General features: G+C 46.2%; 4 protein-coding genes and 1 long non-coding RNA gene across 9 annotated transcripts in view; 1 reads left to right on the plus strand and 4 right to left on the minus strand.

The window, feature by feature from the left end:
- Positions 1-290: 290 nt before the first annotated feature.
- Positions 291-15,999, plus strand: LOC307211797 (angiopoietin-4-like; the record flags this gene model as incomplete). Its single annotated transcript, XM_079968833.1, has 6 exons — positions 291-788; positions 8,806-9,028; positions 11,248-11,385; positions 12,196-12,412; positions 14,105-14,300; positions 15,722-15,999. 6 exons carry the CDS (start codon positions 291-293, stop codon positions 15,866-15,868), a joined length of 1,419 nt encoding a protein of 472 aa, XP_079824959.1. The 3' UTR covers positions 15,869-15,999.
- Positions 16,000-24,903: 8,904 nt separating this feature from the next.
- On the minus strand, positions 24,904-28,894 carry LOC307211995. Its single transcript, XR_013836701.1, has 3 exons — positions 27,335-28,894; positions 25,485-26,781; positions 24,904-25,304 (listed from the first exon to the last, which is right to left on the minus strand). It is a non-coding gene; the product is annotated as an uncharacterized lncRNA (long non-coding RNA).
- Positions 28,895-28,900: 6 nt separating this feature from the next.
- STMN4 (stathmin 4) lies at positions 28,901-48,112 on the minus strand. Of its 3 annotated transcripts, none has more exons than XM_079969064.1 (6): positions 47,971-48,112; positions 38,406-38,492; positions 37,052-37,147; positions 34,370-34,575; positions 30,745-30,936; positions 28,901-29,255 (listed from the first exon to the last, which is right to left on the minus strand). In XM_079969064.1, the coding sequence occupies exons 2-6, from the start codon at positions 38,416-38,418 to the stop codon at positions 29,196-29,198; spliced, it is 567 nt and encodes a 188-aa protein (XP_079825190.1). In that variant the 5' UTR covers positions 38,419-38,492; positions 47,971-48,112; the 3' UTR covers positions 28,901-29,195. The 3 variants fall into 3 exon arrangements, with proteins under 3 accessions (XP_079825190.1, XP_079825189.1, XP_079825191.1); XM_079969063.1 differs by having other exon boundaries at positions 34,370-34,578; XM_079969065.1 differs by having other exon boundaries at positions 29,207-29,310; positions 34,370-34,578.
- Positions 48,113-52,774: 4,662 nt separating this feature from the next.
- On the minus strand, positions 52,775-65,998 carry LOC307211884 (E3 ubiquitin-protein ligase RNF212B-like). 3 transcript variants are annotated; one of them, XR_013836590.1, is made up of 14 exons: positions 65,566-65,998; positions 60,748-60,948; positions 60,175-60,227; positions 59,971-60,045; positions 58,165-58,280; positions 57,496-57,556; positions 57,350-57,378; positions 55,826-55,872; positions 55,061-55,103; positions 54,470-54,561; positions 54,332-54,392; positions 53,932-53,971; positions 53,455-53,516; positions 52,775-52,950 (listed from the first exon to the last, which is right to left on the minus strand). XR_013836590.1 is itself a non-coding variant. In XM_079969015.1 (14 exons), exons 2-13 carry the CDS (start codon positions 60,845-60,847, stop codon positions 53,474-53,476), a joined length of 726 nt encoding a protein of 241 aa, XP_079825141.1. In that variant the 5' UTR covers positions 60,848-60,948; positions 65,566-65,998; the 3' UTR covers positions 52,775-52,950; positions 53,455-53,473. The 3 variants fall into 3 exon arrangements, 2 of the variants coding, with proteins under 2 accessions (XP_079825141.1, XP_079825142.1); XM_079969015.1 differs by having other exon boundaries at positions 54,504-54,561; XM_079969016.1 differs by lacking the exon at positions 65,566-65,998 and adding an exon at positions 61,610-61,683 and having other exon boundaries at positions 54,504-54,561.
- A 3,016-nt stretch (positions 65,999-69,014) lies between these two features.
- TRIM35 (tripartite motif containing 35) overlaps positions 69,015-70,206 on the minus strand; it is an 18,985-nt gene continuing 17,793 nt past the window's right edge. Inside the window, exon 7 of the mRNA XM_079968766.1 lies at positions 69,015-70,206. This exon is cut by the window's right edge and continues 1,227 nt beyond it. The gene's annotated coding sequence lies outside the window, so the exon portion shown is untranslated.

The following is a 70,206-nucleotide window of genomic DNA, read 5'->3' on the forward strand; positions in this document are numbered from 1 at the left end:
TCCTCCATGAAAAATGCACCAGTTGCAGGCAATCTGCTCGATTTAATCCAAGGAAACCCTGAGTCTAAGCACACAGCCTCAAGGAGGTTTGGAGAAGACCTCGGGGCCTAGATTGAGCTGGCATTATTCCATACAAGGCAGAATAACAGAGAGGAGTGAAATTCACGCTTTGCCATCCTCTGGACCACATTTCTCGAATCGACGCACACCTATAACCTTGCAATCCCGATGGCAGCTCCACATTCAGCCTTAGGCTCTCCCTCGTGGTGGATCCCTTCCTTTCCACGCCAATGCAAAGTTTGGGGTTTGCACCAAGGAGACTTCTCCATGTCGGCCACCCTCTGAACGAGTGGCTGTTCCATTGCCAGCTGGCCTGGGCCTGTGCTTGCACCATGAAGCTTGGGGTGCCTTCAGGACCCCAAAGGCTGGTGGCACAAATACTCCTCTTTTTGGTTTTCCTGAACCGCCGCTCCCTGCAGAGACCCCTGGCGGCCGATGGCGAAGGGATGAGCGGAGATGACGGCCATCAAGGGAGCCCTGGACTCATCCAGTGTGGAGAATACAGCAACCAGGTCCTGCCCAATGGCAGGTGCAAGATCATCGCCACCTTGCCGCAACTGGACCAGCAGAGGTGCCCTGACATGTTCCGTTGCACGGACGAAGTCTCCTACTGGCTCCACGAGAACGAGGAGAGGAAACAGCAGATCCTGGAACTGCGGGAACTCATCTCAGAGCTCCAGGAGGAGCTGAGGAACCATCGTCACCGCATCAAGATTTTGGAGCTGCAGGTGAGTTTCTTATTTATTTATTTTAATATATAATTTTTTATTGATTTTAACATATAAATTTTAAAATGTACCACAAAACTTATCACTTATACAATCTGTTTTTTTAGACTTCCATCAGCACCTCTGATGATCCACCAATTTAACTGCTTCTTATGCATTTCTTAACTTTATATTGCCTTTACATCTCTTAACAAATCATCCTTCCCCTTCTCCATTTTTGCAATACTCCCAATAATACTCCTCACAAAACTTCTTGCAAACCTACAAATGTCGTCTGATTTTCACAAATACTTTTCAAATAGTCTGTAAATTTATTCCAGTCTTCCGTGAATTTCTGGTCCCGCCAGTTTCGAATCCTTCCTGTTAGTTTATCTAGTTCTGCATAGTCCATTAACTTCATCCTCCATTCGTCAATCGTCAGTAATTCTTCTTGCTTCCATTTTTGGGCCAGTAATATTCTTGCTGCTGTTATTGCATATAAAAAGAGCTTATACTCCTTTCTATTTATATCACTCCCAACAATGCCCAGTAAAAATGCTTCTGGTTTCTTTATAAATGTATATTTCAACATTTTTTTCATCTCATTATATATCATCTCCCAGAAACATTTCACCTTTTTACATTCCCACCACATGTGATAAAATGTTCCCTCTTTTTCTTTACATTTCCAACATTTACTACTGACTTTATACATTTTCGCTAACTTGACAGGTGTAATATACCATCTATACATCATTTTCATCACATTTTCTTTTAGGGCTCAGGTGAGTTTCTTAATGGGGAAAAACATGGGCAGCAATTTATGTCAAAGATAGGGAGACTTTGGGGACCATTGGGCTGGATCTGTCCCCATTCCCATGTTCCAACTTTAGTGCATGTTGGGGCAACCCACCTGTCAATCACATGATGCCATTGTGACATCAGATTCATTCATTCATCAATCCATCCATCACTCAAGACATCCCAGGGCAGTTTATGGAAGAAAATACAACACTAGTAAATAATTAAACCAAGACAACAAAATAAATGACCACCCCACTTCCCACAGATACATTTAAAAGGCTATAGGACAGCCTTTCTCAACCTGTGGGTCCCCAGATGTTGTTGAATGACAACTCCCATCATCCCTAGCTAGCAAGGCCAGAGCTCAGGGGTGATGGGATTTGTAGTCCAACAATATCTGGGGACCTACAGGTTGAGAACTGCTACTATAGGAAATTAATCAGCCAAAGGCAGAATAGAATGGTACTATAACTTCCCTTGACCTGGACCAGGGGTCAGCAAACTTTTTCAGCAGGGGGCCAGTCCACTGTCCCTCAGACCTTGTGGGGGGCCGGACTATATTTAGCGGTTGGGGAATGAACGGATTCCTATACCCCACATGCCTAGAACAAAATTAGCATTTTCTGCTGCTGAGTCACGCTGTTGGCTCATGCCAAGCATGTGGTATCCAAACACATTTATTAGAAACAAATCATATAAGAATCTGCTATAGTCAGCTTTTACCATCACAAAATCATAGAACAGTAAAGTTGGAGTGGATCCTAAGGATCTTCTAGTCCAGCAATGCAGGGATCTCAGCTAAAGAGTCTCTAAAAGATGGCCATTTGGCCAAGCTATCATGTCTGTGACAGAATAAATCAGACTTATTAGTGTTCATAAGGTGGCAACAGAATATTACTAGTTAGAGGAGATTGCTTGAGGTATTGGAACCCCAGAGCTGAGACCCCATAAGGCAGGCTTCCATAACCTCGGCCCTCCAGATGTTTTGGGACTACAACTCCCATGATCCCTAGCTAGCAGGACCCAGTGGTCAGCGATGATGGGAATTGTAGTCTCAACACATCTGGAGGACCGAGGTGGAGGAAGCCTGCCATAAGGCAAATAGGAAGCCCAGGTAGGATTGAGAGAGCCTTTATCCAGAAAAAGGGGGTTGTTGATTACAATTAAATAACCCTTTTGCTCCTGAGTGATGGGATTGAGCAGAGGAGGAAAGGACAGACTGCCACCCAGTTTATTGGATTAATCATCTGCTTTGTGATTGATTGATTGATTGATTGATTACAGGTAAATATTTGCACTCTTTCAAAAGCTTGACAGCTTTCGACAGTGTCTGGGATTCTTTAAAACTAGCCTCTGAAACTAAATACATGCTTAACTCGGGACCATGCCAAATTTAATTGTCTCTCTGTAATTTAATCGACTGAAAATATGGACTTGTAGCAGTAAGCAACAAGGATTTCTGCTGGTGCAATGGAATTTTCCCTCTCCCAGCCCTCCAGGCACCCTCTAAATCTGTTCTGGGGCTTCCCCAATACTCTGAAGCAGATTTGGGGTGCAATGGGGAGGGAGGAGTCTCTCAAAACAAATGCATTAGTTGCCCCCCCTTAGGCTGTCATCCTCACACCACTTACTTGGGAGCAAGCCCTTTCCAGTTCAACAGGACTTAACTTCCAAGTAGGCATGTTTAGGATTGGGCTGGTAGTTGATTAATCTACCAAATAAAAAAATAGCTTCCCTATTTATTTATTTTTTGGTTCGCTCCCAGATGTAAGAAGAGAACAGATTGCAATATGTGCTTTAATATTTGCATAACTGGAGGTTATGTAAATGAAAAAAAGAAAATAGAGAATCGAGTAAGAGAAAGGATGGCTGTTCTCCAGGTATGAATTACAGAAGGAAGAGAGATTTGGCCCCTTAGGAAGAAACAATATTTTCTTATTATTAAGACTCATAAATCTTTGCCATCCGACGGAGCTCAGAATTTGTTTATGGAGATCGCCTGGCTGGAACCATTCTGCAATTTTGAATCCATCACCTGCACAAATCCGGTTGCTCCTCTCTGAGGATGAGAGCACCTACACTCCTGGTATTAATCAATTGATCATCATCATGTTTTAACTTTGCTTAACATTAGTAGCAACCCAAAAACGTGGCAGCAAGGTACTGCATCGTACAGTTTACAAAACCAACAAGCAGTAAATAGCGAGAGAAGGAAACAGCGACACAGCAATACAAATCAAGACATCCATATTTCCTTAGTTGGCATGAATGGATGGTGAACGTTGAGCATCTAAGTCTGGAGTTTAGTAAATAAAATCCGCACGGCTGATGTAAAAGCATTCTGAGTAGTAGGAGGAAGAAGAAGAAGAAGAAGAAGAAGAAGAAGAAGAAGAAGAAGAAGAAGAAGAAGATTATTATTATTATTATTTATTTATTTATTTATTTATTTATTTATTTATTTATTTATTTATTTATACCCCGCCCATCTGGCTGGGTTTCCCCAGCCACTCTGGGCAGCTTCCAACCAAATATTAAAAACAATACAGCGTCAGCGTCATTAAAAACTTCTCTAAAGAGGGCAGCCTTCAGTTGTCTTTTAAAAGTAAAATAGTTGTTTATTGCCTTGACATCTGGTGGGAGGGCGTTCCACAGGGCGGGTGCCACCACCGAGGAGGCCCTCTGTCTGGTTCCCTGTAACTTGGCTTCTCACAGCAAGGGAACCGCCAGAAGGCCCTCAGTGCTGGACCTCAGTGTCCGGGCAGAACGATGGGGGTGGAGACGCTCCTTCAGGTATACTGGGCCAGAGCCGTTTAGGGTTTTAAAGGTCAGCACAACAATTTGAATTGTGCTCAGAAACGTACCGGGAGCCAATGAAGATCTTTCAGGACCAGTATTATGTGGTCTCGGCAGCCACTCCCAGTCACCAGTCTAGCTGCCACATTCTGGATTAGTTGTAGTTTATGGGTCACCTTCAAAGGTAGCCCCACATAGAGCGCATTGCAGTAGTCCAAGTGGGAGATAACTAGAGCATGCACCACTCTGGTGAGACAGTCCGTGGACAGATAGGGTCTCATCCTGCGTACCAGATGGAGCTGATAAATAGCTGTCCTGGACACAGAATTGACCTGCGCCTCCATGGACAGCTGTGAGTCCAAAATGACTCCCAGGCTGCACACCTGGTCCTTCAGAGGCACAGTTACCCCATTCAGGCCCAGGGAGTCCTCCACACCTGCCCGCCCCCTGTCTCCCAAAAACAGTCCTTCTGTCTTGTCAGGATTCATCCTCAATCCGTTAACTGCCATCCATCCATCCTCCAACCACCTCCAGTCCTCCACACACACACACCCTGGAAACACGCAGCTTGTGTGCAATTTCCCCTCGCAATAGACAACGTCCACAAGTTATTATACCACCAAGCCAAATGCAGATTTTGGTTCAAGGTTTTCCATTGTGGGGCTATTGAAATCCCAGCTGCAGCTAAGCACCCACTTCATAAATTCTTCAGCTGTTGTCTTGCTAAACATCAGGAAGAACTTTGTGGTGGCAAGAGCTGTTTGACAGGGAAACGGTCTCCCTCAGGAGGTTGTGGACTCTCCTTCCTTGGAGGTACTTAAGCAGAGGTTGGAGGGCCATCTTGTCATGGATGCTTTAGGTGAGATTCTTGCACCGCAGGGGGTTGGACTAGATGACCCCAGGACCCCTTGAACTCTAATAATAATAATAAATTTTATTTATACCCCGCCCTCCCGGGCCAGAGCCAAGCTCAGGGTGGCTAACACCAGTAAAATTACAGTAAAAACATAATGGGGGGGGATTTAAAATATTGGTTAAAATGCAATTTAAAATGCAGCCTCGTTTTAAAAGTAGCCCATAGATCAAAACCATAAGGGGAGGGAAACATAAGGGTCAGACTGAGTCCAAACCAAAGGCCAGACGGAACAGCTCTGTCTTTATATATATATAATTACAATACAAAATTATAAAACACAACACACACTTTATCACAAATACATTCTTTTTGGACTTCCCTCAGATCTTCTGATAATCCTCCGTTTTATTCATTTCTTACACATTTCCTAATTTTATATTGCCTTATATTAATAACATCTCCTCACTCCTTTTTCATTTTTACAATGTTTCTAATATTAATTCTTCACAGAGCTTCTTGCAAATGGAACAGCTCTGTCTTGCAGGCCCTGCAGAAAGATGTCAAGTCCTGCAGGGCCCTGGTCTCTTGTGACAGAACGTTCCACCAAGTCGGGGCCAGTTCTGAAAAGGCCCTGGCCCTAGTTGAGACCAAACTAACCACCTTGCGGTTTGCGACCTCCAAAATGTTGTCATTTGTGGACCTTAAGGTCCTCCACGGGGCATACCAGGAGAGGCAGCCCCGTAGGTACGAGGGTCCTAGGCCATATAGGGCTTTAATGGTCAAAACCAGCACCTTAAACCTGATCCTGTACTCCACCGGAAGCCAATGCAGTTGGTAAAGCACTGGATGAATGTGATCCCACAGCAAGGACCCCATAAGGAGTCCTTACATTTCTATGATTCCATGATTCACATATTCAGGAATGACAGCTGTGGGGAAACCTGAACAGGTGAATTAGTTATTTTGGATATTTATTTTAGATACACCTGGGAAGGATGAAACCTGGGGGCATCCCAGTCAAAAATGGAAGGAAACCCCCTGGAGCCCAGAGCCCCACCTGTGATGACTGCAATGCAGTATGAGAACACCTGCACAGGTGGTGCTGTGGGTTAAACCACAGAGCCTAGGACTTGCTGATCAGAAGGTTGGCGGTTCGAATCCCCGCGACGGGGTGAGCTCCCATTGCTCGGTCCCTGCTCCTGCCAACCTAGCAGTTTGAAAGCACCTCAAAGTGCAAGTAGATAAATAGGTACCGCTCCGGCGGGAAGGTAAACGGTGTTTCCGTGCGCTGCTCTGGTTCACCAGAAGTGGCTTAGTCATGCTGGCCACATGACCCGGAAGCTGTACGCCGGCTCCCTTGGCCAGGAAAGCGAGATGAGCGCCGCAACCCCAGAGTCAGCCATGACTGGACCTAATGGTCAGGGGTCCCTTTACCTTTACCTAAATAAATTTGAGCTCGGTTTCCTGATGATGTCTCTGCCGCAAGCCCCACTGCCAGGAAAGGGACGCCTTGGCTCCCATGGTAGCTCAGCTAAGAGATAAATCAATTTCATTTCCTATTAGACTCCAGATTGTGGGACCATTGGATTTTAGAAGCAATCCAGTAGGGAGATATCCTGGAAATCACAGGAGTGGAGAGGCCTCTTGTGAACACTGTGGGCTTCACACAGGCATCTCGTTGGCCGCTGTGAGACCAGGATGCTGGACTAGATGGGCCATGGGCCTGATCCACCAGGCTTTCCTCATGTTCTTGACTTCCTGCATGAGCCCCACTGCAAAGGGGCTCCTACTCGAGAGGAGCTTCAAGAAGGAGAACCTCACTGAATTGTGTACCCCTGTTGGTTCATGTCCCTGTGCTGGGTTTCGTACCAAGCGTGCTCTCCTTGGATCATGCCCTTTATCCAACACATGTTGGCTCATTTCTCTGCTGAGCTCCCCGCAGCCACAAAGTGTCTCCGTGCGAGACGAGAGGATCACAAGTTCTCTTCCATTAATTCTCTGCAGAGGGTCCCTGCCCTTTGCCAGATAAGCTTCTCTTGGGGGGTTGGCTAATGACAGATCATACCGATGAGCCAGAGATCTCAATCACACCAGAGCCATCAGCTCTTAAGGAGTTCGGCCACACAAGTCTTGTACATTTTGTGTGTGTGTGTGTGTGTGTGTGTGTGTGTTAGGAATCTGCAACATGGACCGCCTTATAGTGCAATACAGCCCTGTTCAGGGAAGTTTTTAATGTGTGACATTATAATGTATTTTTAATCTTTGTTGGAAGTCACCCAGAGTGGCTGGGGAAACCCAGCCAGATGGGCGGGGTACAAAGAATACATTATTATTATTATTATTATTATTATTATTCCCCAGCACAATGTTTCCTCAGCAAACTAGCCCACTGCATTTTACCCAGCCTTTAGCAGAGGTCAGCAAACTTTTTCAGCAGGAGGCCGGTCCACTATCCATCAGACCTTGTGGAGGGCTGGACTATATTTTTTTTTGGGGGGGGGGGAAATAATGAATGAATTCCTATGCCCCACAAATAACCCAGAGATGCATTTTAAATAAAAGGACACATTCTACTCATGTAAAAACATGCTGATTCCCAGAGCGTCCGTGGGCCGGATTTAGAAGGCAATTGGGCCAGATCCGGCCCCTGGGTCTTAGTTTGCCTACCCATGCTTTAAAGCATCAGTAGAAAAAGGCATTCTTAGAATCCTACTATTATAGAGCTAGAAGGGACCCAGAGGATCATCTAGACCAACCCCTTGCAATGCAGGAAAATTTAGCCATCCCATATGGGGGTCGAATCTGCACCCTTGGTATTATCAGCTCCACACTCTAACCAACTGACCTATCCAGGCCATCCTTGATTATTTCTTTATTTGGAGCTCTTGAGACCTCGCTTTTCAGCCAGAAAGGCTCCCAGTGCAGGTTGCATACCATAGGGACGCAGGTGGCACTGTGGTCTAAATCACCGAGCCTCTTGGGCTTGCCGATCAGAAAGTTGGCAGTTTGAATCCCTGCAACGGGGTGAGCTCCCATTGTTCTGTCCCTGCGCCTGCCAACCTAGCCATTCGAAAGCACACCAGCGCAAGTAGATAAATAGGTACTGCTGCAGGGGGACAGTATACAGTGTTTCCGAGCACTTTGGTTTCTGTCACGGTGTTCTGTTGCGCCAGAAGCGGTTTTATCATGCTGGCCACATGACCTGGAAAACTGACTGTGGACAAACGCCGGCTCCCTCAGCCTGAAAGCGAGATGAGTGCCGCAACCCCAGTCACCTTCGACTGGACTTAAGTGTACAGGGGGGCTTTACCTTTGCCTTCAGCTTCATACAACCAATTAAACAAGGCAGTCACTGCCCCACAGGCTTACAGTCAGGGCGAAAACACAACACAAAAGGGGAAAGACACAGGGAGGGAAGAAGAACATCAAACCTCAATTCTGGGCACCAATTTCTAAAGAGTTGTTCCTCTATTGACCAGTTGACCCAATTCAGGAGGTGGGGAGGGGGCTCTGGAGCATCTCTTGAATGCTTTGTTTGTCCTTTATTCCACGCCTCCTGCCGGCCACCTTCCTGCTGCTGCGAAGCATGAGGAGAAGTCCAGCCGCAACGCCACCGTGGAGCAGCGGGTTCAGGAGCTGGAGCAGCACTACCAGGAGGCCAGCACCCTGCAGCACATTCAGGCCACGCTGCTTTACGACATGCAGGCCCAGGTCCACAATGTCTCCCTGCTGATGGACTGGGTGCGGCACAACCCAGGCTGCCTGGTCCCGGTGGAGATGAGGCTCCAGCACGAGATGCACTACCCAGGTGAGTCCCCCCGGAAGAGCTGGGAGTCGGGTTCGAGCCCCACGTTGGGCAAAAGACTCCTGCCCCACAGTGGGTTGGACTAGATGATCCTTGGGGGCAGGGCCGGATTTATCGTTTTACTGTTGTTAGCCGCGGGATATAAATAAAAATTATTATTATTATTATTATTATTATTATTAGGTTTGATGAGGCCCTCAGCTACTGAAGGTAATGGGGCCCTTCATGTGTCCAGCTGTGATTTGCCAACAGCAGATTGTCGCTGTTATTTGTGTTGAATATATGCTATATGGGACGTGGGTGGCGCTGTGGGTTAAACCACAGAGCCTAGGACTTGCTAATCAGAAGGTCAGCGGTTTGAATCCCCGCAACGGGGTGAGCTCCCGTTGCTCAGTCCCTGCTCCTGCCAACCTAGTAGTTTGAAAGCACGTCAAAGTGCAAGTAGATAAATAGGTACCGCTCTGGCGGGAATTTCCGTGCGCTGCTCTAGTTCACCAGAAGCGGCTTAGTCATGCTGGCCAAATGACTATATAATTTATTCGACACTTACCAAAGGAGTGGAGGGAAGTCCAAGGCTTGGTTGAGACTAACTCAGTTATGTATTTTATTTATGATTTGTGAAGTAGATATAATTTGTATAAGGTATGTGGTGGATTTTCTTTTTTTGTTTATGTTTTTTCTGTGTATATGTGCAATATGAATAAAAATTGATATTACATAGAAGCGGCTTAGTCATGCTGGCCAAATGACCTGGAAGTTGTACGCCGGCTCCCTCGGCCAGTAAAGCGAGATGAGCGCTGCAACCCCAGAGTCGGCCACGACTGGACCTAACGGTCAGGGGTCCCTTTACCTTTACCTTTTACTTTTCCTTGATCGTGCATTGATTTCATCACCTCCCCAATCCCATCCTGAGCCTTCATTTGGCACCTCCTCTGTATTCTGTGGGGCATCCCTGCCCCCTATTGTCTCCTGGTCCTCTCCCCAGCCTAAGATCCCAAAGGAAATGCCCTTGGTGGTGTTTGTGATGCTGCTGCTTCGGTTGAGGGCTTTGACCCCATAACAACAACCAGGTCGATGGAACCCTTCCCATCTATCCTCCAACTGGGATTATGTGATAAAGACTTTCACCCACTAGCCCAAATCCAGCCTGAGCCCCTGACGTAGGCGAAGGGAAAATCACGCCTCTGGGCTAGCAATCCTTTAAGCCAGCCAGTTCTGGATGTTGTGTGCTCGCTGTCCCCCTAGCTTTAAGCGGGATGTAGACCAGGTCAGTCCGCTCCTGATCCCACTGCACACCGAGGCTACGTAAGCAGAGTCACCTCGGTTGCCCCTGGGCCAAAGGGAGAGGCATTTTGCAGCAAGAGGGACTCTGGTCACTGTGGGGTTCAATCACATGCCAGTGTGGAACTAGGGCTGCCATAAGTCTGGGATTTCCAGGACATATCCGGGATTCATCCGTTGGAAATAGTGTCTGGGTGGAATTTCAGGAAATCAGTAAAAATGTCCGGGAAAACCCAGGTGTATGGAAACCCATGTCGGAAGTGTTGCTTTGTTGGTGAATTTCCTTAAAAATATATCAAAAACTTTTTTTTTTTTTTTGAGATTTCACACACAAAAAAAGCTTAACAAAAGGAGGGAGGGAGGAAAAGGAGGGGAAGGAAGGAAGGAAGGAAGGAAGGAAGGAAGGAAGGGGGCTCAACAGCTCCCCTCCCCTCCCCCAACCCCCAAAAAAATCTCAACAACTTTTGTGTTCGGATTTTCACTTCTTGAAATATGGCAACTCTTGTTTGTTATTGTTTAGTCGTTTAGTCGTGTCTGACTCTTTGTGGCCCCATAGACCAGAGCACGCCAGGCACTCCTGTCTTCCACTGCCTCCCACACTTTGGTCAAACTCATGCTGGTAGCATCGAAAACACTGTCCCACCATCTCGTCCTCTGTCGTCCCCTTCTCCTTGTGCTCTCCATCTTTCCCAACATCAGGGTCTTCTCCAGGGAGTCTTCTCTTCTCATGAGGTGGCCAAAGTACTGGAGCCTCAGCTTCAGGATCTGTCCTTCCAGTGAGCACTCAGGGCTGATTTCCTTCAGAATGGAGAGGTTTGATCTTCTTGCAGTCCATGAAACTCTCAAGAGTCTCCAATTGAAGTCAGTTTGTTGTTATTGGTTTGCGGGCTCAGTCCAGATGATGCCTTGAAATGGTTTTTGTGTCCCTTCCGCCCCGGCAGATGTGAAGCATGCCAAGAACTGCCCCATCGATTGTGCCTCCATATACTACAACGGAGTCCGGCGGTCGGGCGTCTATAGCATCATGCCATCCGATGGAGGTCTGCCCATTGAAGTGCTGTGCGAAATGGATGTGGAAGGTATTACATGTTGAGATGCTTGGGTCAGACGCTGCTTCTTTCGCAGAGGGTTTACTGAAGTGCACCTCTCTGCTGAAGTGGCTCTTCCAGGATCCTGGACTAGATGTTAATTGTTTAATTCACACTGAAATGGAGAGTGCCTGTGTGTGTTTAACTGGAAGATTCCATTGAAGCTAAAGAAGAGCTCTCTAAGCACCTGGATGGGTTGATAATTAACTGTTGGAGTTCTCTGCTAACTAACATGTGAGTGTTTAACCTTAGATCACATGAGAGATATTCAATTGCCAATTGCCATTTTGAAGGGAGTTGCCTTTGGTTCTTTTGTTCCCAGCCAGAGTGGGAGTAAGGTAAAGGTAAAGGGACCCCTGACCATTAGGTCCAGTTGTGACCAACTATGGGGTTGCAGCGCTCATCTCACTTTACTGGCAGATGGAGCCAGTGTACAGCTTCCGGGTCACGTAGCCAGCATGACTAAGCCCCTTCTGGCGAACAAGAGCAGTGCACGGAATGGCCGTTTACCTTCCCGCCGTTTACCTTCTACTTGCACTTTGACGTGCTTTCGAACTGCTAGGTTGGCAGGAGCAGGGACCGAGCAATGGGAGCTCACCCCGTCGCAGGGATTCGAACCGCCGACCTTCTGATCGGCAAGTCCTAGGCTCTGTGGTTTAACCCACAGTGCCACCCGTGTCCCTCAGGGGTCCTTTACCTTTAAATCTTCCAAACGGGGTGGGAGAAGTTCAGATCCAGGTGATTTTTCTTTTCAATTGGATTTTCAGTTCAGTGACATTTCTCATCGCAATTGTGTGACAGGTGGAGGCTGGACCGTCATCCAGCGGCGTCAGGACGGCACGGTCAATTTCAACCGGACGTGGAATGAGTACAAAGATGGCTTTGGGGAGTTGAGCAGTGAATTCTGGATGGGTAACGAAAACATTCACAAGATCACCAGCCAAGGGGACTACTCTCTGCGCATCGACCTGGAAGATTGGAACAATAAGCACAAACATGCCTTTTACCAGCTGTTCAGGTAGGTCTTCAGGTGAGAGGGCACCTGGGTTACTGCCCAGCAAAACACGATAATACGATAATCTTTATTGTCATTGTCCCATACCGAACAACGAAACTGAAAAATCTACATAAGACATTCAAAACCCAACAAGCCTGCTATCCCAACCTGGTTCGCCCCCTAAAAACTCTGATACCCCATAATTAAATACAATATACTCCCATACAGACTCCTTACAATGCTTTTAAAACCAAAATCGCATTTGGGTAGAAACTGTTTCTCAGGCGGCCAGTCCTAGTCTTTATAACCCTGTACCTTCTTCCATCTTTCTTTTTGGGAAAGATGGAGGGCACAAGGAGAAGGGGACGACAGAGGACGAGATGGCTGGATAGCATTTGCGAAGCTACAAACATGAGCCTTACCAAACTGCGGAAGGCAGTGGAAGACAGGAATGCCTGGCGTGCTCTGGTCCATGGGGTCACGAAGAGTCGGACACGACTAAACGACTAAACAACAACAATAAACCTTCTTCCAGAAGGCAGAAACTGAAAGAGATCATTTCCGGGGTGCGCACTATCCTGCGCTTTCTCTGCAGCTTTCTTATGGCACCTGGAAGCATAGATTTGATCCAAGGTGGGAAGAGTGCACCCAATTATTCTCTCCGCAGTCTTGACAACCCTGGACAGCGTTGTTTTTCCCCTGACCGTGCAGCTCCCAAACCACACAGACAGACCATAAGTTAATACACTCTCAAGAGTACACCACCCATATTTACCAGCAGGATTGCTTTCCTCTTATCCAAAGCACCCTGTTGTTGAACTTCCCCCTCCCATCATCCCCAAGAGCCAGCATGCCCAATGGTCAGGGATTTCTTTTATTCATTTATTTCATGCCATTCCTAAACTTTATTGTTACAACAAAAAACCAAGTGGTTTACAAAAAAAGATAAAACCATAAAATTATCAATGGGGGGGGGAGAATAGCAGGAAAATTCTTAAACTTTCTAAACATCTGCATGGGCATGTCTAATTATTAATATTTTTTAATGGATAAATAAATGAAATCATTTAAGTTTACACCCCATCCTTTAGGAGAAGGGACTGAGAAATGGGAGCTCACCCCGTCGCGGGGATTCGAACCGCCAACCTTCTGATCGGCAAGTCGTAGGCTCTGTGGTTTAACCCACAGCGCCACCCGCGTCCTATGAAAATGTTTTAATCAGGAAATAAATAATACGCTGTCTGCAGGAGGCCCTCGCCTGCAGAGCGCAGAGCAGGAGCGGCGACTTAGAAGCCCACTCTAAGATAATAATAATAATAATAATAATAATAATAATAATAATAATAATTTATTATTTATACCCCGCCCATCTGGCTGGGCCTCCCCAGCCACTCTGGGCGGCTTCCATAGAAACCAAAAATACAGTAAAATATCACACGTTAAAAACTTCCCTGAACAGGGCTGCCTTAAGATGTCTTCTGAATGTCAGGTAGTTGTTTATCGCTTTGACATCTGCTGGAAGGGCGTTCCACAGGGCGGGCGCCACCACCGAGAAGGCCCTCTGCCTGGTTCCCTGTAACCTCACTTCTCGCAATGAGGGAACCGCCAGAAGGCCCTCGGTGCTGGACCTCAGCGTCCGGGCAGAATGATGGGGGTGGAGACGCTCCTTCAGGTGCTGAGATGCTCTCAGAAACCTTTCCTGTTGCCTTGCAGCATTGAGAACGAGGTGAATTACTACCGTCTGCATGTGGAGGGCTTCAGTGGGACGGTGGAGGATTCCTTCGCCTGGTACCACAACAAGAGGAGTTTCAGCACGCCCGACTCGGGGAATATCTGCGCCGCCATCTCCCACGGAGGCTGGTGGTACCACCAGTGCTTCTTCTCCAACCTCAACGGCGTTTACTACAAAGTAAGTAAGGACACTGAGGTGGTCTCCACAGCCCGCCTGCCCTCTCGGGTTTCCATTTTAATTTCAGCTTCAAGCAAGCTTGTGAGTGGGTGGGTGTAATATGCTAAAAATTGCTAAATTTATATGCTAAATTTACAGTCATACCTCAGGTTGTGTCCGCTTCAGGTTACGTGTTTTCGTGTTGCGTCCTGCGGCAACCCGGAAGTACCGGAACGGGTTACTTCTGGGTTTCAAGGCTCGCGCATGTGCAGAAGCGCTAAATCACGCTGTGCGCATGCGTAGACGCGACACTTCGGCTTGCACCAGTTCAGCGTTAAGGACGGACCTCCGGAACGGATCCCATCCATAACACGAGGTTCCACTGTACAGTGGTACCTTGGGTTACAGACGCTTCAGGTTACAGACTCTGCTAACCCAGAAATAGTACCTTGGGTTAGGAACTTTGCTTCAGGATGAGAACAGAAATCGTGCTCCTGTGGTGCGGCGGCAGTGGGGGGCCCCTTTAGCTAAAGTGGTGCTTCAGGTTAAGAACAGTTTCAGGTTAAGAATGAACTTCCAGAACAAATTAAGTTCTTAACCTGAGGTACCACTGTATATGCTAAAGCTATTTTTGGTCATCTGCATACTATCCCTTGCTTTTTCCAGTAGGACTAATTGCAGTCGTTAACAGTTGTCAAAAGGTTTTCCATACCCATTGAGGCAATCACCCATCTCCCACTACCCTTCTGAGAAAAACCCCACTCCACCCTCCCACTATTAATAATAATAATAATAATAATAATAATAATAATAATAATAATAATTTATTGTTTATACCCCGCCCATCTGGCTGGGTTTCCCCAGCCACTCTGGGCGGCTTCCAACAAAATATTAAAATACAGTGGTCTGTTAAACGTTAAAAGCTTCCCTAAACAGGGCTGCCTTCAGATGTCTTCTAAAAGTCAGATAGTTGTTTTTCTCTTTGACATCTGGTGGGAGGGTGTTCCACAGGGCGGGTGCCACTACTGAGAAGCCCCTCTGCCTGCTTCCCTGTAACTTGGCTTCTTGCAGTGAGGGAACCACCAGAAGGCCCTCTTTGGAGCTGGACCTCAGTGTCCGGACAGAACAATGGGGGTGGAGTATACCTTCAGGTATACTGGGCTGAGGCCATTTAGGGCTTTAAAGGTCAGCACCAACACCAGAATGTTCACGGTTTTCATGGAGATATAAAAAAAAACTAGCAAGCATAAACTGACACAGAAATGAGAAACAGAGATAGGTAGAATCATCCACCCTTAATTTAGAGGGCCTCCGGTTCTCCCACCCCACATTAAGCTCTAGGTGTCAGACTTCCACATCTGGTTTTAGCAAAGGGGTGCAAATTTACCCTCTGTTCTCTTCCCCAACTCTCTCCTCTCCTCCCGTGTTGCCCATATGCGCAGGGTGGAAGATACTCTCTGAAGAACCGCAAGATTCTTGGCCCCGATGGAGTGGTCTGGTACACGTGGAAGGACACCGATTATTACTCCCTCAAGAAAGTCACCATGATGATCCGGCCCCGCACGTTCCGTCCCCACCTCTCCCCGTGAAGGAACCCAGGATTTCCTTCTCATCAAATCACAGCTGGGCGATGGATGACCTTTGACCCTGGACAACTGCATCGCAGTCCACCGGCATGTCCTGAGGCATGGCCCCTCACGCCAGTCAGTCTGTCACATGGACAATGCAAAGAGCAGTGGACAGAATCTGACCCTCGGGCGTTTTCGCCCAGGAGGGGTGCATTCTGGCAGCAAGGCTAGCTTGACGAACGAGGGGTGGTTGGTGCTCTCCCTAAATGTGGGCGCTTTGGTGGCTGCAAGCTGGGGAGATGGCAGCCCAGTGGAAGTCATGGCTTCTTGGAAGAATGGCTGCGTCCAGCCCTTCGTCAGAACGAAACGGGCTACGAAAAGGAAACCAACGAAATGAGTTTGGAATATCAGTATATTTTATGAAGACTGATGGGCGCCAGCTTGGAGCGGTGTAGTGCTGCGCTCTGTTGGAAGAAGCTGGGCTTTGCTGGACCTCGAAGTCCCTCTTTCGCTTACTGTTCCCGACATTCAGACATCTTGCCTGTTCAGCCTTGAGGATTCACCATTGCCACCTGCTGCCATTCAAAAGGAACTGCTATGCATATGGAAGGCTCCTCGTTTTTCTCTGGCAGTTTGGGGGCATATTTCCGCAACGTATCACAGAGACCCCTTGCGACAGGGACCTATATCTCTTTGAAGCTGAACTGTTTAGCGTAGTTGGAAGAAGAGGAGGAGAAAAGAGACAGCATCGCTTTTACTTATTTCGTAAAATTTATATACTGCTTGATTTGTAAAGGGACGCGGGTGGCGCTGTGGGTTAAACCACAGAGCCCAGGACTTGCCGATCAGAAGGTCGGTGGTTCGAATCCCCACGAAGGGGTGAGCTCCAGTTGCTCGGTCCCTGCTCCTGCCAACCTAGCAATTCGAAAGCATGTCAAAGTGCAAGTAGATAAATAGGTCCTGCTCCGGTGGGAAGGTAAACGGCGTTTCCGTGCGCTGCTCTGGTTCGCCAGAAGCGGCTTAGTCATGCTGGCCACATGACCCGGAAGCTGTATGCCAGCTCCCTCAGCCAGTAAAGCAAGATGAGCGCCGCAACCCCAGAGTCGGCCACAACTGGACCTAATGGTCAGGGGTCCCTTTACCTTTACCTTTGATTTGTAAAAACAAAACCCTCAAGATCTTTAAAATGGGGGAAAGGGCCTTTTTGCTTTCCCGACCTGGTGCTAGAGGTGGTTTTTGTGCAAAGACTCAGTCCTTCCTTGGAATGGGTTAACTGAAAAATGAGAGACTTGTATTTTCAGAATTCTTGAAAGCAGAAGCTGGAATATTATCCATGCCCCGATTCTGCCCACTGTGGAAGGGACCCTTCGGTTTGGAGTCGGGGGTGCGGGGGTGGGATTGGCTGCAAAATCATAGCTGCCGGGGCAACTTCAGAAAAGCTTGAGGGAGCTGAGAGCATCATCCGCAACAGAGATCTGGACCAGGAGGTGCAATTTATACAGCCAGGTCTGTGGTCGGAATCTATCTCCCATAAGATCACACAACTTCTCCAAAGTGGTCTTGCCAACCAACTGCTCACTGGCAAAAGACCTCAGAGTGGGGTTTGGGAGTAGATGTGTCAGAAAGAGGATAGGCTTGCAAGGGATGCCAAGTAAATATTTTGTGGTGGGGAGATCAGCGTGGAAGAATTGTAGAGCTGATGTCAAAGCTTTGTCCAAATCTTACCTGAATAAACATTTTATGTGTTTTGAAGAACCTTTGCATGGGATAAACAGCCTGCTTATGGCCAGATTTCACAGGGAACCTGGCCTGCACCACAAGCACCACAGATCTGTGGGAATGTTGTGGGTAGCAGGAGAAGATATATTGATTAAATATTATCCTACCTAACTCACGCTCGTGAGTTTATTCATGCAGCAGAGTACATCCCCCTTTTTACACAGCAGGAAGCTAGTTGCAGATTTGAGTATCTTAAGTTCTATTATTCCTGGTAACACCCCTTGGATTCCCACCTAAAAGAATAAAGACGCAACAGTCTTCTTTTAAAAGTTGTAAGAAGTTTACTCACATTCAGTTCACAGTTGGATCCCTAAAGGCAAAGAGGCTTTAGCTTAGAGTTACAGAAGAGGGTTTGAGTTCATCCCATATGGGAACTGATCCCACATGCTGCCGGCTGAGAGAAGAAAAGGCATCAAAAGAGAGGAAGGTGGCTGCGTGTCTGGACCTTTTGTAGGGTCTGGAAGGGTCATGCCCACCTACCTGGTCACCTGCAGACCAGGTGTGACAGGAAGTTTGACTGGCTGGACCAACATCCCTCTGTCTGTCTCCACTCTAGACAAACAGGAAATGTTGTTTTTGACAGCTTATTTTACATCCCACAAGCGCTCAATGTATGGTTACCAGATTTTTTTCAATGAATCCAGGGACCCCCCCCCTTTTTTTTTTTTTTTTGGAAGCTGAGTAGCAACAGGGCATCAGTGGTGGGGATGGTGAGGCAAAAGACCCTGGGCCCAAGCACACATGCATATTGTATAAAGGTGCAAAGCCCTTCTTCTGAACCCTGCGAAACATAATTGCACAGAGTTTTTAAAAAACTGGGCAATGGCGCGCTGCCCTCCCGTGACTCCCGAGCCTTCCCCAATCTCCTGCCCCCTTTCCCCTTTGTTTTGACAGATCGGGGGAGGCTCAATGGGCGGTGTGCCATTGCCCAGTTTTTTTTTAAAAAAAAACAACTCTGTGCATTTATGTTTCACAGCGTGCGAAATAAAGGATTTGCACCTTGCCCGGTAGAAGCTGTGCACCTTGCGCCCCTCCTGGGCAATGGCGCACCGCCCGCCCATGACTCCCGAGCCTCCCCCAATCAGTCAAAACAAAGGGGGAAGGGCCAGGAGACCTGTAGCACTAGACGTCCCGAGTTCCCCTTTGGCAGTGGCGGCGGCAGTCAGCAGCCCGGAGCCAGCCTGGTAGCACAGTTGGCTCTGGCTGGCTTCAGGAGCTGCTCGCTGCCGTGGTGCCCGCCATTTTTCCTCGCTGGAAGTCCCCATATGATGTTTCTTGTGTGCGAAACATCATATGGGGACTTCTGGAGAAGAAAAATGGTGGGTGCCATGGCAGTGGGTGCCACGTTTCCCGGGGACAGATTTGCAAATTTGGGGACATTCCAGGGACGGAATTTGTCCGGGGTCAGATTTTCAAATCCGGGGACTGTCCCCAGAAACCAGGGATGTCTGGTAACCCTAACTCAATGCACACTGCCCTAATCCAGGGACCTGAGAGCGCCCCTCATTCATTTTAGCCAAAAGGCAGGTCCCCCAAAGTTGCTTTTACAAAGGATCCAGGAACAAATCTGAACCTCCCAGATTCCATATGAAATTGGTGAGCAGAGGCGTCAGGTTGACCCCCCCCCCCAAGACTGAGGGGATGGGGGATGTGCATGCAACATCATGTTGTCTGAAGGAGGCCAAGCACTCTGGAGGAGCCAGCCACTGAAGCTGTGATGCACAATGAATTACGCGCATCACATCATGGTGCGTGGTGCATGCCGGGCCCCTTCAACGTAGAGGAGAAAAGCAGGTTTCCATTCTGGGAAAATCAAGATGTCACTCCGGACTGTGGAAATGCCTTGTGGTTCATAGCCCAAAAAAATGAGGAATGGAAAAGTGCAGCATGAATTTTGAGACGGTCTGGGTATGTCCCAAATTTCATCACAAAACTGGATCACCTATTGGATTATATTGCCACCTGCTGGTATATTAGGTAGAAAGATGTATGAATGGAAGGATGAGTGATGCTTTAGAACAGGGGTCAGCAAACTTACCGCACCTCGGGCCGGTGTCTCCAGCACCAATCGCATGGCGGGCCGGAGGTCGGGGGAGCGCATGCCCATACACGTGCGCACACGCTATTTCCAGCGCACTTCCGGGTTGGAGGACTACCAGAAATAGCTTGTGCGCATGTGTACGGGTCTCCTCCGACCCGGATGTGCACAAGGAATAACGCTTGCACATGCGCAAATGACACTTGGGCATGCACACAAGCTATTTCTGGTGCTCCTCCAACCCAGAAGTGGGCAGCCGTGCAGCGCTGGTAAGATCGGGCAGCAGCAGTGGGCAGCAGGGGTCACCGCGGGCCAGATAAACAAGTTCCTCGGGTCTTATCTGGCCCACGGGCCTTAGTTTGGGGACCCCTGTTTTAGAACAGGGGTCAACAACCTTTTTCAGCCGTGGGCCAGTCCACTGTCCCTCAGACCATGTGGTGGGCCAGACTATATTTTTTTTGGGGGGTGAACAAATTCCTATGCCCCACAAATAACCCAGAGATGTGTTTTAAATAAAAGGACACATTCTACCCATGTAAAAACACGCTGATTCCCGGACCGTCCACAGGCCGGATTTAGAAGGTGATTGGGCCAGATCCGGCCCCCAGGCCTTAGGTTGCCTACCCCTGCTTTAGAACAGTGTTTCTCAACCTTTTTCCAACCATGGCCCCCAAACCACCTTGTTTCCTTCCTGTACCCCCCTGTCCTACCAGTAGAAAGGTAGCTATTTTGTTTGTAAATAGAACATCTTTTATTTATAATTTTTATAGTCATATTATAAGTATATAATTTCACCTGCAGCCCCCTTGGAATATCGGAGGGGGCAGGGAGCCATATAGCCCCTGGTTGAGAAACACTGCTAAAGAGATATATGTGACTGGACTATACAGGTCCCTGCCAGCAGGACTTTACAATCTAAAATTTGACACAGGAAAGCGGTGGCAGAGATAAACAGGGAAGTAGTACGCTGCCCTTAAAGTTGAACATGCTGATTCGCAGTGTGCTTCCAGGTGTGGACAATTTTGTTGTTGTTGTTTAGTCATTTAGTCGTTTCCGACTCTTCGTGACCCCCTGGACCAGAGCACGCCAGGCACTCCTGTCTTCCACTGCCTCCCACACTTTGGTCAAACTCATGCTGGTAGCTTTGAGAACACTGTCCCACCATCTCGTCCTCTGTCGTCCCCTTCTCCTTGTGCTCTCCATCTTTCCCAACATCAGGGTCTTTTCCAGGGAGTCTTCTCTTCTCATGAGGTGGCCAAAGTCTTGGAGCCTCAGCTTCAGGATCTGTCCTTCCAGTGAGCACTCAGGGCTGATTTCCTTAAGAATGGATAGGGTTGATCTTCTTGCAGTCCATGGGACTCTCAAGAGTCTCCTCCAGCACCAGAATTCAAAAGCATCAATTCTTCGGCGATCAGCCTTCTTTATGGTCCAGCTCTCTCTTCCATACATCACTACTGGGAAAACCATAGCTTGAACAATACGGACCTTTGTCGGCAAGGTGATGTCTCTGCTTTTTAAGATGCTGTCTAGGTTTGTCATTGCTTTTCTCCCAAGAAGCAGGCGTCTTTTAAGGGTGCCTACATTCTGCATGGACTGGTTGCAGGGCAACATGTACAAGTGGCTTTAGAGACCTATTAGGTCCATAAATTACCATATAGCATATATTCAACACAAAAAAACAGTGACAATTTGTTGTTGACAAAGGACAGCTGGACATATAAAGGGCCCCATTACATTCAGTAGCTTAGGGCCTCATCAAACCTAAATCTGGCCCTGTTTGTTTGTGTATTATAAAAATATAAAACCAGTTCTTTGGTCATAGAACTGCATTCCTTCCCTGCATCTCCAGTCCATCTCCCTGCTGCTTCAGCCCTCAGGTATCCAGGCTATCAGCCATTGCTAAGCAACAGCCATAGGCCAATCAGGTTTGATCTGAGCATCTTCCGCTTTGTTTACTGCATCTTGCCGCTCAGCATCCCTCAGCGCAAATTTGGGTTTTGCAGCAGAGAGGGAAAGAGATCTTTTGAGCAGGAACAGGGCTGCAGGGGGACGGGGAATTCAGCTTGGTTCAAGTGTTAATGTGAACTCAGGTGTTCATGTGAACCTGCCCGATTCAGCCTCAATGGACCAAAACACAGCTATCTTTCAAAATCCACACTTCTCTGAATTTTGCATTGCTATTCTCCAACCGATTCAAGTGTACAGTGGAACCTTGGGTTGCGAACGTGATCCATGCGGGAGGCACCCACAGTGTTCACAACCTACAGCACTGCACCTGCGCACGTGCATGATGCGATTCAGCACTTCTGTGCATGCGCAAGCGCCGAAACCTGGAAGTAACCCATTCCAGTACTTCCGGTTTCAGCACGGTCTGTAAACCGAAAATGCGCAGCCCACAGCATTCGCAACCCGAGGTATGACTGTACCAAGATGCATTTCTTAGCTGGGAAGTATGCTTATGTTAGTGAAAGCAACATATGTACGTATACCTTGTTAGAGTAAATTGCGTATGGAAATACATGTGTTATATACAATGAATTTTCATGAGGGCCTTTTAGAAAATAATAATCGCAAACTGATGCAGAAATTGAGAGTTCTGAACTGAAAGACTGGAAAACCAGAAAAGCAAGAGGGACCTAAATTGACAGGTGTGTTCATCCCTGTGGCTGAACAACAAATAAAGGTAAAGGTAAAGGTACCCCTGCCCGTACGGGCCAGTCTTGACAGACTCTGGGGTTGTGCGCCCATCTCACTTAAGAGGCCAGGGCCAGCGCTGTCCGGAGACACTTCCGGGTCACGTGGCCAGCGTGACATCGCTGCTCTGGCGAGCCAGAGCCGCACACGGAAACGCCGTTTACCTTCCTGCTGGTAAGCGGTCCCTATTTATCTACTTGCACCCGGAGGTGCTTTCGAACTGCTAGGTTGGCAGGCGCTGGGACCGAGCAGCGGGAGCACACCCCGCCGCAGGGATTCGAACCGCCGACCTTTCGATCGGCAAGTCCTAGGCGCTGAGGCTTTAACCCACAGCGCCACCTGCGTCCCCGAACAACAAATACCAATATCCAAAGTTCTTGCAGGGCATTGCAAAACTCTAGCATAGGAGCCAGTGGTGTAGCATGGGGGTGCAGGGGGGGCCGGCCGCACCGGGCGCAACATCTGGGGGGTGCACTCGCACTCGCAGCTCTCTGCCCCTACTAAAATCCATGGGTTAGGGGGCTCAAATTACTTGCCTTGCCCCGGGTGGTGACAACCCACGCTACGCCACTGATAGGAGCATAGGAAGTTGACTTGAGGTCCATGTGTCTTAGTACTTCCCATGCTGACTGCCAGTGATGTTTCCAGGGTTTCAAGCAGGGATTCTCACGGCCCTCCCCAAAGATGCTAAGGATCAAATCTCAGACCTTCTGTGTTCCAAGCTGAGCTCTGTTCCTTTACCAGAAGCCCTTCCTCTGTTGGCTCAGGGGTGTTGGGATGTGGGCACTGTGAACTGGTTTCCTCTTTGCTTTTTTTTGCCTTTGCAATTCCCTGTTCTAATTCTAGCAATATATTTTAATCCTCTTGGTATGCACGGGGGAAGAGATGCATAGTCCACGGACAGCCATATTGAAAGGGATCTCTAGGGTTTGGCCAAACACTCTCTTCACTTTTAGTGATTTGGGCGAAGTGGGGCTTTTTCCTGAAAAAAATATTTGGACTGTGTAACGACTGCGCATTGGGGCTTCTTTTTCCACATTGGTTTTCAGGGGGAAAGTCTGCAGGGCTGTTTCCAAGGTTGGAATTCTAAGCTCGGAGACCTTGACTCCAGGAGGAATGTTTGGCTCCTCCTTTCCCTTCTGCATGTTCCATTGTTTGCTGGCTAAGCAAATCTCGTCGTTCACAGTCCCTATAAATACAACAGCCTTTTTCCCAGCTGGAGGAGCAAAATGTCCCTTTCTTCTCCTGCCCAGTTTGGACATAATAATGTCCTGGCTGTGTAACGATACATCTTAAATGACAGCATCTACCTTGTTCAACGGGACACAGGTGGCGCTGTGGGTTAAACCACAGAGCCTAGGACTTGCTGATCAGAAGGTCGGTGGTTCGAATCCCCGTGATGGGGTGAGCTCCCGTTGCTCAGTCCCTGCTCCTGCCAACCTAGCAGTTCGAAAGTACAAAGTGCAAGTAGATAAATAGGTACCGCTCCAGTGGGAAGGTAAACGGCGTTTCCGTGCGCTGCTCTTGTTCGCCAGAAGTGGCTTAGTCATGCTGGCCACATGACCCGGAAGCTGTATGCCAGCTCCCTCAGCCAGTAAAGCAAGATGAGCGCCACAACCCCAGAGTTGGTCACGACTGGACCTAATGGTCAGGGGTCCCTTTACCTTTACCTTGTTGGACACCACAGTTAAATCATGGTGCTCACTCCCACAGGATGGATGTCTTTAAAACAGGGTGAGACCAATTCATAGAGAAGGAGAGAGCTAGCAGGGTTTGAAATCTTGCATTTGAAAATGCTTGTTGGTTCTGACACACCTTTGTCTCCTGCCCCCCCGCCCCCCCCCCCGCCCCAAGTCTCTTGCTCTGCTTTGGTAAATAATCTTATGTTGTCTGTTGCATTTTTTATTTTATTTTCATTTTAAGGAAAGTGTTGATTGCTCTTCAAGTGCAAATGGAAGCTGCAATGGGCAACTCACACGATCTGGAAAAGCGGGGTGTGTCAATGAGGAATTTACATTTGAATCCCAACCCCACTAAAGTAACCCGCACCCTAAAGAATTTGTCCCCCCTCAAATACATCTGTGTGCCTTCCAATGCAGACATCACAACACTCATCTCTCAGTCCCACCACCCTCCCAGGGATGTCTGGGGATGCAGGAAAGGGCCTTCTTGGTGGTGGCTGCTTCCAGGCAACTTTGGAACTCCATTCCTAGTGAAGATGGACCGGCTCCCTTCTTGCTGTCATTCTACCAGCAGGTGAAGACAATTTTATTCCACCAGACCTTTGGGAGCTGACTGATTATTATTTTTTTTAAGGGCTTTTAATAGTTCTTTGCTGATTTTACTAACAGACTTTTAAAATATTTAAAATTCTATTACAGCCTCTTTTTTAATCAATGATTATCTTGTGTATATATATTTTTAGCTTTCTGTATTTTATCTGTCTTCTTTTAATTTGAATAATCTACCTTGAGTCCTGGTCTGGCAGGATATATACAGATATAATAACACCACCACTCAGGAAAACAAACCCTTTGCCCAATGGTCAGAAAGAAATGCCAACAGTTTTATTTACATCCATTGTGTACAAAAGTTGAGGACAGCCTCTTGCCACAACCAGAACTGCTTCAAAGAGTTCTTTCCCTTCCCCCTCTGCTCTTGGATCAATGTTTCCAGGTGATGGATGGCTCTCCTCATAGCAATCCCCAGAGATGCCATTCTCACTCTGCCCCTCCTTATTTAATCAATAGCCTAAATACCTCAACCGGATGTCGGGTAGCCAAGGGCCCCAGCGGAGTTTTGCGATCAATACAGGATAGAGCTTTGCAGCAAGAAGTTAGAAACCTCCTGAAATTCCTCTCTTCGTCTTTCTGCTTGCCAAAAGAGACCCCCGTCCTTTTGTTCCCCCAGTCCTGTTTTGCTTGCTTAGCTTTCTTTCTGCTTTTCCTGTTTTCTTGAGGGGCACCCAGGCAGTGGCGTAGCGTGGGTTGTCAGCACCCGGGGCAAGGCAAGTAATTTGCGCCCCTAACCTGTGGATTTTAGTAGGGGCAGAGAGCTGCGAGTGTGAGCGCCCCCCCCCAGATGTTGCGCCCGGTGCGGCCAGCCCCCCTGCACCCCCCACGCTACGCCACTGCACCCAGGGATTCTGCCGTTTCATAGAATCACAGAACTGCAGAGACGGAAGGTATACCCAAAGGTCATTTAGTCCAACCCCCTGAAATCCAGAAATTGCAACAAAAGCATCCCTGAAAGATGGCCATCTAACCTCTCTTTAAAAACCTTCAGTGAAGGAAGAGTCCACTGCCGACCAGCTCTTACCACCACGAAGTTCTTCCTAAGAGTTGGTCGGAGTTTCCTTCCTTGTGATTTGAATCCACGTCCCTTCCCTGCAGAGCAGCAGAAAACAAACTTTCTCCCTCTTCCACGTGACAGCTTTTCAGATACTGGAAGATGGCTCTTAATGTCACCTCTCCGTCTTCTCCCTTCCAGGCTAAAGCAAGCTAAGCTGGGGTCCCTTCATACAGCTTCGGTTTAACATGTTTTCAATATTGAGGTGCGAACAAGTAGCATGAGGCAAACATGGTTTCTGCATGTGGTATGGCAGTGATGCTGGCAGACAAAGAAATCCCATTTGCCTCCTGGATCACGCGAGGTGGCCCTGGCTTTGGCAGATGAAGAGATGTGTGGTGCTCAGAAGCTTGCAAATCCCTACCACGCCTCAAGTTTGTATCATGTGTTTCGTATTTTGGAATCCTCCTTGTCATTTGGAGGTACTCTGCTTCAGTCTCCATCAAGGGACAATGGGAAAGTGCACTCTGCGCATGCATGCAGACACACTCATTCCTTACCATTACTTCACATGAGCCAGAGCACTGCAAGATATGGTGCCATCCCCAAGCAACTTGCAATGAACACCCCAGAACAGAAAAGCAGCCACAGTCGGCCTTTGCTGGCCTGTAACTGTTCATCTCAGCTGAGCGAAATTGGCAAAAAAAGGGACCTGTGTGAACAGGACTGGCTCATCAGCAAAAGCACCCAAGGTGTGCAGACGTCTGGGGGTGGGCTTACGCAGCCCGCAGTCCAACAGGTCGCGTGCTTCAGAATCCCTAGCCACATTTCAGAAGATGACAGGGTGCCACTCTTGGAGAGTGTATGACGGCTGCACACCCTCCAAATGCTGCATCCTGACACCCTCTGGTTTGCTGGTGGACAGACATTGGAAACCTCATGGAGGACGGGGAAAAAGGGAGACAGTGCAGGGACAGTTTGGAGCGGGAAATGGTAAGCAGTGAAAGGGTTAAACACAGAACACACAAGCACACACACACACACACACACACACACACACACACACACACACAAACCCTCACCATTTCTTGGCTCTAAATCATCCCTTCCCAGAGCTGATTTTCTACAATCAAAACTGAGGAGATTTCACCCCTCCCATATCCAAGAATCTCCTGACGAGTCTGCTGATTCTCCAGAGAGGAGGAGCAGTGTTCTGCTTTCTACTTATTCAGCTCCATCACCAAGTCACTCAGTCAGTCAGTGTGTCGGAGAGAGAGAGAGAGAGAGACTGAGTGTTAGAGATCGTGTGTAGAGATAAGGTTGCTGCTAAGAGCAGCTGCAGACACTCAGTGCAGCATTCATTTATGCTTAGACCTATTTAGCTCTGTATATAGTTTTGTATTATAGTTGTAGTTATAGAATAAAAGGAGATATTCTACAGAGCTGCTCTCCGAGTCGTTTATACACTGCCAGACTCTTCCATACTCTGCTGTGCGACGACTGTATTGTGGAAGTGAATCCGGTGCTCACAACTCTAAGCTGTGAGTCCACAGCACTTTGACCTGGTGGGCTCTGGAAGTGCTACCCAGCTCGCCTAGCCCAGTCGGGGTTGAAGTGCATGAGTCCAGTTGGTGACACTGGCTCAAGGGCGATGCTGACAAAAACAGTGTGTCACAATTTAAAACAACAACAACAACAACAGCAACAACAACAGCAACAGCAACATGCATTTTCGGGCAATTTAACCCTGTCTTGAAGACAATTTCTAAAGGAAATAACCAGGCCAAATTCATTCCAGCTTCCCTGTGTCCCCCTAAAAATCTTTAAACCGAACAGCTCTCTTAACTGGGAAGGGAACTGCAACTGGAGAGAGGATATCAATCAGATTTTACAAGGGATTTTTAACTTGGAGGATTTGCTTAAGCATGTCCTCCTCCATACCCCAAAATTCTTATCTGTCTTTAATACCAGCTCTGCTGGTTTTATCTTCTAAAGTTGGAGGGCCCCTATAAACCAACTTCTCTCTCTATTTTTGCTCCAATTGTTTTTGTCCTTCTTTCTCCAGGAGGTGACCTGATCTCTCTCTTGAAGGCGTCCCATCCAGATCAGATGGTCTTAATTGCATTTTAATCATCATAAAGTTTGATGCCTCACCCTTCGCCCAGAGCAGTTTCACATCATCATCCCAAGGAGCAGGGCATCAAACTGTACACCTCAAGAATTCCCAGCTTGACCGTGACCTTGCAAGAATTTCCGGATTCATATGGCAATTAGGAAGTTTCCTCTCATCCGCTCAGATTTCAAGGAGGGCAGGAAGGTACAAGGGAACTTTGTCTGTATCTGAAAAAGGCGAATCTCTGGCAAAATATTTTTTAGAAAGTTATTATTTAAAAACAAAGATCTGTGCATTCAAAACCACAGCCACCTCCAGTTAAATGACCAGTATAAAGTAAGCAGCACAGGAGCGGCACACAAAACACTAAAAAACCATTCTACGTTCTAAATCTTATATTAATAATCCAAAAATTGAGAGAGCTATGTAGAAGATCACCAACACTTCGTTTGATCAAACTTATCCTCGTTGATCTCTACAGGAGCCTGGCTAAAGGAACATTTAAAGACTGTATCTTGCTTTTGGACACAATCTGAATGAGTTTTCTGTTTGTGGCTTCTGTAGTAGATCTTGTACATAGCTCTCTCAATTTTTGGATTATTAATATAAGATTTAGAACGTAGAATGGTTTTTTTTAGTGTTTTGTGTGCCGTTCATGTGCTGCTTGCTTTATACTGGTCTACTGCAAGAATTGGCAGCATAGGTTCATTTCTTCAGTCCCTCCAGTTAAATGGCATCAGGCTTGCAACACCTGGGAGTTAAGCGACAGGGACGAAGGATTATGCAGGAAACTCAGAAATGGGGATGTTTCGTTTCACAGTGGTGATCGACAATAATGGCAAAACACACAAGAAAACACTCACCCCAGAGGTGACTCCGCTCCCTCTGCTTCCTCTCAGTGGCCTGGGTCACTAGAGTCTACATCTCTTTCCTCTTTACCCCCACCCCACCCACCCACAACCCTGCCTTGACACCCCCCTTATACGAGTCTGCCATTCTGACTGCCCCCCTCCATCAGTTGGGTTCCATATTGGACACTGTAAGTGCGGGACGATGACAGATCATCCGCGCCATTATATATATTTTTGTGGGGTGTGTGTCTCCAGTCATCCATGCCCACCCCCTTCCCTCCCACCCACCCCCAAATACACCCAGCTCTTCCTCCCAGCTCTTTCTTCCCCTTGCGGTTCCCCCTCCCTCCCTGAAACACACGTGATGCTGTCACCAACCAATTCTTCACATTCACAAACAACGAAAGCAGAGGACAGTCCCGATCCGTCAGTCAACACGTTGCACTTGGAGGCAGCCGCCGCTGCCGCCATCGCCACCACCACTGGCACGTCAGCCGCCTGCCATCATCATCATCATCTTCTTCTTCTTTTGGAGCTGTCAGTCCAAAGTGTCATGTGCCCGCCCCGGCGGGGAGTGGGGTGCCTTTACCTCGAGGCTTCTTCCTTCAGCTCCTTGTTCTTCCGGACCTCCTCAGCATGCTTGTCCTGTGGAGACACCGCCAAGGTGAGGGGATGGTCACTTGCTCAGGTGGCTTCCAAACTGGGTCAAACATATTTACAGAGGAGGGTGTAGACAGATGTGTTATGGTCATATCCTGCACGCTTTTAACTTGCACAATTTCAACCATAAGCGGTTGAAGGGGGTTGAAATTGCACGAGTTAAATGTGAGCAAGGCAGAGAGAACGAAAGGTTTGTTTGCACCAGGTCTGCTTTGGGTTACTCAGCACATAAAGAGCTTTTACTTTACGATAATCTTTACTGTCATTGTCCCATACAGAACAACGAAATTGAAAAATCTACATAAGACATTCAAAACCCAACAAGCCTGCTATCCCAGCTATCCCAGCCTGGTTAACCCCCTAGAAACTCTGATACCCCATAATTAAATACAATATACTCCCATAGAGACTACCCTACACTGTGTTTAAAACCAAAATCGCATTTGGGTAGAAACTGTTTCTCAGGCGGCTAGTCCTAGTCTTTATAACCCTGTACCTTCTTCCAGAAGGCAGAAGCTGAAAGAGATCATTTCCGGGGTGCGCACTATCCTGCGCTATCTCTGCAGCTTTCTTATGGCACCTGGAAGCATAGATTTGATCCAAGGTGGGAAGAGTGCACCCAATTATTCTCTCCGCAGTCTTGACAACCCTGGACAGCATTGTTTTCCCCCTGACTGTGCAGCTCCCAAACCACACACTCAGACCATAAGTTAATACACTCTCCATTTAAGCTCTCCGCCTTGCTTGGAGGGAGCAAGTTTGGTTCAGCACACCCATTCTGGGATGCTCTCGCAAGATCTCACAGTGCCATCTGATGTCCCACAAGCTCTTGTGAGAGCGCCCCTAGGCTTCTAGATCCAGTGTACGGAGATGGCCTTGCAGAAAGCTTAAAAACTCTTTCCGTGCCAGATCTGTTTGGGTTACCCCACGTGAAGAAAGCTGAGGCTCTCTCCTTTCCTTGCTGGGCAAGACCCACTCAGTGTGCAGGCTCTGGGAATGCTGGATGCAGAACCCTTGGAACCAAAACTCTGATTCCGATGCAATTGTACTGTGTAAGTATTTTAAAAATTGTTCTGATATTGCAGTGGTTCTCAACCTGTGGGTCCCCAGATGTTGTTGGACTGCAACTCCCATCATCCTTATCTAGCAAGGCCAGAGCTCAGGGATGATGGGAGCTGTAGTCCACCAACATCTGGGGACCCACAGGTTGAGATCCGCTGAATCAGGGTGGTATCCAATAGGTCCGTTCTAGTGCAAGGATTGTCCACCTAGTTCAACATCCTCTTCTCATCATTGCCAACTAGATGCCTGTGGAAACCAGGAGGCAGGACCCGAGTTCAAGAGCCCTCTCCCTTCCTGAGGTTTCCAGCAACTGGGATTCAGCAGCAGTGCTGCCTCCATCCTGCAAATCTCTCTGACGTAGCCCAACCCACACCTCCCGCAGCTCTTTTCGTTGCAGCTGGCTCCTCCTCACCTTCTCCTGCAAGCGTTCCAACATAGCAGCTAGATGTGCCTCCCGGTTCTCCTTGTTGGACTCCATCTTCTGCATCAGCCTCTCCTTGGCCGTCTTGATGAAGTTGTTGTTCTCCTCGATGGCTTTCTGAATGACCTCTCTCTCGTGCTCCCGCTTGCCCGCCAGGTGCTTCAGCAGCTCTGCTTCCTGGTACTAAACTCACAAAACAAGACAAGGCATCAAAGACAGTCATCCTTTGACCCAATCCACACTGTTGGGAGGCAAGTATGGATCTTCCCGGTTTCCCACATGTCAAAGATGCTTCTAAGCCTCTCCCTGGTGCTTACTGTGCATGTGAGGGGCAGGGGGCAAAAGAATTAAAGTTCTAATTCTGCTTGCGTCTTGCTTCTAAACTGATTGAGAGCTGCGGAAGGGGGATCTGCAACTGCATTACAACCTTCCTGCTCTTTTGTTGTCGCCTGTGAAACGGCTTTGGAATCCGCCCATCTCTTTCCCCTGCATGGAGTCCTATACATTTCAGAATGGCTCCCCCATATCAAATAGGAAAAGTCTGTTGGATCAGGCCAATGACCCATCTAGTCCAGCCACCTGGCTGACCAAATGCATGTGGGAAACTCACAAGCAGGATTTGAACACAAGACCCCTCTCCCTTCCTGTGGCTTCCAGCAACTTGGATTCAGAAGCACTGCTGCCTCGGACTATGGAGGCAGAGCAGAGCCAATGTGGCTAGTAGCCATCAATAGTTAAAAAGGGTTAAAAATCTGGGTAAGATTGCTGAGTGGTTACCAAAGTGCACTTGCATCCAAGTGTGTTCAGCCCTGTGGGTGGGAGTATAGGAAGCGAGCTACTCAGCACTGCTGAATCTCTTTCCAGACAGGAAGCAGTGGGTAGCTGCCACTTCCCACACATATGGAACAGGAAAGGGTTAATGCTGGATCTGGTTACTCGGACTAGAAGGAAACTGAGCCATGGACAGGAATTCATTCATCTCTGACATCCGGCTGTTGTGGCTGGCAAGGCCCATTCTTGAGTACCTGCCAAGGTCAGGCAGGGAGATGGCGAGATGCCACCCAATGGCTGATCAATAATTCACTGGCTGGCAAACCACACACATTTCCTCATTACGGGAGACCTTCCTTGTATCATCAACGCACAGTGCCTTTTTGACCTCAAAATGCTTTGGCAGCGTTTTGGAGAGCTGCTTGAGATTTTTCTGGCTCTGACGTCAGCCTCCTCCTTTGAAGCACCCCAGTCGGGAATAATAATAATAATAATAATAATAATAATAATAATAATAATAATAATAATAATTTATTATTTATACCCCGCCCATCTGGCTGAGTTTCCCCAGCCACTCTGGGCGGCTCCCAATCAGTGTTAAAAACAGTACAGCATTACATATTAAAAACTTCCCTGAACAGGGCTGCCTTAAGCTTCTTAAAGCACTTTTGCATACCTCAATTTGCAGGCGTCTTGACCTGCATGCTTATGCAGGCAGCATGAGCAAGGCTGAGACCCTCCCTGCCCTCAGAGTGGTGCATGCTCTAGTTATCTCCCACTTGGACTACTGCAATGCGCTCTACGTGGGGCTACCTTTGAAGGCAACCTGGAAACTACAACTAAACGGCCTCGGTCCTGTATAACTGAAGGAGCATCTCCACTTCCATCGTTCATCCTGGACATCGAGGTCCAGCGCCGAGGGCCTTCTGGCGGTTCCCTCGCTGTGAGAAGCCAAGCTACGGGGAACCAGGCAGAGGGCCTTCTCAGTAGTGGCACCCGCCCAACAGATGTCAAGGAGATAAAGAACAACACAACTTTTAGAAGACAACTGAAGGCAGCCCTGTGTCTGGAAGTTTTTAATGTTTGACATTTAGTATGTTTTTATATGTACTGTAAGCCGCCCAGAGTGGCTGTGGAAACCCAGCCAGATGGGCTGCGTATAAATACAATTATTATTATTATTATTATTATTATTATTATTATTATTAAATTGGGCACAGAGAGGGCAAGTCCTCTGTAGCTAACAAACATTAGTTTCTTTGTTCCCTCCCCTTTCACTGCTTTTAAATCCCCCTTTGTGAGTTTATTTCCAAAGGTTTGTTAGCATAGGCTCCCTTAGTTACATTGCACTCTGTGTAGGCCCAGAGGCTCCCTTCCCTTGCACCAAGGCAGAAACTTTATGACTACATTACAAAACCAAAAGAACAATATGACTATGAAGGTGGTAGAGTCTCCTTCATAAGAGGTTTTTTCAGCAGAGGTTGGATGCCCATCTATCATATATGATTTAGCTGAGATGCGATTTAGCTGAGATTCCAGCATCACAGGGGATTGGAGTAGTCAACCCCTAGGGTCCCTTCTGAGTCTACAATTCTGTGATTCTATGAAGATGGCAGTGTGCATACCACTGACCAAAGGAATGTGCCCGCAAAAGGCCGTGAATGTACTTGATGGCCCTGTCTGTACATACCCTTGAGAAATAAACTCCAGCAACTTATAACATTTCCTGTGTTGCATCATGTTTCATTGATCGGGTGCAGCTGCTTGTTTCCCTTAGGAGTCAAGCTAGAGCCACAAAAGCAGTGGGGTTCTAGGGGGCTCAAGATTCTTCCCTGAATTTTCATTTGTCCTTACAGTGGTGCCTCGCAAGACGAAATTAATCCGTTCCGTGAGGCTCTTCGTCTAGCGGTTTTTTCGTCTTGTGAAGCAAGCCCATTGACAGCTTAGCGGATTAGTGCTATTAGCGGTTTAGCGGCTTTTAGCGATCAGCTGTTAAGCGGCTTATCAGCGGATCAGCTGATAAGCGGCTTAGGGCTTAGGAAAAGGGGGGGAAGGGAAAAAACCCCGCAGGAACTCACAAGACATTTTGTATTGTGAAGCAAGCCCATAGGGAAATTCGTTTTGCGAAGCGCCTCCAAAACGGAAAACCCTTTCGTCTAGCGGGTTTTCCGTCTTGCGAGGCGTTCGTCTTGCGGGGCACCACTGTATTTATAAAGGCTTATAGCCTTGTCACAAAGGGACACAGGTGGCGTTGTGGGTTAAACCACAGAGCCTAGGACTTGCCAATCAGAAGGTCGGCGGTTTGAATTCCTGCAACGGGGTGAGCTCCCGTTGCTCAGTCCCTGCTCCTGTCAACCTCGCTGTTTGCAAGCACATGAAAGTGCAAGTAGATAAATAGGTACCGCTCCAGCGGGAAGGTAAACGGCGTTTCCGTGCGCTGCTCTGGTTCACCAGAAGCAGCTTAGTCATGCTGGCCACGTGACCCGGAGATGAGCGCCGCAACTCCAGAGTCAGCCACGACTGCACCTAATGGTTAGGGGTCCCTTTAACTTTACCCTAGCCTTATCACAGAGAGGTAATGGAAAAGGAGGAGGGGGTTAGTCATGAACCAGCTTAATGGGTCTGCTTGCAGATGCTGAGAGCAGACTCATAAACTGCTCACCAATGAAAATGCTGGAAGGGTGCAACTGGCCTGATGTGACATTTGAACCACTCCAATTGCCCTTTTCCTGGCACATGGAGGAGATGGCAAGTTCCCTTCCCAGTCCCCTGTAAAACCAAACCATGTTGCACCCCCTGAAAGGCCTGCCATGTTTGCCAACTGGGTGCTGTGGAAGGGCCTCACCTTGCGTCTCTCCTCAGCCGCTTCCAGCTTCTTCTGGATCTCTTCCAGGGAGGGGTCTCGCCGTCGGGGCAGAGAGGCATTGAATTCTGGGATCCCGTCAAAGGAGGGTGGCTTCAGGATGACCTCAAAGGACTGGCCGGAGGTGCGCTTGTTGAGCTCGATGACCTCCATGTCAGAAATGACGCACCAAGTGAGGTCTACGGTGTCTACTGGAAGAGAAGAGGGAGGGAGAGGCTGGGATGTAATCATGCTAAAGAGCAAATGTGTTAATGGAGGCTGGGAATAACTCAGGGCATCCAGCTAGAGAAAGTACAGGAAGGGGTCTTATTCAGTGTCAGACAACTGGTCCATTGAGCTTAGCACTGACTGGCAGCAGCTCTCCAGTGTTTCAGACAGAAAGTCTCCCCTGGATATGTCACTGAGAACTGAACTTGGGAGCTTCCCTGGTTGCCTAACACCCACCAGACACCCACCAGGCATCTGCTGATATAATCCAGTCCCCACATTGGATCTGATTCCAATCAGCAGAAGAGGATTTAGGGCAGTGTGACCAGTTGCCCTGCACTGGGAGCTGAGTCAAGTGGGCACTGCAGGGTGTCACAGCTATGACATAGTGAATTGAGCAGAACGGAAAGTGAGAAGCAAAGGGTGCCAAATTTTGGGCTCACACACAGAGCACCACTGAAATTTGAAAGAACTAAGTCTGCCCCTGCAGCCAGGCTGCTATTAATATGAGTTCTGTCCTGTGATAATAGATTGTGCACTCTGGATCATGTTCCCAGAACATGAAAGACCTACACTGGCTCCTAGTACGTTTCCGAGCACAATTCAAAGTGTTGGTGCTGACCTTTAAAGCCCTAAACGGCCTCAGCCCAGTATACCTGAAGGAGAGTCTCCACCTCCATCGTTCTGCCCAGACACTGAGGTCCAGCACCGAGGGCCTTCTGACGGTTCCCTCCCTGTGAGAAGTGAGGTTACAGGGAACCAGACAGAGGGCCTTCTCGGTGGTGGCGCCCGCCGTGTGGAACGCCCTCCCACCTGATGTCAAAGAGAACAACAACTACCAGACTTTTAGATGACATCTGAAGGCAGCCCTGTTTAGGGAAGCTTTTAATGTTTAACAAACCACTGTATTTTAATACTTTGTTGGAAGCCGCCCAGAGTGGCTGGGGAGACCCACCCAGATGGGTGGGGTATAAATTATTATTATTATTATTATTATTAAACCCTCGACAACATTACAGACATGGAGATCTTCTCCAAACAAGCAAGTTTGGAAAAGGCTTCCAGACTTCAGAGTAGAAAGCATGAACCCCACAAGAACAAAGAAAGAGCCCCTCCTCAGGATCTGGGGAGCCTATTCTTCTCTCCACCCCACTATTTTTCATTATTATCGTTGTATTTATTAAATTTATATTCCGCCCTTCATCTGAAGATCCCAGAGCAGTTCACTACAGGAAAAGGCTATGCTCCAGCTGCTTCTTTCTCTGGGCTTGCTAAATAAAAATGAAATAGGTGTTTGGAGAGGGAATGGACCATGACGTTTCTGTGGGATGTGAAACACAAGAGCAATCAGGTACAACATTCCTAGAGTGAACATGTTTACACATGGGGAGGAACGTTTGTCCAGCCAGCAGGTAAACTTCCTGTTTCCTTCTGGGCTGGGACAGACTTCCTCTGCAGGTGACTAGAGGTGGGTGTGGCCTCACCTGTGCAGGTAACAAAAGCATAGGACTGGCCGCCATCTCTCTCTCTGTGACTACTTTCGTCAAAGAAGCAACATCTGCTTAGCCAAAGATGCCTCAGCCCAGAGAGGACAAAGACACTGTCTCCTTATGAGATAGTTTCCAGGTGTATGTTACTTTTCTAAGCTAAGTCTGCCTTCTGGGATCCAATTGTGAACAGAATGATATGTGAGTAAACCTTTTTATACTTTTGTAGAAGACTGTGTCATGTTTTATCTTTTATGAGGGAATGAGGGGGAAATACCAGAACAGTTATTATAGAGGCTTTAGCGAGCCTGAACAAACACATCCGCTGTGAGTTTAAAAAGGGGGATGTTACTCTGCTAAACTGTGGAACTTGCTAACACAAGTTGGAAAAGGATATAATCAGACAATATATCCTCTCCTGCATCCCTGAATATTCCCACAGTTTCTCTCCTTGCCAGGAGCAGGTGCAAGGAGCATCCAGCTGTTGTCAGACCTGAACTACTAACCTAGATTCCATTCCTAACATGACCAGGGTTGGTAGTGGATGCCTGGCTGCTTTGATCACTTGGGACCATCTCGACTACAGAGCAGCTTAAACCTAAGTGACATGTAAATGTCAAAACAATTCAATTTTTCACAAACTCCATTTTATAAAAACATATTTTTTATAAAAGAAAAGAAGTGGAGCCTCTCCTGTGTTACTCACAGGGTGTGGGCATGTCTGCTGGCATTGTCTAGAGTATAAGAATGCATAATGCATGTCTGTTAGATTCATAATATATCATCATATATAATATATTACCTTCAAGCCTTCTCAGAGCCCATGGGAAAGGGAGGCAGGAGGGAGTGGTGCCATCCACCATTTGTGGAAAAGATCACGGGCGGAAGGAGCTGAGCAAATGGGACACATAGGGCAGCAGCCCCAAACCCACAAGCGCCTGGGAGTTAATGGGTTGGTTGCCTCACTTACCTTCATATTTATAAGATGGTTTGTTTAAGGGGTCAGAGAGGAAGCAGGAACAGAAGAGGGACACTAAAGGGAGCTCCTTCATTTTTTCTTTGTAGGCTGCAGGGAGGGGGAAAACACTTTGTCAGGAAAGGTCAAAGTCCAGCACTAAAAAATTTTTGAATGTTGATGACATTGAAATGAAATGAAGAGGTTCTAGTAATAAGGTATAAGAATATGTAAGAACGGTTGATATTAGATGAAAATTTGAAATCATAATATGTGAGGAAAAATAATCAAGGATAAACTAATAGGATATGAATTTGCTGAACCAATCTTTAAATGGAATACAAAAAAGGGAGGCGTGAGGAAGTCAGGAAAATAAGTTATTCAAAGATGAGAAATTTAAAAAGAAGGTTTTTTCTTTTTTCTTTTTTTTTCTTTTTTCTTGTTCTATGTGAAATGTTTGCATTTTCGTATTTTTGTGTTGTATTTTTGTGTTTTTGTATTTTTCTTGTGTTTCTTTTTTCTATTTATTGTCTTATAACCTTTTTACTCTTAAAATGTAATAAAATATTATTATTTTTTAAAAAAAGTCCATCACTAAATCCCATCCATACAACTGCCTGGCCTCTTCCTCCTCCTCCTTATCTTGCTGCTTCCCTTGTAGAACTCAACAGAGAGGAGGATGGGGGCAGGGCCGGCACACCCATAAGGCGGACTGAGAAAGCTGCCTCAGGTGGCGGAAAGCCATGAGGCAGTGCCCCTGCCCGTTGGAAGTTGACACTCATCCGTTGGCAGATAGGTGGTGGTGCTTCCAGACGAGATCTTGTGAGATCTTGCTGAAATCTCACACATTCTGCAAGATCTTACCAAAATATTGAATTATCTCATGCTCTCTGTGCATAGCTGTAAACGTTTCCTTTTTTAAAAGGGCCTTATTCCGAATAGGATTCCTCGCAAGAAAAGGGAAAAGTTGACAGCTATGCCTCTGTGAGATCTCTCCAAAAACCATTGCCATTTCATGGGTGCTACAGCACAACCCAGGTAAGGGAGGCATGGGTGGGGGCAGTAGCAGGGCAGCTGTCCCTAGATGGGGACAAAACTAGGACGAGCCAGCTCTGCCTGTCATTAGGTCTGGTGGCACCTTCTGATGGTCTCCCTGCCTTCTGACCCACCCGTCCCAAGGGGCAAACAGCAGCAGGGGTGCTATAATCCCATGTTTCAGTCATGGGCTTCGTGGAAGCATTTGACCATAGGTTGCACAATGTGGGAAGGAAGATGCTGGCCTTTTGGACTGATCCAAGACAAGGGTCTTCTTATCTTCTCCATGGACCTGCTTATTGACCAAGCAGCGAGAACACTCGCGTTTCCATACCTGCCAGCGTCATGGTGCCTGGTGTTCTGGGCCTCCTGCTGTCTGAGCGCGTATCTGAGTAGGCAAAGACCGTGTCCTGCTTGCAATCTGCAGAGACACGAAAGAAAGCAAATGAACAAGGGTGAATTTAGTTACCGGGTTGTGCTTTGAACTTTTCCAGGAAAAAAGGGGGAAACATAATGTCAAGATGCTACAGTTTGTATGCTGAAGAAAGGAGGAATCAATTGGGGTATCTTGCTTTGGTAGGGCTATTTCACAGTTACCATAATATAGATATTAAAAAATTAAAAAAAATGCACCCAATAAACCAGATTCTAGGCTGGGTTCTGCAACAATGCAAAAAGTGATCGGTACAAATTAATAGCATTTGAATATTTAACCCCCTTATTTCTGTTTCTGAAAGTGTGAGGAGGTGTGAAGAGCTCTGTCAGGCAGTGAAATGTCCACCCTCATCCAGCGGGCTATTACTGCGTCTCTCTGTTCAATCCCAGTTAAGAGTCTACCACTCCTCAATAAACTTCTTCACTTGTTTTCCAGAGACCCTTCTATGTAAGGGCTGTTTCGAACAACTGCCTTCCCCTCTACAACTGTGAAGTGTTGATTTTGTTGATCAGATGGCAGATGAAGGTGATGGACTTCATGGAATTGGCAGAAATGACTGGCAGAATCCGAGACCAGGGAGAAGAGTTGGTGGAAGAAGATTGGAAGAAATTTAAAGATTATCTACAGAAATATTGTAAAATTAAGGAATGTTAGAAAGATGTTGGAATGAAGTTACATGGCTTTAGCAGAAATGTTATAAAGAATTAAGTATAATAGATTGTAATTGGATTAAAGGAAAAAAATAATGTTAGAATTTGTTAAGTTAAATGATAGGACAGAAATTTGAGGAAGATGGAAAGGATTTGCTGAAACAATTAATCGAAGTGGAATACAAAAAAAGGGAGGTGTGAGAAGGTCGCTGAAACAAGTAAAAGAAAGTTAATAACATTGAAAGTATTGGTTGTGTTTCTTTTTTCTTTTTTTCTTGATTGTTTTTGTTTTATTTTTGTTATGTATATGTAATATTTTTGTCTTTGTATTGTATTGTATGGTTTTGTTATGTTTAATTCCTTTTCTTTTTTCTTTTTGTAACTTTCAAAACTTTAATAATTTTTTTTTTTTTAAAAAAAAAAGATTTTGTTGATCAGGTCTTGTTTGCAAGAATGCAGCTACTCACAGCAAGACTATTACTAACTCGATGCATTTTTGCCAGAGTAAGTAATAATATCGCTGTTCTTCAGAAGTTTAATATCCCCAAATGATTTTCTCCTCCCTTGGAAAAGATACAGGGATAGGGAGAATGGCCTAACGAGCACTTGGTCTATGTTCAGAGGCTGTGTAAAGATAAGAACATGTGGGTTATTGTAGCCAATGCAGGTATCTCTGCTCCATTTGGCAAAGATAGCTTTCTGGAGTTAGAATCATAGAGTTGTAGAGTTGGAAGGGGCCCAAAGGGCCATCCAGCCCACCCCCCTACAATGAGAAGGGCACTCTAACCAACACAGACACAAGAGGCCACCTGGCAGTGTGAATCAGCGCTTGGAAGCAAATGGCACCAGGTCTCTGATGACCCCACTTAACACAGCCCTCACAGCTAGGGAGGAAAAACAGAGTCTAGACAATGGGAGCCATTCGTTTACCACCTTTGGTGGACCTGCCCAAAGATTAAAGCTTTCTGGGAAATGATCTATAATGAAATTAAGAAGGTCCTTAGGTGGACTTTTCCTAAGAAACCAGAGGCTTTTCTCTTGGGCATGGTTGGCCAATTGGTGTTAAAGAAGGATAGGATTTTCTTTATGTATGCCACTACAGCAGCAAGAATTCTACTGGCAAAGTATTGGAAGAGGCAAGAACTACCTACTCTGGAAGAATGGCAAACAAAGGTGATGGACTTTATGGGACTGGCTGAGATGACGGGCAGAATCCGCGACCAGGGGAAGGAGACAGTGGATGAGGACTGGAAGAAATTTAAAATATATCTTAAAAACTATTGCAAAATTGAGGAATGTTAAGATGTCAGGGGCTAAGAGGTAGAGAATTGCAGCAGTAACTAAAAAACTAAAGGAAATTTTATGAAAGGGAATTAAGACAATTGACTAAAGGGTTGCTAAAGAATCACTAAACAAGGATGCAGAGATGGGGAGGTATGGGGAAGTCAAAAGAAAGAAGGGTATGAAATGATGATTTTGAAGTTATATTGGCTTAATTGCTTTGTGTGTTTTGATTTTCTTGTTTTTCTTTTGTTTGTCTTGTTTTGTTCTTATTATGTGTTTGAAAAACGAATAAAAATTATTTAAAAAAAAAAATAGACAATGGGAGCCATTCGGTACCATACACAGGGTGGGGAAGCAGCTGCTCTGCGGAGAAGAGATAGAAGGAATTGTCCTTTAAAAAGTTGTCATGGATTTCTGGGCCCTACATTCATGTCTCAAAAGACAATCAGAGCAAAGCATCTAACCAAAATGTCATGGGACGGGGAGTAGGGGGTGAGATATCAAAGAGAAATCATGAGGTTTCATTATTACTTTTTTGTGGTCAGCCAGCCCGGGGTCATGAAGCGGTCTGACTTTTAGTGTGCCATGTAGTCTGACGCTGTTGTTGTTTAGTCGTTTAGTCGTGTCCGACTCTTTGTGACCCCATGGACCAGAGCACGCCAGGCCATCCTGTCTTCCACTGCCTCCCGCAGTTTGGTCAAACTCATGCTGGTAGCTTCGAAAACACTGTCCCACCATCTCGTCCTCTCTCCTTGTGCCCTCATCAGAGTCTTTTCCAGGGAGTCTTCTCTTCTCATGAGGTGGCCAAAGTCTCGGAGCCTCAGCTTCAGGATCTGTCCTTCCAGTGAGGACTCAGGGCTGATTTCCTTCAGAATGGAGAGGTTTGATCTTCTTGCAGTCCATGGGACTCTCAAGAGTCTCCTCCAGCACCAGAATTCAAAAGCATCCATTCTTCGGCGATCAGCCTTCTTGATGGTCCAGCTCTCACTTCCATACATCACTACTGGGAAAACCAGAGCTTTCACTATATCGACCTTTGTTGGCAAGGTGATGTCTCTGACATAGGGGTAGCCAATGTGGTGCCCTATGGAAGTGGCTGGGCCACAACTCCCATCAGCCCCAGCCAGCACAGCCCATGGTAGAGGATGCTGGGAGTTGTAGTCACGTATGTCTTGAAGGTGCCACGCTTGCTTGTCCCTGTTCCAGCAAACTACAGCTGGGCTAAGCTTTGTGCTGGGGACTCCTGCAGCAGGCACGATGTGTCTGGGGCATTTGTGTGACCTCCAAACCTCCATCCCAGCTGGACAAAATCCATATATATCTGTAGATGCTCTGGCAACAGGCTTCAGAGCAAAATCAGTCTGCTAAGCCTCCATTGCCTTCCCATCTGACACAGCTTCTGTCAAAGTTCTTCCCACTCACTGGTTATATAAGACACAGCAGGCTGCAGCTGCGGAGAGACGTTCCCAGCCTACAATGAGGGGGGAGTCCCAGTCTGTTCACCAGTGATGCTCAGATCCGGTTTTGTGCTCAAAGGCACATCGGCCATAACCTATGTAGCATTTGCCCTCTTCCTGCACTGCATTAGCAACACACATGTCCAAAAACCATCATTTCTGTCACACGTGAAAAGGGGCTGGGGCCTCCCAGCCAGCTATTGTTGGCTACTAGCCACGCTGGCTAGGGACGCGGGTGGCGCTGTGGGTAAAACCTCAGTGCCTAGGACTTGCTGATCGTAAGGTCGGCTGTTCGAATCCCCACGGCGGGGTGAGCTCCCATCGTTCGGTCCCAGCTCCTGCCCACCTAGCAGTTCGAAAGCACCCCTAAGTGCAAGTAGATAAATAGGTACCGCTTTATAGCGGGAAGGTAAACAGCATTTCCGTGTGCAGCGCTGGTGCAGGCTCGCCAGAGCAGCTTTGTCACGCTGGCCACGTGACCCGGAAGTGTCTTCGGATGGCGCCGGCTCCCGGCCTCTTGAGCGAGATGAGTGCGCAACCCTAGAGTCGGTCACGACTGGCCCGTACGGGCAGGGGTACCTTTACCTTTACCTTAGCCATGCTGCAGTTACAGATAGGTAGCCATGTTGGTCTGCCATAGTCAAAACAAAATAAAAAAATTCCTTCCAGTAGCACCTTAAAGACCAACTAAGTTAGTTCTTGGTATGAGCTTTCGTGTGCATGCAGACTTCTTCAGATATCTGAATATCAGATATTCTTCAGGTATCTGAAGAAGTGTGCATGCACACGAAAGCTCATACCAAGAACTAACTTAGTTGGTCTTTAAGGTGCTACTGGAAGGAATTTTTTTATTTTGTTTTGACTTAGCCATGCTGGCTAGGCTCTGCCTCCTTCAGTGCTTCTGAATACCAGTTGCTGGAAAGAGCAAGAGGAGAGAGGGCTCCTGCGCTCAAATCCTGCTTGTGGGGCTCCCAGAAGGGGCATCTGGTTGGCCACTGTGAGAACAGGAGGTTGGACTAGAAGGACCCTTGGCCTGATCCTGCATAGTGCAAGTGAGGGAAAGCCACCAGATGTTGGGTCGGACACAGAGCACAGAGTCCTTCTGAGAATGAGACCAGAAGCCATCTTTGCAAATGGAAACTGACACCTTGTTTGCTGTGACGGGGGGGGGTGGAATTGGGGGGCATTAGCAGCAGGGAGGGGTGCTTTCCCCTCACCTGATCAATTGTGACACTTGACTACAGCACATAGTGGTGCCGCTATCACCGGATTGGGGGGGTAAGAACATGCTCAAGACCACTGTTTTCTTTACTGTTGCTTCATCCTATCCTTCCAGGGTTGCATTGTGGCACGTGGCACGGAAAGCAGACATTGAGGACAAGGTTCTGGTGAGCCCTAGCTTGTTTTCATTCTAAATATATTTTTAATTCTCTTCCTTAGCCACCTCGGATGCATAAAGCCCTGCTCTTAAGCTCCTCCAGGTGTCTGGAAGCTGGCTGGTGGTGAGGAATGGGACACTCTGCACATGTTCAAAGGAAATCATGCCATCCCACCTTGTCCTGCAAGTTCCTCTGGTGAAGCTTCCCACACTTTCTGGTTTTTTTAAAAAGAATATTTATTGAGATTTTACAAAAGAAACACATAAATACATGCAACAAAAACATACACAAAAGAAAAAAGAGATACATCAAAAAAGATATTAAAAAACATAAAAAAGAAAAAATCCATTTTTTAACATCATAGTTATTTAACCCTCTTTCTTGACTTCCTCACATCTCCCTTTTTTGTGTTCCCCTTTGCCCAATCAGATTCAGCAAATCCTTACCCTCTTCCAGTCTCATTGAGAATTATATAGTTCAACCTATTCTGTCACCAATCATTCTTCTCTTTTTAATTTGATTCTTAGCTATTCCTTATAACTTAATCGCTTGTGCCATATTGTTTAAATTTGACATAATATATCTCTAATCTTTAACCCTTTTTTGCATACTCTTTTTAACTTTATCACTAATGCCATATTATTTTTATGTCCAACATCATTTTAACATTCATAAATTTTGCAGTATTTCTGCAGATAGTCTTTAAACTTCTTCCAGTCCTCTTCCACCGACTCTTCTCCCAGGTCTCGGATTCTGCCAGTCATTTCTGCCATCTCCATATAATCTATCACTTGTATCTGCCATTCTTCCAAGGTGGGCAAATCTTGTGTCTTCCAGTGCTTTGCGATGAGTATTCTTGCTGCTGTTGTTGCAGCTTCCCACACTTTCTGATGGCAAGAGGTGTTTGACAGTGGAACCGATTCCCTCAGAAGGTGTGGACTCTCCTTTGAAGGCCTTTAAAGAGAGGCTGGGTGGCCATCTGTCAGCAGTGATCCCTGCCTTGGAGATCCCTTCCACCTCTACAGTTCTAGGATTCATCTCCACCACCAGACAAGATGCTCAGATGACTTCTTCCTTGATGCTCAGCACCCACCCCCTCATTCCAGGAGTGCTAATTGTGGCTGACAGCCACCCCTTCCTTTGTCATGACTTCGCAAGCGGCTTTGTCAACAGCTGCGGGGGCTTATCCTTGGCTCTACCAGATGATGTGTATGAAAATCTCCTTTAGGGAAAGGCCAGCTTGGAGGTGTGGGTGGGGTTGGGTGGGAAACGAACTAACTAGGGTGGCCACCAACACAGAAAGGGGACAGGAGGAGAAATAGATTCATTGGTGCCAAGAGGTGCAAATTCAGAAACAAGGAGCAGATTTCAGACAGAAAGGAGATGACTGTGACCAGGTGAGCTTTGTTCTTCCTAATCTGCTGTCCAGCATGTGTTAATTGCTGATGGGCAACTTTCACCCCACGCCTCCCTTCTTCAAACAGAAGATGCCTTCACTGAGAGGACTGCCCTCTGCTAGAACAAGTGGTGCTGATGTGAGAGAGGTAAGGGAGAGAAACAGAGAGCGAGGACGCTGGCCATCTTTGCAGTGGTTCCGCCGCGGATGCTCCTCCGGAGCTTAATGAATAAGGGAGAGCGGAGGAAACAACAGCCCTGTATAATATAGGATGAGCTCATTCGAGCTGCAAACAGGCAGGGCATGACGGGAGAGACCTCGCTTTGCAGCCACCTACAAAATGGAAGCTCCACAGCACGCCTTTGCATGCATGTGTAAGTATGGGGGGGGGGTGTTTCACTGGCTTCTTTCCCCTGCCACATCCCCCAAAACTCATCGCTCGCAGCACGCAGGCACCCGGCAGAAATTAAGAAAATAGCAATATGCATGCAGTGAGAAGGCATAAAAACTAACACAATATTTTTTTTCTCATCCAGCAATTATCCTATTTCACCACCACCACCCAGAAATAATCGTTTGCACACTTGGCAAAAAAAGGAATGTGGAAGAATGAGTGGCATAGCTGTCAACTTTTCCCTTTTCTTGCGAGGAATCCTATTCGGAATAAGGGAATTTCCCTTGAAAAAGGAGAAACGTCGACAGCTATGATGGGTGGCTCTTGCCACATGGTCAGTCTCGGTGCTTAGATGTCAGACTCCAGGAGAAGCAAAGATCGCCCTCTGACATTATTCTTTAAATACCCTCCTTTGGCGTGGTACACAGCAGGTTTGCAAAAGCGAGCGAGCGAAATTTCTCCCCTTGGAAGCGTCTTTATCAGGAACTCAGCCCCTCCGCCCCTTTCCAAAGAATTCCAGCGCCCACCCCTGCACTGATTTCAGGAAGGGGGTCTCTCTCCCCACCCACCCTTGACAAGCAAGGCATTGCAGTTTCCCTTGAATGACAGGCGAGAGAGCAGCTGCCTCCCCTTCCCTTTTGGCATGCCTCGTGGAAACAAAAGTAAGGATTTGGTGACGTAAGGGTGGAAGATGGCTCGGATGGCAGCCACGAGTTCCCCTCCAGCTTGAACACCGCCGTCAGTCACAGAGGAAAAGCCTGGGGAGGGATAAAGGCTATTGTACATTGCCCCACCATAGCTGTCAACTTTTCCCTTTTCTTGCGAGGAATCCTATTCGGAATAAGGGAATTTCCCTTAAAAAAGGGAAAACGTTGACAGCTATGGACCCCACCCCCATTTGTACATCACCCCCAACCCCAACCGCTTGCAGACATGGTGCGTGTAACATGTTTGTTGGGAAATCCACAGCCAAAAGCGCGCACACGTGCAATCATCCATATTTGCATACTCTCATTTCTCCTCTGGAGCGGAGGGGGAAGCACTCTGCACATGCTCTCTAGAGCCACTTCACTACTGCTGCTTTGCTAGTTCAAAGACTCGACCATTACAGTTAAAGCTGGTCCTTCTTCAGCTAAACCCCAGAGAGCCCTGACTAATAAATATTAAGCCCCGATGTGGTCTTTCGCTGGAGGAAAAGTACCATGCGGAAGTGAACTGAGGCTAGGCTGAATATGACCTGTAGGAGTAAAAAGTAAAGCGAGGGGCCGTAAGCAGGAGTTTGGTTAGAGGGTTCTGCCCCACCTCCAAGAAACTGAACAGTTTTTGGGATCGCCTGTTGCTGCCCAGAAGAACCAGGGGAAGGAGGTTTGTTAAGCAGCGAAGAGAAGATTCTGCCTATCAGCCTGGAGAGCAATGACTAACTGGGATGGGAGGATTACAGAGTCAGGAGCTGAGTGCCAATTCTGTGCTCATTGTTGCGACCACGCTGCTGCCCCCTGAAAGTAGGCATCTGGGCAATCCCGATCCTGTACAAGGAAAGCTGGATCCTGCAATCAATGAATATAATGCAAATGGGGGAAACTGTAACATTGCTCTTAGGGCTGTTGTTTCGTTCGTTTTTTTTCCTGCATAGTTTTGGTTTTGCTGGACAAGAGGGAACTCAGCAGGGCACTAAAAGCCCCACCCCTGACCACAGGAAACCTTCTGCAGCCCCTCCTCTGATGTCAGCAAGCAAGTGCTGCTCACCCACTTGCTCGTCTTCGCACCACAGGGACCAGAAACTCACTATTTTTAGGTGAGAGTACTGTAGAGAAATTTCCTGCTCTCCCACGAAACTGTGGGAGGGCAGGCAGCCCTGCTCATTGTCGCTGGGTCTGCATTATGGTGTGTTAATTGCAAGTGTGGAAGTAGAAGCAGAAGGAAGAGCAGTTAGGAAAAGAGAGAGACATAAATGCCCCCCCCCCCGCCCCCAAAAAAGTGCTGACTTCCAATGAAAACTGACCTGACTTGGACTTTATTTTCTTAAAGCTACACTGTCATCTCTGTGCATGTCCCTGAAGCCACGAGGCACCCACCCAGTTACGTTAATGACAGTCTTTCATATTGCATTGGGAGAAACAAAACCGTCTTGTTGGGACCACAGGCAGGTTATGTTACAGTGACTGCAACAAATGGAAAGCAGCAATTTCTTCTTATATGGGTATATTAGGCATTCTCACTCACACCCATACACACAAACCCCTAAGTGGTGAGATGAAGGGAAGGAGGGGCAAAGCACGGGGGGGGGGGCAGCTGGATGCCCAATGCCAGCACATGGTGACAAAAAGAAAATGTGGTAGATTAAGAGATGGATGAATAATAATGTGGTTGATAAAAGGTGAGCATAGCGTGGCAAGAAAAAGGAACACAGGGTCATTTAAATAGAAATAACCACAAGGTGTACTATAGAAATTTATATTACCCTCCCCACGCTCTCTCTCTATATATATATCTGAAGGAAGGAAGGAAGGAAGGAAGGAAGGAAGGAAGGAAGGATAGATATAGATAGATGATAGATAGATAGATAGATAGATAGATAGATAGATAGATGATAGATAGATAGATAGATAGATAGATAGATAGATAGACAGACAGACAGGAGGGTGCAGAAAATTTTACGCTGACTTCCCAAAGCATAAGGTGTGCTGGGGTCCTGCCCCATCACAGCCTTTCCCATGCCTACCCCCCTCCAACTCTAGCCCCTGCTTTTGAGGGTCCAGCATTTGCCCCCCTTCCCCAGGAAATAACTTCAATGCTAGGGAGAAATATTATTTCTTTCCTCGGTTCGCTCCCCACTTCCCTGGCCTTTACTCGCCTTTGCAGCTGCTTGTGGGGTACCCTCTCCTGAGTCTGATGCTACTCACCCCCTTGCCAGATCGACACCTGGTCCAGCCGCTCCCAGCCTCTCACTCGCTTCCTTCCAGGAAAAGATGCTAAAAGACCCACTTAGCATCCGCCAGGCTGCCAAGCTCTCACCATGACATCACCTCCGAGCCAGCCGATTGGCTGCGCTCATGAGGCCTGCTGATTGGGCAGCATCTTCCTGGGAATATAGAATCGCCTGAGTAACTCCTCGGGTGAGCCAGGTGTGCCGGGATGATGTCACACACACAAAAAAGCTATTTCCAAGATGCAGAAGGACAAGACAAGGCAGCATGCTTGCTTAGGAAGGAAAAGGTGCTCCAGGGACAATATAGGTCATCTCCATGGATGCCGCGAAGACACGATAAACCCTTCTATAGCAAACCAGCAATTGTTATCCAACTCAGTACAGAGAAGAGGCATATCTGGGCAGTAAATGATCGTTGCCACATCTCTGCCCAGGAACAAGCTAAGACTGAGCATCTTTTGGAAGTGGTGTTAGGGGTTTTAAAAAATTGCTTTGGCTGGATTTTATTTCTTCAATCAGGGTGAAGCTGCTAAGTTGTTGAGCAAGGGAAGAACTGTCCTTAGTGCACTTTTTGTATACAGTGGTACCTTGGGTTACATACACTTCAGGTTATATACGCTTCAGGTCACAGACTCCGCTAACCCAGAAATAGTGCTTCAGGTTAAGAACTTTGCTTCAGGATGAGAACAGAAATCGTGTTACGGCGGCACGGCGGCAGCAGGAGGAAGTGGTGCTTCAGGTTAAGAACAGTTTCAGGTTAAGAACGGACCTCCAGAACGAATTAAATACTTAACCCGAGGTACCACTGTATAATAATGTATTCCTAGGAGCTTTCCTATGACTGTAGAAGCCAAGAGATTGTACTGGAAGTCCTCAGGTCAAAGGGGGCCCCAATCTCAGCCTTTAAACATGTCAACTCACACTTTCACATGTAGGTAGGTGTGTATTGCATGGTGCGATATTTTGGAGTGAGGTTGCTTTATTGATCTTATGGTTCAAAATTGGGAAAGGAGTACGACAAGGCTGCATTTTATCTCCCTGCTTATTTAACTTATATGCAGAATTCATCATGCGAAAGGCTGGGCTGGATGAATCCCTAGCCGGAATTAAGATTGCCGGAAGAAATATCAACAACCTCAGATATGCAGATGACACAACCTTGATGGCAGAAAGTGAGGAGGAATTAAAGAACCTTTTATTGAGGGTGAAAGAGGAGAGTGCAAAATATGGTCTGAAGCTCAACATCAAAAAAACGAAGATCATGGCTACTGGTCCCATCACCTCCTGGCAAATAGAAGGGGAAGAAATGGAGGCAGTGAGAGATTTTACTTTCTTGGGCTCCATGATCACTGCAGATGGTGACAGCAGCCACGAAATTAAAAGACGCCTGCTTCTTGGGAGAAGGGCAATGACAGGCCTAGACAGCATCTTGAGAAGTAGAGACATCACCTTGCCAACAAAGGTCCGTATAGTTAAAGCTATGGTTTTCCCAGTAGTGATGTATGGAAGTGAGAGCTGGACCATAAAGAAGGCTGATCGCCGAAGAATTGATGCTTTTGAATTATGGTGCTGAAGGAGACTCTTGAGAGTCCCATGGACTGCAAGAAGATCAAACCTCTCCATTCTGAAGGAAATCAGCCCTGAGTGCTCACTGGAAGGACAGATTGTGAAGCTGAGGCTCCAGTACTATGGCCACCTCATGAGAAGAGAAGACTCCCTGGAGAAGACCCTGATGTTGGGAAAGATGGAGGGCACAAGGAGAAGGGGGCGACAGAGGATGAGATGGTTGGATAGTGTTTTCGAGGTTACCAGCATGAGTCTGACCGAGCTGCGGGGGGCAGTGGAGGACAGGAGTGCCTGGCATTCTCTGGTCCATGGGGTCACGAAGAGTCGGACACGACTAAACAACAACAACAAATCTTTTTTAGAAGCAATCCTCGCTGGGATTGAAGGGTGGGTAACAAACAGAATAAAAATAATGAAAGCAAGTGTATTAATACTGCTGCTGTGGATAGGAAGCTGCCTTCTGAGTCAGATCATTGGCCGATCTAGCTCAGTATTGTAAACACCGACTGGTAGCAATGCTCCAGAGATTCAGGCAGGTGACATTACCACCCCTGCCTGTAGATGCTGGAGACTGAAATTGGGAACTTTTGTGTTTAAAGCTCTAGGACTGAGCTATAGCCCTTCCTCCTATGCAACATACAAGCATATCTACTTGTGAGTAAGCACCCTACTGTGGCATTTCAAGTTGCAGGCTTTCCAGGAGAGGCAATCAGCTCCACCTCATAGGCAAGTTGATTGAAAGTACAGTTGCCAAGTGATGGGGGCCTGGGTTGTGACTGCTTTTAACAGCAGCTGAAATCAGTAGGGAAAGGTTCTCCTGGCACATAGATAGCACTATCACTTCCTTGTTGTTTAAGGGCACAAGAAGATTTTTTAAATAAAATTGGCAACCCTAACTGAAAGAGAATGAAACAAAACAGAAAACAAAAAAACAAGTGACCTGAGGAGGAGGAGGTGGCAAAGGAGTGAGGTTTTCAGTTCCAAACTCTTGAAAGACAGCTCTCTTAGAAATTTGGTGGTTTTTATTTTTGTTGTTAAATGCATCCTGATCATCACCATACCTGAACTAACAAAGAAGTCAAGCAGGAAAAAGAACAAAAAGGGCCACACAGGAAGACAATGGATTTGTTAAACTCATAGCTCCACTCAGTGGTGTGCTCTGGCTGACCCAGCTACTGGTTTTCTCCTGAGAGGTTTGCACAATTGTGCCTTTGACAAGGCAGCTGAAATAGTGACGACGGCCACCAGCTTGGGTGGCTTTTAAAAAGGATTAGACAAATACAGGGAAGATAAAAGTTACCAAGGGTTACTCGGCAGGATGGCTAGGTTTTATCTCCACTCTCAGAGCTCGTAATTTTTCTGAACACGTTTCTGAGAATTCCAGGAGGGGAGAGTGCTATTGTGCTCAGGTCGTGCTTGAGCTTCCCTGTGAGAACAGAGTGCTGGAGTAGCTAGCCTTTGGCCTGATCCAACAAGGGTTGTCTTATGTTCTTTAAATAACCAACTGTTTCTGTCACCTAGCACACCAATTTCCAGATGCATGTACAATATTTCTTATACAGTGGTACCTTGGTTTACAACCATAATCCGTTCCGGAGGTCCAGTTGTCAACCGAAACAGGTTGTAACCCAAGGGGCGCTTTTGCCAATGGGGCCTCCCCCCAAAAATTGTTGTAATCCAAAAAAAGGGACACGCACTTCCGGGTTTGACGTGGTTGTAATCCAAAGCGGTTGTAATCCAAAGCGGTTGCAAACCACGGTACCACTGTATATGAGAAGCAGGCATGTTTATGCACACTCCAAAACATGTCCATGCCTTCCTTTGTTTGCATGCTTGAGGCATGACTGAAGTGCCACATGAAAATGTTATCATATATTGAAATGGATCAGCCTCCATAGCCTTTCAGCTGAGCAGCACACAGCAGATGGAACTATGGGATGTGAAACACATAGCAGTCAAGTACAATATTCCTAGAGCGGACATGAAGAGGGATGTTTGTCCAGCCAGTAGAAAACTTCCTCTTTCCTCCTGAGCTGGGACAAACTTCCTCTGCATGTGACTAGAGGTGGGTATGACCTTACCTGCCCAGGTAACAAAAGGGGCAAGGCAGGCAGCACACTTCCTCTTCTCCATCTTGCTTTTGACGTGCCAGCAGCAGTGACTGCCAGTCTGCAGTCACTGGGACTAACCCCCATATGGGGTAGTTCCACATGTATATATTTTTGTAACCTAAGTTTGCCTTCAGGGATCCATCTGTGAACTGAATGATTGTGAGTAAACTACTTTTATACTTTTTAATCAAGACTGTGTCGTGTCTATTATTTTTAAGAGGGATATAAGGGATTACCAGGAATCTTATCTTTAGAGGCTAAAACTAGCCTACAGCAAGCTAACTGCTCTGCAATTTAAAAGTGGAATGTTTAAAACTCTGCTAAGTTATAGAACTTGCTAGCACAAGTTAGGAAGGATATTATTAAACAATATATCCTCTCCTGGGATGCGGGTGGCACTGTGGTGTAAACCGCTGAGCCTTGGGCTTGCCGATCAAAGGGTTGGCGGTTCGAATCCCTGCGACAGAGTGAGCTCCCGTTGTTCGGTCCCAGCTCCTGCCAACCTAGCAGTTTGAAAGCATGTCAAAGTGCAAGTAGATAAATAGGTACCACTCCGTCGGGAAGGTAAATGGCATTTCCGTGCGCTGCTCTGATTTCGCCAGAAGCAGCTTAGTCATGCTGGCCACATGACCCGGAAAAACTGGCTGCGGACAAATGCCGGCTCCCTTGGCTAGTAAAGCGAGATGAGCACTGCAACCCCAGAGTCATTTGCGACTGGACTTAACTGCCAGGGGTCCTTTACCTTTATGTTTTATCCTCTCCCACCTCCCTGAACATTCCCACAGGAACTTCCATATACAGCAGCAGAATACCCCCAAAGAGCCATTTCTGGGACAAATAGCACGAGTTCACATTGTACTGTCTGACTTTGAATGTAGCTTGCCATAAGAATTGGCCATAAATTAGATCAATGCTGCCAACCATCCATGGACAGCAGAGCAAATTCTGTCTAGTCAGATCAATATGATTTGTCAATTTCAAACTCCTCTTTGGCTCTGCTTCAGTTATTCTTAATTGTTCACTTTATATGTTGTGAGCCACTTTGGGCACAATTTTGTGGAAAAGTGGTATACACATAAACAGATGCTGATGATGTAACAATTGAGTTTGTGTGATATTTATTACTGTGCAGATTAAGCATCTCATGTCCTTAACAGGTTGTTCCTGAGTGAGCTATGAGGTGATGGTGGTGACACATTTTCCAGGGTGCTGCTATTAAAAGCAGTTACTTCAGTCCTCCCCATTATTGTTGGTGAGCTCTGCTGGCACATGTGGTCCTGGAGGGAAAAATACAGAAAAATACAGGATGCACACTTCAATTACTAACCCTACTTATTAAACAGTTATTGACAAGAAAACTTTTAGTGACAAATAATGAACTTTAGCATCGTGTGTGCACTTGGCAATCTTGATTTAGGGTGAAAACTATCTCTGTACAATGAATAAACCCAGCTGGCTCCGTGTGGAGGTTTGAGATGTGAAATTGATTGGTGGTTGCTTTATTCAAGCTGGGGGGGGGGCAAATTGTGTCCAAAATTAATCTCAACTTGAAAAATTATTGCAGCTCAAAAACTTTTTACAAGACTGAAGATTAAAAATGGAAGGTGATGGTTTTGTCTCTCTTATCACAAAAGTGACTCAAAGTGACTGACAGAGCAGCATTATTGTTCTAGGGCAACAAAGCAGTTTAATTCACTTTAACAGCACAAACCTAAAGTTCTGGCATGCATGTAAAACTTTCCTGCAAAATAATGACAGCCTGGAGGTGTATTCCCTCTCACCTGTATGGGGTGCAGCTTCTCAATGCTGTGATGTTCTGGCATATGGTCCTCCTCCACCTGATCTGAGGGTCAAAAGCAATAAGGACTTGAACACTGATATAGTTGTAATCTGGGACAGGATGAACTGTTTGACCTCAGCCTCTTGGACTGCATCCTGAGGAGCTAGGCCTGTCCTAAGAGCATACTAACAGCCTGCTAGATCAGGACAAAGGTTGATATAGTCCAGCATCTTCTTGTCATAGTGGCCAACTAGATGCCTGCAGGAAATAGGGCATGAGCACAAGAGCAACTCTTCCCCTCCTGTGCTTTGCAGCAAGTGGTATTCAGTAGCATTGCTGCCTCTGATCGCACCTTATTTTGTTTATATGACAGTGAGAAGTGAAAATTACAGTAATAATACACCTAAACAGCTGCTATATGATGATGCAGTAGTAGCATCTTGGCGGGGACAAGCGCACACCCTACTCTCAGACTCACCTGTGGAATAAGCCTCTAGTGGATGCTGGAGAAGGAGTAGCTGGAAAATAGAATTTAAGGTATTATACATAGTATGAAATGACAGAGAATCTATGAAAAAGTGATATGAGAAGAACAAGGTTTAACTTTAGCGTGTGAGGTCTCATCTTGGGTGCCTAATTTAAAGGGACTAATGTGGGATAGAGGGATATAATCAGATTAGTGTAATAACTCCCCACCACCACATTTTCCAGCTCGGCTGCAAAAGTGGTGTCTCGCCCCAGGAGAGGCTATAGCTGTACCTGAAATCCTTGGAGAAGAGAGCGTCATTCTGTTCGTACTAACCCTGTGTTATCATCTTGTCTTCCATACCCATTGCAGTATTAAAACCATTCTACCTTTTCCCTCCCATATTTCTTACCATTATTAGGGTTATCTGGGGTCATCCTGCCATAAGTCATCCAGGTGGTTCCTGTAGCAAGCTGAGGGGGGAAAATGAGACATCCCCATTGTGAGTCTGGAAGGCAAAAATAAGTTACCCACCCTCTCTTTTCCATACCTGGGAACAGGAAGATAGCAGTGTGGAGACTCACTTGCCAGTTTGGTGGGTGGCTGGCTCTTGAGGAGATGGAATCCATGGAAGAGGAGCGGCTATGAGGCACAGAGGTACAAAAAGTTAAGCGGTCCTTAGTGGGAATAGAAGGGTGGATAGACATTCAGATTTTGTGACTGGACTAAACCAATGTATGCATATTAAGGAAAAATCATACGCTACATAAACTTGATTTCTATAGTTCCCAAGTCCGGTTTTGGGAAAACAAGGCAAGGGAACGGTTGAAAAACTCTGAATCTGGATCAAACTTCACAGTTAAGGAACTTGAAAAAAGAAACAGCAGAGGTCACAGAAGGAAGTGTCCTGAGGCATGATGCAAGCAGCAAAAGGAACCTATGTAAAGCAAATCCTCCTTGCATTGACTGAAACAATTCACTTTTTGAATACATACAATATTTCTATTTTTTTCCTTTTCTACAGCCATGTGGATTAGAGAACTTTGTTTTCCCCCTTACGTTCTTCTGGAATTTTGAGCAAGTTTACATATTCCCTGCTACTTATCACACCCAAAGAATATTAAGTTTCTTATGTGCCTACCTGATCACTTCACTGGACTTCTGGAAATTAAACGGTAGTGTAACTGCAAAGTATGAGATAGCGGATTATTGTGAAGAGGAAGCATGAAGCGGAACCTAGTGGTATCAATGACCGCTTTGCATATAGAAGATCCCAGTTCAGTTCCTGACAACTCTGTTTGAAGAATCCTAGATAAGAAGTCTGCCATTAACTGTGCTAGTCCTGTCACTTGAGGACGAAAGCTGTTTGAAGATTCAACTCTGAATTGTCCAGCCTCTTTGTGGAATAGAGGAATATGCAGATTGGCTGACTTCAAAGTTTGCCGGCAAGAATTGTCTTAATTTTCTATTTGGACACTTTGGATCATTGCATAATTCATGTTTTTATTTGTTTTTCCATTTATTTCACAAAAATTATACACCTCCAAGTGGTTTACAAAAAGATAAAATAATAAAATCAGGAAAAAATTACAATACATTGAAACATGCTAGAAGTTTAAATACTAAAGCAGATTAAATTTCACATCAGCATTTCTAAGCACCTGGGTAGGCTTGACTAAACAGGAACATTTTTGGCAGGCTCCAAAAAGAATACCGTGAAGGTGCCTGCTTGATATCAAACTTAGCAGTTCACCTTTACTATTTGTTCACCTTTACTATTTGCAGGTTCTATTCTTCCTCCTCATAGGTCCACATAGGCAAAGGTTACACACTCACATGCTCATCCACAATAATTTATGCTACCAAATGCACATTTGTCCCAAAGCCTCAGTTGAAAACGTCCTACCTGGCTGTAAGGGGGGCTTGATGGCAACTGGCCTCGGTGTGCTGTTTCTATAACAATTTAAAAGGAATTTTGTTCAGTCAAGATGGAAACCACATTACCTTGCCTGTTTTGCTAATAATAATTATAATAATAATAATTTATTATTTGTACCCCGCCCATCTGGCTGGGCTTTCCCAGCCACTCTGGGCGGCTTCCAACAGGATGTTCAGTGTCGGCCTCAAACCCAGCACACCTCTGATATGAAGAGTCTCTAAAGCAAGGGTGAGAAGCCATTTTCAGCCTGAGAAACAGGCAGGGCCATGCGCAGAAGTGGCTGGGGCAACAGATGCAGAGTAAAAGTCAGGGATCTCTAGGTAAAAGGTAAAAGGTAAAGGTACCCCTGCCCGTACGGGCCAGTCTTGACAGACTCTGGGGTTGTGCGCCCATCTCACTTAACAGGCCAGGGGCCAGCGCTGTCCGGAGACACTTCCGGGTCACGTGGCCAGCGTGACAAAGCTGCATCTGGCAAGCCAGAGCCGCACACGGAAACACCGTTTACCTTCCCGCTGGTAAGCGGTCCCTATTTATCTACTTGCACCCGGAGGTGCTTTCGAACTGCTAGGTTGGCAGGCGCTGGGACCGAGCAGCGGGAGCGCACCCCGCCACGGGGATTCGAACCGCCGACCTTTCGATCGGCAAGCCCTAGGTGCTGAGGCTTTAACCCACAGCGCCACCTGCGTCCCAGGGATCTCTACCTGCACCCAAATCTCACCCACATTTCTACCCTCTATCCTGGCAAGCTAGAGGCATTATTGCTGTTTGGTGACACATTGAGGGGTATATTGAAGCTATGATTCTTCAACATCAACTTTGTTGGACTGGTCATGTTGTGTGGATGCCTGATTATCATATTCCAAAGAAACTACTCTATTCCAAACTTAAAAATGGAAAGCGTAATGCTGGTGGTCAACAAATAAAAAAAAATAAAAAAATTATTCTCCCCAGCCGAAGCCGGGCTCAGAGCAGCTAACAACAGAGGTTTAAACACTCTCTCAAAGCAATTTTTTAGAAATGTAGTATAAACACCAACAATTGGGCAACACTTGCCTGCAAGCGCTCCAATTGGAGAACAGCCTTTACCAAAGATGTCATGGGCTTTGAAGACACTCAAACTCAGGATGCAAGGGAGAAACATGCTAAGAGGAAGGCACATTTGGAAAACCCTCACCGTGATCAACTCCCACCCAGGAACCTATGCCCCCACTGTAGAAGGACATGTGGATCCAGAATTGGCCTCCACAGTCATTACGGACTCACTGTTAAGACCGTGTTCATGGAAGACAATCTTACTTGGCTACGAGTGACCGCCAAAGAAGAAGAAATGTGGGGATGAGGTTTTTGGCCTTGGAAAAGTCCCCAAGTGCCAAAAAGAGAAGCCTGAATGACTGCATTCAGCTGCTAGACCTAGGATTCTCCATCCCTACTCCATTCCATGCACTGCAATTCTTGGCAATTGTCCAAGCAGATCAGAACAGAAACACTCACCTGCTATCCTGGAGTTGATGTGGGGAATCCTGTAGGAAGAGAGTGGAGAATTTGCCCATGGAGAAAATGTTTCCCTCTGTCCTGGCAGAGGGGGTCAGGAAGCAAAACACACAGAGTTGGGTTTGTTCCATACAAACAGCTCCTACCTCCAATGAGCAGAGATTCTTCATCAGTTCCCTGTTCTCCTTCTGTAATGCCTCCAGCTCCCTAAGCATTTGATGCACAAGATAGATGTCTTGGCAAAGCAGCTAGCAATATCCCACACCTCCCTTCCTCTCATTCCCAACCGGGGCCCTTTAATCACTATTGCAGAATACTTTGTACTGATTTATTATGATTTTATTTCATAAAAATTGCACTGCATGATTGCAAAAATAAAAACCCTCAAAGTGGTTTACTAATAGAATGGGGTTGGCGGGATGGCTCTAGGATCACATAATTTCTGCCCTAACTTTTGTTTTAAAAAAGACTGATAAATTTTAAATTAGGAGGGAGCAGAAGTAAACACTCCTATTCTGAGTCTATTGACTAATGTTAAATGTTCACATTATCATGAGGGCTTGCTGTACTCCTGACCAAGTGTCCTTGCCCACCAAACAGAAAAGAACTGCTTTCTTTCACAAAATAGTAAAAAATAAGTAAAAAATGGGATATTTTCTATGGCTTTACGGACACGACTCCTCTTTCAGAAAGGAAGGAAAGTGGAAAGATTATTGTATGTAAAATGTGCAGATGCAGGCCATGCCATCTTGAATAATCCCTGCTGTTCCCCCAGACCCTGTTTTTCTTTTCTTTTTGCAACCTGCGTGTCTCACTTTTCCTGTGTAGTTAGTTCCTGGTAAACTTGCTGCAGAGCTCCTTCAGCCTTTGAAGCACGGTATTTATAAAAAGAGGCAAGCAGCTCCATCTGGCTTTTCTGGAAAGTCCACACCTAAGAAGAGAACCATGGGAGGGATGAATTATGGGAACTCACAACTATTGATTCTCAGCAGATTGGGGGATTATAGCTCCTTTAGGGAAATGAAGAATGTCATTCAGGCCCTTGCCATTCTAGAGGGTATGGCCACTCATTTCATTAAGACAAATGAAACATTAAAACAGGAATTGGAGTAGATTTTTTTCTCAGGGGTGGGAGGAAGCTTGGGTTTTCCCCACCAGTGCATTATGATTAAAAGTAACTCTGCCTTTTCAATTAAACATCCATTTCTTGCATTTTCAAAAGGAGCAAAATTTTTTATTTTAAGTTGTGAACTGCTCCAGGGTAGTGGGGAAGTTCATCAAATGATAGGCAATCAGTGCTGTCCAAAACTAGCTCCTGATGCAAACTTGCCAAATTAATTTTCAGAAACTGTAGCTGGAAAGAAAACCATTCATTTGCACAGACGGTGATGAAAGCACTTCAAGCAGCTCCACTATTCACATAATGCTTTCTTTGCAGGCAACTAGAACACCAGCCATAGCTGAAAAGTAATCACCAAATTCCATTATTTGAGATACACATTACATTCAGCAAGTGACTCTGTGCATGCAGCAGCTGTTCCCAGAGTTGGAATAAGGTGCCAGAAATGTCGAACACCTGTCAAGACCTACCCATCAAGTAGGAGGCCCAGTCCCAATCCCTTGAACCTTCTGGCTTTGCTGATCCAACTCCTTGCTTTGAATTACTCCTTGAGTAGTATTGGCATGTTTAAAGGCCAGCTGACAGTGTGCAAAATGAAAGTTCTGTTCAGGACTCTAGGGCATCTCAAAGGCAGTCTCCTCGTTGTGCCAATGTATAATTTGTGATAGCCCTAAATGTATTGTGGGCTATGTCTCACGGAGGACTTTCCTGGTGGCCTCAAGCTTAGATTGAGGTACAAACTGCCCTCACCTCCTTATTCGTTTACAGATATATAATATTGGAGCAGGACACTTGACAGTATCTTAAGCCAACATGTAGTGTTGGGCCAGACATGACGCTAAATTCTAGAGTATCTCACAGAGGACTCTCCTGTAAATGTGGCTGCATGATTTGTGGTGACCCAAAGTTTACTTCATATGCATGTCTCCAGTTCAAGTCACCTGGGAACGTCATGTGTTAAAGTATGTTGTGCAAAAATCCTTTGATTGGAGAGAATTAGATTGGAGACCAAAGGAAACAGTTTCCCAGTCATGGAGACATATGATGTGGGATAGTCCAAAGCTTATTTTGGGGTACAGATGCATATAAATTTCAGTTTGTTATTCCGACTTCTCATGCAGCTCTGTTTTGAGCTTTTGAATAAGGAATTAGGAACTAATTGCTAACTTCAGACTCAAGGCTGTTGAGCTTTCCTTCCTTGCATTGTTTTTGGTTTTGACAGTCAGTGCCACACATTTTAGAATCCAGGATCAAGAATGAATTTCAGGACCGGTGTCTGGTCCTGTGTCCAAAATTCACCTGTCCTGTGCCTAGAAAGCATAAATCCAAGAGGTATTCTATTTTTCCTGCCACTTTCCCTGGGAAAACCCCACTCTTTACTGCGGAGCCGTAACATTAATCTGCAGAAACCCAAAGTTTGCTCTGATTCAGTGGTAAATAATGGGTTTTCCCAGGGGAAAGTGGTGGACAAGTGCAAGTATGGACAAGCCTTTACTCTTACCTGAGAAATATGGGCAATATGGCCAAGTACAAGTTCAACGGGACTTTTGAAAAACTTTTTTGCTTCTGGCTGCATCTGTGGGTCAGAAGGAAAAACACAGAAGGGGATATTCACCACTGATTGATATGTTATTAAAGATTTTGGGATCTAAGGAAGGTCATCTCACCATCTTCTGCTTCAAGGTAAGTAGAAGCCACAACTTACATTATCATTAAGAAGCAAATATTTTGTGCTTGTTCCACAAGATGGGCATTTATCTGTCAGGATTCAAATGCAAAAAGTTAGTGCACATACTAAAAATTACTGTGGATAAGAAGTGTTCCAAAATAACAAAACACTGAAATCCTCTGAAATCATGTCCTTAGATTCAAAGTCCTTTGATTGTCTTAAAATTGTTCTGCTCATTAAAGCAGGCCAGAAATGATTAATATAAAAATTGCAGCATTAAGATTAACTCAAATTTATTGAAAATATAAATACTCAATTATTTTTGATCCACCATGGAGTTAAGATTCCTAGCATTTCTTAATGTTATCGTAGGACTGTAGAATGTAGCAGGGGAATTATATACTGTACATAAACAGGAACATAAGCAACAAAGTTATATACACAGGAAACTGAAATGAAGGTTTATTGCACATCTGTAGGAAGTCGGAAATGAGTGATTGCTTGAATGTCAATCAAAGGGTCCTGTGACACCGGCTTAAACTTAAAGGATATGATGGCATGTCTGAATGCGTCCCAGACAAGGTAGACATGACATACTGCTGCTTTTACCTGAGCCAGCACATTTTTTGCAAAATATGTGTCCACAGCTGGTGACAGAAAAATCAGACCCCTCCTGGCTGAAACACTGGTTGCAATGAAACCAATCCATACTGCAAAATGGGAGAGCTGAGGCAGAGTTCCTCCGCTGAGATATTTTTCTTCTATGAATCTTTATTTCCCCAAACTGTTTCTTCTATTACTGTTTTAAGACTGAAAGAGCGAAAAACAACAACACTGCAGACTGGGCTTAACATCAGGGTTTCTAAACACCCTCACCCCATCTTTAGCAAACAATCCCGTGCCTATCTGTTCAGAAGAAAAACCCATTAAATTAAATGGTCAGGCTCCCAGGTCTGTGCGTAGAGGATTGCAGCCTAACATTTAACACCTGGAGGTATTTGAAGAACAAACCGAGTTGGTCTCTAAGGTGCTACTGGAATTTTTTTAAAAAAAATTAAATATATTATGGGTGACCATAAAGCCGGCACTTTTTTTGTGAACACCAAAATAAATTTCATGTCATGTCATGAACACCAGTGGATTTCAGTATTCCCCGCCCCCCCTCCACTTTTTGGTATGAAAATCTATCACAAACCATTTTCCACACAGTTAAGGAAAACTAATGCTTTTTTAAAAAAAATAATGGCAATGTTTCTTAAGTTTTAGAAAAAGTAATGTGAGAATGACAAGGCTCTGAAAACAGATTTTGGATTGTCTGCAAGGTGTAGTTGCCTGGATTCTGGTGTTCTCTTTATTTTACTTCAGTTTTGGGGGGAGACTTTAAAAGGAGCCTTTCCTTTTTTCCCCCTGAGGTATCAATGGTTGGTCTTTTCTTTGAGGAGAGAGGGAGAGATTTCCCTTCTTCTGGTACCTAAAGAAAATAACCAAGATCAAGGCCCAGGTGACAGGGAAATGCGCCTTTTCCAGGCGAAAGTTCTGGAAACTGGGAGCGCGCTTTCCTCAATGGCCTCCTTCTCCCTCAGGAGGAGCTGCTGCCATCGCCGTCTCCCTCAGCCTGTTATGCCGGGCAACGTGGCTGCTATACCCGTCAAGCATTTACAATTTATCCCTTTCTATTGTGGCGGGCTCGCTTCTCTCCCTTGAAGCGCCCTGCCGCTTCTTTTCCTTTCCTTTCTTTTCCCCTCAGAACAAGCGCGGCGTAACGGCCTCTCCTTTTCCCGCCTTTTTCCTCTAGGCGGCTTTCGCTGAGGGGAAAAAGAGCCCGCGCTTTTTAAAAAAAAATTATTTTATTTTATTTTATTTTTTGCCCCGCCTTTTCCCCCGACAAAGGCTCAAGGCGGCTTACATATCAAATGAGATCAGAACATAAACAGTAAACCCTTCCAAATTAAGAAGAAAAAAAAGAGAGTAAAGGTTAAGAAATGACAATAGGGAAATAAATGAGATGTAAGATGTAACTTTGAAGAAAACGTATAAAAATGATAAGAATATAAGAGCATTCAGCTGAAAGATGGAGAGAAAAAAAAAAAAAGACAAAATTAAACAGAAGTAGCAAATAAGTTAAAGAACCAGAAGGGGAAGTTGAGGGAAGTCACGGGGGGGGGGAGTTTTGTTTTATTGTATTTTCTTTCATATGATAAATGTGTTGAATATTAAATTGTAAAATATAAAAGAACATACGGGGGAGGGGAGGGACCCTTTAAGAAACAAGTAAATATTAATAGAACTGAAACTTTATTGGGATTTCAGCTAGAGAGGGTTAATTCTATGAAAGTATGTGCATATAATCTATTAAAAACATGCGGACACACAATCACAAGGAAAACAGTGCCAGATTTATGTATAAGATAAACTATAGCTTAGGGCCCCACTCTCTAGGGGGCTCCCCAAAAAACTAAAGCAGAAAAAAGACTAGATGTACATTTCCAAAATATAAGCTAAAAAACAAATAAAATAAAACCTACATACAGCAAAAGTGTTTTGTGTTGTGTAGGCTCCTAGCATGTAAGTCATGGGCCCCGCCTGCTCCCTAAAATATCACGGCTTTGCTCATTTCTAAAGGAATTTTTGTTATTGCCAAATGCAAATGTGTTTGCATTATTGAGTTTGTTATGAATTAAAAAAAAAGTTAGAGCTTAATAATTATTTCACTATTAATATACTTCTAAATTGTTTTTCAGTTCAACAATTACTTTGATAAAATACATATCTTGTTATGTGCAAATGGCTTGAGATACCTATTAGGTCCCTCAATTACCACATAGCATGTAAAGGTAAAGGGACCCCTGACCATTAGGTCCAGTCATGGCCGACTCTGGGGTTGCAGCGCTCATCTCGCTTTATTGACCGAGGGATCCTGCGTACAGCTTCCGGGTCATGTGGCCAGCATGACTAAGCCGCTTCTGGCGAACCAGAGCAGCGCACGGAAACTCCGTTTACCTTCCCGCCGGAGTGGTACCTATTTATCTACTTGCACTGGTGTGCTTTCGAACTGCTAGGTTGGCAGGAGCAGGGACCAAGCAACAGGAGCTCACCCCATTGTGAGGATTTGAACTGCTGACCTTCTGATCGGCAAGTCCTAGGCTCTGTGGTTTAGACCGCAGCGCCACCCACGTCCCAATACAATGAATAAAGGTAAAGCGACCCCTGACCATTAGGCCCAGTCGTGGCCAACTCTGGGGTTGCGGAGCTCATCTTGCTTTATTGGCCGAGGGAGCCAGCGTATAGCTTCCGGGTCATGTGGCCAGCAGGACTAAGCCGCTTCTGGCGAACTAGAGCAGCGCACGGAAACGCCATTTCCCTTCCCACCAGAGCGGTACCTACTTATCTACTTGCACTTTGACATGCTTTTGAACTGCTAGGTTGGCAGGAGCAGGGACCGAGCAAGGGGAGCTCTCCCCGTCGCGCAATTCAAACCGCCGACCTTCTGATCCGCAAGTCCTAGGCTCTGTGGTTTAGCCCACAGCGCCACCCGCATCCCTACATAGCATGTATTCAACACAAAAAACAGTGACAATTTGTTGTTGACAAAGGACAGCTGGACATATAAAGGGCCCCTTTACCTTCTGGACACAAAACACATTGAGCTTTTTTTTTTTTTTTTTTTTTTGCCCCAAAATCAGCAAGAACAACACTGCCATACATCCAGATTTTCCCATACATTTTACCAGTTTCTGCCCAGGCGCTGCTGCTTCCAAGTGCAGTATTCCGTGTAGGTCTGGGAAATTCCAGACATATGGCAACCCTTGCTGTTGTTGTTGTTGTTTAGTCGTGTCCGCCTCTTCGTGACCCCCTGGACCAGAGCACGCCAGGCCCTCCTGTCTTCCACTGCCTCCCGCAGTTTGGTCAAACTCATGCTGGCAGCTTCGAGAACACTGTCCAACCATCTCATCTTCTGTCATCCCCTTCTCCTTGTGCCCTCCATCTTGCCCAACATCAGGGTCTTTTCCAGGGAGTCTTCTCTTCTCATGAGGTGGCCAAAGTCTTGGAGCCTCAGCTTCACGATCTGTCCTTCCCGTGAGCACTCAGGGCTGATTTCCTTCAGAATGGAGAGGTTTGATCTTCTTGCAGTCCATGGGACTCTCAAGAGTCTCCTCCAGCACCAGAATTCAAAAGCATCCATTCTTCGGCGACCAGCCTTCTTTATGGTCCAGCTCTCACTTCCATACATCACTACTGGGAAAACCATATAGAGTGGTGCCCCGCAAGACGAACGCCTCGCAAGACGGAAAACCCGCTAGACGAAAGGGTTTTCTGTTTTGGAGGTGCTTCGCAAAACGAATTTCCTATGGGCTTGCTTCGCAAGACGAAAATGTCTTGCGACTTCCTGCGGGGTTTTTTTCCTCCCCCCCCCCCCTTTTCCTAAGCCCTAAGCCATTTATCTGCTTATCTGCTAAGCCGATAAGCCACTAAAAGCCGCTAATAGGGCTAATCCGCTAAGCCGTCAATGGGCTTGCTTCGCAAGACGAAAAAACCGCTAGACGAAGAGACTTGCAGAACGGATTAATTTCGTCTTGCGAGGCACCACTGTAGACCTAAAGGAAGCCTCCTCTTTTCTCGCCCTTTTCCCTTGAGGCGGCTTTTTTTGTCTCAGCGCTGAGGGGAAAGAACCCTTGAAAATGGCGGGGAAGCGAGGGCGCTTGGGGAGCGTGTGGGTGGCTATATGCAGAACCTTAGGTAAGGTAAAGGTACCCCTGCCCGTACGGGCCAGTCTTGACAGTCTCTGGGGTTGTGCGCCCATCTCACTTAAGAGGCCAGGGGCCAGCGCTGTCCGGAGACACTTCCGGGTCACGTGGCCAGCGTGACATCGCTGCTCTGGCGAGCCAGAGCCGCACACGGAAACGCCGTTTACCTTCCCGCTGGTAAGCGGTCCCTATTTATCTACTTGCACCCGGAGGTGCTTTCGAACTGCTAGGTTGGCAGGCGCTGGGACCGAGCAGCGGGAGCGCACCCCGCCGCAGGGATTCGAACCGCCGACCTTTCGATCGGCAAGTCCTAGGCGCTGAGGCTTTAACCCACAGCGCCACCTGCGTCCCATGCAGAACCTTAAAGAGCAACAAATTGTATAATGGCATAAGCACTGAGGGGTATAGATAGCAAGGTCAGGAGGAGATTAAATACATACAGTACTGACAGGTAATTGCATCATTAACACCAGCTGTTCACAACCAGCATAGGAACACTCCTTTCAGATAAACTTTCTATCTTAATTTCCAGCAGTTACATATTTGCTTGTTAGACTTTGCGTTGGTTTTTTTTAATACAATACAAAAATATGTATATGCTACCCATCTGACTAGCTTGCCCTGGCCACTCTGGGTGGCTCCCAACAAAAAATAGTTAAAACACAACACCAGCATCACATACTGAACATTTCCCCAAGAAGGGCTGCCTTCAAATGTGTTTTTAAAAGTCACACAGTTGTTTGTCTCTTTGACATCTGCTGGGATGGTGTTCCACAGGGTGGGTGCAACTACCGAAAAGACCCTCATCCTGGCTTTAATCAGTTGTGGCCTGTGCTTAATATGTCATGCTTAATGACATCATCAGATCCCACCCATCCCCAGTGACATCACTGGAGGCCACTCCAAGTCTCAGGTTTGGGCCCTGAAATCTTAATGGTTGGTTTTTCCTGACCTGGCAACCCTGGTTCCCAGTGTCCAACCAGATCAGCTTAAAACTTTTAAATGCCCAGGCAAATAATTAAATGTTGGTGTTGATGATTGCAACATTAGCATTGGTTGTGCTCCTAGGGACTTGGAACCACTAACAAATGATCAGTCTCTATTCCTTGATAGTACAGAGGACACAAATACAAGATGGGTGACACCTGGCTTGAGAGCAGTACATGTGAAAAGGATCTAGGAGTCTTGGTTGACCACAAACTTGACATGAGCCAACAGTGTGATGCGGCAGCTAAAAAAGCCAATGCAATTCTGGGCTGCATCAATAGGAGTATAGCATCTAGATCAAGGGAAGTAATAGTGCCACTGTATTCTGCTCTGGTCAGACCTCACCTGGAGTACTGTGTCCAGTTCTGGGCACCACAGTTCAAGAAGGACACGGACAGACTGGAACGTGTCCAGAGGAGGGCAACCAAAATGGTCAAAGGCCTGGAAACGATGCCTTATGAGGAACGGCTAAGGGAGCTGGGCATGTTTAGCCTGGAGAAGAGGAGGTTAAGGGGTGATATGATAGCCATGTTCCAATATATAAAAGGATGTCACATAGAGGAGGGAGAAAGGTTGTTTTCTGCTGCTCCAGAGAAGCGGACACGGAGCAATGGCTCCAAACTACAAGAAAGAAGATTCCACCTAAACATTAGGAAGAACTTCCTGACAGTAAGAGCTGTTTGACAGTGGAATTTGCTGCCAAGGAGTGTGGTGGAGTCTCCTTCTTTGGAGGTCTTTAAGCAGAGGCTTGACAACCATATGTCAGGAGTGCTCTGATGGTGTTTCCTGCTTGGCAGGGGGTTGGATTCGATGGCCCTTGTGGTCTCTTCCAATTCTATGATTCTATGATTCTATGAGTATGGGCAAGTGTTGGAATAGCATTCAGGGAACCAGCTAAGGAAAGGGCATTAATAAATACTAGGTGTAATTCTCAAGAACTAGGTCAGGGACTAGATTTGTTCTAAAAAATCCACAATTTCTTTAGTATCGTTATTATAGCTCTACTTTATGGAGTGATCTAACAAGGACCCCTGCCCCAAGGAGCTGACAATCTGAAATTTGTGTGAGACATGTGAAAGATGTATGAATACACTCAGTTTTAAATACCATACAGGATTGTTCAGCTAGGATAAAGAAAAAAACTAAAGGCTTCACAGGGATGGGTTTTGGAGGAGGGACTTGAATTTTAGAATCAAGGCAGCTGAAGCTTTTATTTTTTAAAAATTAATTGTGTTTCTAAACAGGTGAAGTGCCTTTTCTTCATTAGTGATATGGCAATCAGTATCCATCCATCCGAAATGTCCATGCTTTGGACAAAGTACAAAAAGAATACAGGTCCTATTTCCTTCACAGATGTGTAGAAGAAAAAATTCCAGCAGGTGTAGCTTTTTTCCATCCTCAAAGTACAAACTGCGGTTGCCAAGCCCTGCTGCCTCCCTTTTGCAGCTGGTCCTCCTCTTCAGGTGGGAGGATGTGTGTGCATGCTTGAGCGCTAATACTTCTGTGAATACAGCAGTGACTGGCCACTGCCCCTTTGCGGTCTTAGTTATGGCTAGCTGCTAGCCAACAGCACGTGGTTCAGTTTCCTTTGTTGGAATTTTATGTGACAGGGTTATTGTGTCACTAAGGGACACAGGGAGCGGCACTGCAGTAAACGATATGGCAAGGCGCTTTTTCAGAGAAGGAAATGGATTATTTGATTCAGGAAAGGAAACACACACAACGAACTATAAGTTACATAATTGTTGTTAGAAATTTTGTTTTGCTGCATTTCCCAAACACTGAAATCAAGGATTTGGGTGACACTGACTGCAGAACCATAAAACAGAAAATATTCTGGAACGACAGGAAGGATTGGGATAGCAGGGATAGCAGGCTTGTTGGTTTTTGAATGTCTTATGTAGATTTTTCAATTCCGTTGTTCTGTATGGGACAATGACCATAAAGATCGTATTGTAGGAATACAGAACTGGAAGAGAGGGTACTTAAGTTCCATAAGGTTACAAGAACAAAAACCAACAGCTACACTCTGGTTATTGGCCATCCAACTTCTGCTTAAAAATCAAGGAAGGAGCATCCACAACCTCCCAAGGGAGTCCACTGTCAAAACAGCTCTTACAGGCAGAAAATTCTTCTTGACATTTAGTTGGAATCTCCTTTCTTGTAACTTGAAGCCATTGGTTCGAGTCCTTTGTTGTTATTACCAGTGAAATTACAGATGGCCTTTCAGAGTTTTATCTGTTGTCATTGGAAAATATAATATAATATGGATATCTAAAGTGTCCTTCTGGTCAGTGGAGAATGCAGCAGTCCCAACCCAGATGGAACCTTAGGCTTCATGGGGCTAGTTCCTCTGATCAGTCTAGAACAGGAACTCTCAGAGGCTCAGCACTGATTGAAGGTTCAGGTGGTGCTGGGCATGTTTAGCCTGGAGAAGAGGAGGTTAAGGGGTGATAGGATAGCCATGTTCAAATATATAAAAGGATGTCACATAGAGGAGGGAGAAAGGTTGTTTTCTGCTGCTCCAGAGAAGCGGACACGGAGCAATGGTTCCAAACTACAAGAAAGAAGATTCCACCTAAACATTAGGAAGAACTTCCTGACAGTAAGAGCTGTTTGACAGTGGAATTTGCTGCCAAGGAGTGTGGTGGAGTCTCCTTCTTTGGAGGTCTTTAAGCAGAGGCTTGACAACCATATGACAGGAGTGCTCTGATGGTGTTTCCTGCTTGGCAGGGGGTTGGACTCGACGGCCCTTGTGGTCTCTTCCAACTCTATGATTCTATGATTCCAACTATCTCCCACCGTTAGTCTTATGTTCACAATGTTATTATTGCTAGGTGTTGGACCAGCCTCACCCTCAAAGCTTTTCAAAGACTGGCAGTTGCAGTAAGGTTCCACTTCCCCTACTGGCTGCCCAGCACCACCTGAACCTTCAATCAGTGCTGACTATCTCCAGAAGTTAACTCTTTCTTGTGGGCTCCACTCTCTGCTGACCAGAAGGACATTTCATGGTAAGTCCAACCTGCCATTCAAGTAGCATTCTACAGAATGTTTTAAGGCACCTGAGTGTTTGTCAGTTAAAAGTTCTGAATGCAATTGCAACGTGAACTGATCAATTTCAATGTTTCCTTTTGAACAACTTACCAGGTTACACAAGTGTTTATTTTAATTACAATGTCAATCCATTGTTTAGGAAAACATGCTGTTTTGGATATAAACATTTTTTTTTGTACAAAGCTCTGGATAATATGCTGAGAGAGAGGAGTATCAATTCCCTGTTAAACAATTCATGCCACAAGAGAGCAGATGAAATGCTTATAGAACTTAAGCCGGCTCACATGAGTGAGCAGAGCTCCATATAAACAAAGCTGGGAGAGGAACAGCCATAGCCCATCTATCCTGAAATGGCATTCCTTTTACAGCTCCAGATATGGTGAGCAGACCCAGCAAACGAGTAAAACACTTCCACCAGGACAATTCCAAATGGAGCTGCCAACAGATCAGAAAGAAACCGATTTTCCCTGTTCCTGGGCTTTTAAAGGCAGCTTGACAAAAACCCGTCACTTTTCACAGCATGCAGCCCAGCAAAAGATATGTTGATTAAAAACCTGCCTACCTATTTCCATGGGGACTACACAGCATGCAGAATTTGTTTAAACCATCTCCATTGTATATAGCAGGGAACCTCTGGCCCATGGGTCAAATTTGGCCAGATATTCTTCCCCGAATGAAACACAGTTTTCCCCAAACCACAAACACGTGCCCAACATCCAGCATCGGATGTGGAGAGCTGGATTGAACTCCCTGGTCCACCAGCTGACAGGCTAGGAGCTCAATTCCGTTTGGTCACTATTTCCCTGCAGGCCAACTTTGACAGATGAGTAGCACCACCCACCTGCAGGGCAGGGGTGGGCCAAAAAGCTTCCCCATCAGTTATACAGCATCTTCCTCAAGCTCTGGTGCTGCAAACGAAGTGTCACATTTTGTTTTGCTTTTGGGAGGAGGTGCTTTTCCTACTCCAAACGAGCCATCACTCATATTGGGTTGGGTAGGAAACTTCATATGACGAAATACCTGCCTGCCATGCAGCTTTTTTTAAAAAAAGGTACAGCAATGCTTTGAGAGTCAGGAGATAAGGGACAGTTCAGATTTACCCTCTAAACTATGCCAGGAAATAGGAGGTAACTAGAAATCTCCAAAGCCGAGAGCCATAAAAGGATTAATTCCCCGGCTAGACTTCCAACACATGCTCAGTGGGGAGGTGGTATCTTCTGATTGGGTGATGGTGACATCATGCTGACAGATCAGAGCCAATCAGGGCCCGCCTTGTCTATTT

Source organism: Podarcis cretensis (genome assembly GCF_951804945.1).
Source record: "Podarcis cretensis genome assembly, chromosome: 3".
Classification (NCBI taxonomy): Eukaryota; Metazoa; Chordata; class Lepidosauria; order Squamata; family Lacertidae; genus Podarcis; species Podarcis cretensis.

Coding starts and splice junctions, on each gene's coding strand:
- STMN4 (XM_079969063.1), bottom strand. Junction 30,937..34,369: donor CGGCTGAGGAGAGACGCAAG/GTGAGGCCCTTC, acceptor TTGTGAGTTTAG/TACCAGGAAGCAGAGCTGCT. Junction 29,256..30,744: donor TGGAACGCTTGCAGGAGAAG/GTGAGGAGGAGC, acceptor GTGTCTCCACAG/GACAAGCATGCTGAGGAGGT.
- LOC307211884 (XM_079969015.1), bottom strand. CDS start 60,847: ATGGATTGGTTTCATTGCAACCAGTGTTTCAGCCAGGAGGGGTCTGAT. Junction 58,281..59,970: donor ATATTGCCCATATTTCTCAG/GTAAGAGTAAAG, acceptor TTCTCTTCTTAG/GTGTGGACTTTCCAGAAAAG. Junction 57,379..57,495: donor AGAATCTCTGCTCATTGGAG/GTAGGAGCTGTT, acceptor CTCTTCCTACAG/GATTCCCCACATCAACTCCA.